At 48.5% G+C, this 72089-nt stretch overlaps 1 protein-coding gene across 1 annotated transcript; it reads right to left on the bottom strand.

Moving 5' to 3' along the window:
- Nucleotides 1-14093: 14093 nt before the first annotated feature.
- LOC119377477 (probable ATP-dependent DNA helicase HFM1) lies at nt 14094-42154 on the bottom strand (the record flags this gene model as incomplete). The annotated part of the gene is made up of 3 exons (XM_037646920.1): nt 42112-42154; nt 31422-31519; nt 14094-14231 (listed from the first exon to the last, which is right to left on the bottom strand). Coding segments are annotated over exons 1-3 (277 nt in total), but the record flags the coding sequence as incomplete, so codon positions are not given.
- Nucleotides 42155-72089: the final 29935 nt, after the last annotated feature.

Genomic DNA, 72089 nt, shown 5'->3' with positions numbered 1-72089 from the left:
AAATTGTGGTTGTCAGCCGATTCTCGATCAATGTGTGGTCATGGGGCGTTACAGCAAGCAGCGCGAACGCGAGATTAGCGAAGCCTTTCACATTCAACGGCACCATGCTTCTTGTGTTAGCGTACCCTCAATTTTGCTTCATGGCTGTGAAATTAGATATCTGGGGTCCACTGATTTGACAGGTTCTTGATAATGTTTGCAGTTTGGCCTTTATCACATGGCTGTGCACTTTGGCTTATGTTCCGTGTTTCTCTGCAGACACCTGTGTCCTATATATTGCACTTGTTTTTGCAATAAACATTGGTTGTTAGTTCAGCGCCGTGTATGTGTCTTCTCGTCCCGTGTTTAGCGCTGTTTTATTGCGATAGCAATTATATGGACAGTCTCGGCTGATTTTTGTCCGTCCCCGTCGCCGCCGCCGTCATGCACCGTATATGTATAAGAATATATATATATATATATATATATATATATATATATATATATATATATATATATATATATAAGTCCCAAAGAAAATTAATTCAGAAAAATGCTTCCGAAGCGCGGAATCGAACCAGGCACTTCTCGCTGCTCAGCGCGTGGCGCTCGCCACTGCGCCACGAATCGCAGAACGTCCCGGTAGCTAACGGCGAGCATTATATACACACTCTTTACCGCTGGCCGGACTCAGAGACGGCAGGGCCTTAAAGCGTTTCTTCATTAACAGCGAGATGGCGCGAGGAGCGCGCTAGGCGCTGGGCTTTAAAGGTCGCCGCCCCGCTCCTGCGAACGCCGTTGCTGTTCGCCCTACAGGGCGTGGTCGCCTTCGTGCGCTTATCTCGAGGAAAGAAAGGGGCGGGCGGGGAGGGGGGTGTTCGAGCGGGCGACGGTATGTCTTGTGCTTTCACCGCGATGTCCGCGCTGAAGTCACAGAGCGTACGAAGGTCATTTCGTTCGCTGCAGCGGCCGCGTTTGCGAAAGGAGCGCGCAGTTCAAACAGAAATAAGTAACAACTGTGACATTTAGTTCGCGCTCGTCCTGTGTATACCTGTTTGTTCGTTCCGTGCGTCCTGCTTTATGTCTCAACAGTGCGCTTCAAGTATCGAGCTGTGTGTGTTCTTTTCATGCGTCCTTTGGGCTCGAGCGACGCGCTGGCAATTTCGAGCTGCCTTCCGTTCTTCGCGTTACATTTCAATTTGTTGCTATCGCATTCATTGCTTCGCCATGCGGCGAAACTGTGACTTTTTTATTGCGATAGCAATTATATGGACAGTCTCGGCTGGATTTTGCCGTCGCCGTCGCCGCCGTCATGCACCGTATATGTATAAGTATGTATATATATAAAAGCCCCAAAGAAAAATAATTCAGAAAAATGCTCCCGAAGCGCGGAATCGAACCAGGGACCTCTTGCTCCGCAGCGAGTGGCGCTATCCACTACGCCACGAAACGCAGATCCTCCACGTAGCTAACGGCGAGCGTTATATACACATCCTTTACCGCTGGATGGGCTCAGAGACGGCAGGCGATATTAAGAGTTTCTTCATTACCAGCGAGATGGCGCTAGTAGCGCGACGGGCGCATTTAAAAGTCGTCGGCGAGCTCGCTCGCTTCTTATATTTGCGCAGCGAGAACCTTGCCCTTCCGCTGTTTGCTCGTGCGGTTTTCTCGTGTTGAGGGGAAGAGGAATGTTTCACGCTTTCACCGTGATGTCCGCGCTCATGTTACGGAGCGTACGAAAGTCACTCGAGCTGAAGGGACGCCGCTAAACGAACAAACAGAAGATGAGCGCGAACTATCAAGTGTCACAGCTGGACACTTGAAGCACGCTAGTTTCCTTCGCTGCTTCGGCCGCCTTTGCAACAGGAGCGCTGTTCAAACTGAGAGTATCCATTGGCGAGCCTCACTTCGTATAGCATTAATTTCTTGCTATCGCATTCATTGCTTCGCCCTTGCGGCGAAACTGTGACTTTTTTATTCTTCGTCTACCAAATTTTTTCAACCGGGCTCACTCGGACTCAAACTCACCAAAATATTGCTCGCTTGGATTCACTCTGACTCAGACTCAGGGATCGATCTGAGTCTGAGTGAGCCTGGAGAAGAATTGCTGTCTGGGCAAGTTGGACTTTTCTTTTGTCCTTGTTTTCGCGCCGCCCGTTTCAAAGATGCGTGAGTGAGCCTGAGTGAGTCCACTCATGAGTCCATTAGCGTATAATATACTTCTACGACCATAGTTGTAATGCTTTTTAACATCAATATCTCATATAACTGGTGTTCTACTTGGCGCGTTTTCATCTCACACTTTCAAGTACGAGTTATCAATGGTTGCAATGCAGTAAGGACATTTTTATCGAAAGACATGACTCGCAAAGGATATTTTATCAAGGCCTTCCCGTGAAAGATTCTGCCAGAGGGAGGTCAAGCCCCCCTTCCCTCGCCCTGCTTCGTAACTCACTCCCCTGGTCAGTAAATATTGAGATGGTGTATGAACGCTAGTGCTTTGAGGTATGGGTGAGTAGACGTGAGTATAAACATGAGTCATTATAAAGCTGATAGTAATAAGTTGAGTAGATACGACCATAGGTCCGCAAAAAGAGAGTGGAGCCCACTCAGACTCACTCATGAAATACATTTGACCCTTAGGGCTCACTCGGACTCAGACTCACCAAAACATTCCTCATTCGGACTGACTTGGACTAAGAGTCACTGAAATGTTTCTCAACCGGACTCACTCGGACTCAGACTCACGAAAATATTACTGAGCCTGACTCACTCAGGCTCACGGCTCCATCTGAAACTGAGTGAGTCTGAGTGCGTCGACCCATGAGTGAGTATGCCGACCTATGCTCTTATGCGCGTTGCTGTACAAGCTCCAGTGCAATGAGCGATGCAAACAATTATCAAGGGTCATTTTTGCTGATCGCATATTGTGTCTGCCTGCTCAAGGTGCAAGATGTCGTCTTGAGATGGGCTTTAGTCTACTTCATAATAACATTTCCATCGACATTGAGTGCGCAGTATGCTTCCGCGCGTGGGAACATGAAAAATAAAGTCTGTGTACAGAACGCGCAGACGCGTGAGACGCAGCGTACAATATATTGCGCACTCGTTCTTACCGTCAGCGCCACGCTGCAACAGCTGCATTCACAGAGTCCTCTTGCACAATTGCTTGCGAAACCATGTGCTGCCATCTGGCTGAGAATGAGAGAAACCGACCGAGCGACGAGCCTGGTGGGCACGTTCGAAGATCGCGTTCATTCCGTCGAACACGTTTTACTCGACGCGGCCAAGTAAGTTGCCCCTGTTTATTTACAGCTTCGCTAAATGTTCTTGGTTTTGTAATAGAATGATTCAGGAACGGTCACTGATCATTGTCAGCGCAGTTGCTCTAGAGGCAAGCGCATAACTTGTCTATGACTTCGGTGAATTGTTTTGTGTACATTGTATTGGACACCGGGACTGAGTGTGGCTGGCGCGAGCGCGCGCGTTTGGCGAGCTCGCTTGCCTCCAGGTTAGCTGTTGACATAGCTATGCACTACAGCGTGCGTAAATGTTATACGCAAATTTTCTTCTAATAGGATACTTCTATTAATTCAGCCGCGTTTCTAATTTCGGCTAGTGGCACACCATTTGCTGAGAGCAGAATCCAAAGTATACGACGACGACGAGCCGCCCGTAAAGCGCCATGTGAACAAGACAACACCATTGCCTCCTGTATCTTTTCGTACAGCGGGAGCAAGGCAAATGCCCGAGCTTTCGTCACAGAAGTCAGCATCTATGTGCGGTAACCCCGGGTGCTCTGGAGTAGCCAGGGGGAGGGGGCACACCGGGCCCGTGCCCCCCCCCTTTCCCCCGAAATTTTTTTTTCATAGCATACAGAGCCCAAATTGACACTCGATCACATCTGCCTGTCCGACCGCCACTTCAGATAAAGGAGGTGCCCCACCCCGAAAAAAAATTTCTTGATACGCCCCTGCCCGGCTGTGCCGAATGAACGAAGTTCGGTTGCACTGACTCTGACGTTTTTTGTAGCGTTAGCTGCACTGGCCTAGCCGAGCCAGTTTCGCGTGGCTCCTCAAGAGCCGTGCTGCGCAAGCGCGAGGATCAGTGATGTCACACAGCTGGCGCATCGGAGCCGGCACCTCCCGCGCACTCCGCCGCTGCCACGCGCGACTTGCTGCCGGCGGTCTGCGCTTTCCAGAGGAGCGACGTCGCAGCCGAGGTAGACGTACTGGCGCCAGCGCACGCGCAGCTATTCGCCTTCGCCGTGCAGTCGCCGTCTGACACTGCGCTGGAGCCGCTTGATAGCGCCTCTGACTGGCGTTTGCCAGTGTGGTTTAGCCATGGAGAAGGAGAACGCAAATGCTGCTCAACGGCGAAGAAGAGCGGAGAAGCTTTACTCATCGGATCCCGAAGTAGTTGCCTAGCAAAAAATAAATATATATGTGCCGCATAATATGTATACCATGTGTGTCATTGGAGCAGCAATAAGCATGATAATCAAGCTAATTCTAGACAATCAGGAAAGCTAAGAACAATCAGCTGAACATTTGCTAACGCTACGTTATCCTGGCATAGCCGAGCTAAGCCACTTCAACATTTTCTTTGTATTACTGCTTCACGAAAGTGTTATAGGAAGTTTCATAAATAGTATGAAACTGCTTAAAACAGTTTCGTGAAGAGCCGAAACCCTTTGTATGCCGCTGGTAAACATTCGGTGTTCGTTCCTTGTATTCCCTGAATGAGGCACGTAGGCAAGGGAAGGGCCTCCCCCCCCCCCGGAATTTGTCCTATTCCCGGGCAACTTATTTTTTCTTGCCATGGAAAGACTCTTTCGAACAATTAGGCCTTACCCCCCCCCCCACCCACCGAAAAAAAATCTTGGCTACGTACCTGCCCTGAATATAGTTTTTTTTCATGAATTGAGTCCCAGTGTCCAATATATTGCACATGCATTTGTGAGTGTACCAAGCGCCGTACATCAATAAACCTTTTTCACCGTGATGTGGTCGGCTCATTTGTACAAAATAATGCGTTTTTTGATAAATATGTAAAAATTCCTAACTCCGGTCTCACGAGGATATACAGTGGTTTTTGTTGGCTTAAAGACGGTATTTCAAGATGCAGATATAGTGCGATGTTTCCAGCGCTTACGCGGTAGTCACTTCAGTTGGACACGCCTCGCCGGTAAGGTGAAAAGCTCGAGACTTTCGACGGCGCGTGTTGTTGCAGCCGCCGACGTCCACTCTTTTTCACTCGTTTCTCTTTGCTGCTTTCGTGGTTTGCTTACATCTGCGATGACTTAGAAGGGTAGCGGCTTGGGCTAGTTGGTATGTCATGACGAATTGTATAGCGCGAACGGGGTACTTGGACAGAAAAAAACGAGGACAGGCGCTAACTTCCAACTGATTTTATTAAGCAGAATCGAACATTTATATATGGCACAACATGCAAACGATGAACATGTGACAGAGGATGCGCTAAGCGAAAAAACGTTAAGGCAGACGCTGCGCAAACAAAACCAAACAAAACATAAAGGATCTATATTACTCCCTGCCACACGAAGAGTTATTAGAATGCGTAGCGGATAACATAGTTACCTTTGGGCAGTTGAATTTTCAGTTAAAAACGGGCATTAGAGCACAAAACTTCCTAGACTTGGTTTCGATGTATCTCACGTCCACGTACGTGGATTGGGATTATCGGGTTTATCTACAGAAAAATGGCGTGTCAATTGGTTCATGCATAGCTCCATTATTGATCGATTTGTTGTTGGCTAAAATGGGCAGGTCATTGAAAGAAAAGTTAGTCGGTACTCCTGTAATCAATGTATTCAGATACGTTGATGATTTTCTGGTTTTTCTTCAGTGTAACTCTGGCATGTTCCCCCGGCTATTGGCACAGACACTAGGTTTGTTCGAATCGTGTCTCAAGCCTCTAGTGCTGACACATGAGATGCCCGAGAATGACACATTAAGATTTTTAGATTTGAGGCTGTTTTTTGGAGAGCATCAAATTTGCTGGTCCTACGAACCGCGTGCGCAGAAACCACTACTTCCTTTTTCCTCTGCGCACAGCAAGATAGTGAAGAGAGGCATAGCAAGCACTTGCCTCCTAAACGCTTTGCACAAATCTTGCAAACATAATATTTCTGCGAGCTTCAATGCGCACGTAGCCCGGCTCAAGGCTTCAGGCTTTCCAGAGGCTTTCATCGCGTCGGTAGCAGAATCCATCTACCGGACCAGTAAGGCAGAACGGGAGAGGGAGCAAGCTCTGGCCGCGGGTAGCACAACTCAACAGCGGGAAAAGATAGCTGTTGTTCCGTATAAGCATCAAATATCCCACAGACTTAAAAAGATTGGAAAACGCACTGGCATTCGTGTAGTTTTTTCTGCCCCCTTTAAGCTATTCAGTCTTGCAAAATTCGCCAGCCCCCTGAGGCAACAGTCGTCTGCCGCATGTGGCGTGAAGCACAGGACCAGGTACGTGCAATGCGCACGTGAAGTTGTGTACAAGGTTCCTCTCTCCTGTGGTGTATGCTACATCGGTCAGACGGGTAGGTGTAATAATGACCGGATAAGGAAACACGCTAACAACGTAAAAAATGGCAAAGACGGGTTTCTGGCACAACACTGTACGTATGGTAAATGTTCACCCCTTTTTGAGCGCACAGTCACTGTGTATAAACACAGGAATGATCGCACCCGAATGATTGTTGAGGCTGCGCAGATGGCAAGCGAGCATGACATGTGTGTTAGTAAGCCATCCGTAGCCCTCTCTGACAAGGAACTAAGTTTCCTAGGAAGCACTGGCGCACGCACGCACTGACCGGTTTGTTTTTTCATGTTTTGTTTTGTTTGGTTTTGTTTGCGCAGCGTCTGCCTTAACGTTTTTTCGCTTAGCGCATCCTCTGTCACACGTTCATCTTTTGCATTTTGTGCCATATATAAATGCTCGATTCTGCTTAATGAAATCAGTTGGAAGTTAGCGCCCATCCTCGTTTTTTCTGTCTGTCCAAGTACCCCGTTCGCACTATACAATTCGTCTGCGATGACGTATGACGTTATAACAGAATCGAGTTAGTGTACGTGACTGCAGGAGCCATTTGCAGTAATACTATCATATGACATGTCTGATTTCGACGTAGACGGCGTCCGCGCGCTGGGTGTCGTTCGGGCGCGCGTACTCGCATGTGTTTCTCTGAGCATTTAAAGGGGCCCTGCAACACTTTTCGAGCATGCTCAAAAAGCGCTGCCGATCGGTAGTCGAGGCTCCCGAGAACACGCGAGCCAAATATTACAGCGATGCGCACGGCCTGGAATTTACAATAAATTCTCAAAATCAGCTGAAAATCGCTCCCTCTTCTCTCGACAAATGATGTATTAGTCCGCAAAATATGACGCGATTGTCGGCAGTTCCATCATGGGCTGATGTTATAATCACGATAACACCCTCATTATTACTTTCGTTTTGAAATATACTGAGTATGTGCAGCGCAATGGTACGAAGACAAGAGAAGACACACAAACGACACGCAGCGCCAGTCTATGTCGTTTGTGTGTCTTCTCTTGTCTTCGTACCATTGCGCTGCACATACACAGTATATTTCAAGACATGCACCAACTCGCCCATCAACGGATCCTTCTTGAACAAATTACTTTCGTTGTTAATTCTGAGTTCAATAAGTAGATAATATGTATGTTTATATTCTGTTATCGCGTTAAAAACACCGAACAAACATTAATATTAGCACTTCCGGTCTCACCGACAGCTCGTCTGCTCGTAGTTGCTTGGTTCCGTTTTCTTCGCCATGCGCAGTGCCGAAAACGTGAATATTTCTGTGCTTTTGACCATCGCCGGTTGCCGTTGAGAGTGGCAGCCGTTCGAGTGTTGCCTCGTCAGCTGGGAACTGCATCGTCGGCACGTTCTCACGACCGACCGAGGCAGCCGTGCAGCATGTCTCCGATAACAGTGCTGGCGTCCGGTAATGGCGGCGCTTCGGGGTCGTCTGCCAGTGCCGTCTTACGAGGCGGTGTATCGGAGTATGGGCTGAAACCGATCTCAGCTGTCATTCGTTCCAAACGAGCGCGCAGGTTTGCTTCCATGGTTGGCAAAGCGATGAAAACACTACGGCGTTCGAGGTGCACACCCAACATTACCAAACCGACGCGCAGTTTTCAAGCACGCGCGATACACAGCGCGATCGGCTCCGCCGTTCGCTGTCTGTTCAGTATGTCATCGAGCCGTACCTCGGCGTATCCTCCCCGTAGTCTCAGGTTCCCGAGAAACCGCGACACAGCAACCAAGCAGACTCGCATTTTCACGGTAGCTGCAGACAGCCGGGGGATGGGTCCGCGCCGGCCCGATGCCCCACGATCTTTTCTTCTAGTCTTTAGTTCTTTGTTGTCAGCCCGCACTCGCTGTGCGCCCGCATTCGAAGAGCAAACAGCATCGAAGTACCGCCACTGGGAGAAGGGTGCACGCAGCTTTGCCGTGTTGAATACGATTCAAGCGCGAGCAGTGCGACGAGGCGGTGTATCGGAGTGTGGGTCGAAACCCATCTCAGCTGTCATTCGTTCCAAACGCGCACGCAAGTTTGCATCCATGTTTGGCAGAGCGATGAAAACACTACGGCAGTTCGAGGTGCACACCCAACATTACCAAACCGACTCGCAGTTTTCAAGCACGCGCGATACACGGTGCCATGGGCTCCGCCGCTCGACGACGACCGCGCGAGCCGACCGGAAGTGGCGCCACAGACCACGTGGTTGCGCCGAGACGCCAGAGAGAAAAAAATGCCGCCGGCGCTGACGTCGCCTCCTCGCACCTCCGCCCTCCCTCCCTCCCTCCCTTCACGCCGCGCGCAGCTTTCCGCGAGCTCGCTACGTTGAGTTGAGGGAGAAAGCTGCGGAACGTGATCTCTATAATTTGGTAACACCACTTAGACTTGACGGATTCGAAAAAATTTTGCGGCATATGACTCGTGAAGAGTCATACGTCAATAATGAGACTATTCCAATATAACTAAGAAAGGTGTTGCAGGGCCCCTTTAAGGATGGGTTACGTTTGTAAAACAGGTGGTCAGTAACCGCTCATGACGGCCGCACGATTCTCTTGGGTGTCGGGATATGCCGGCGCAAAGCAGGGCTTATCCTAAAGCAAATTTTGAAGCTGCTTCCACTAGTGCATAGCGAATGCCTATTGCGAAACGAAGTTCTCGCCTTCTTTTACTTGAAAAATTGTTTTTGTCGTGAAATTACTTAAAACAAAACACACGTCTCAGATGGGTGTATAGTAACGGTGTGTTGAACAAAGGGTGGCTTTAAGTACAAATAATCAGTGTGTGTGTTTTCGTTATTCCCAGAATACCAGATCACTTCTCCCGCCTCTTCACTCCAGTTGACAGCCACACTCGGGGAAACGAAGGTGTCGCTATGGTCTGGCGCCTCACCACGATGAGAAAATGAAAGCGGCGTTCGCCCTGTCAACGTCGGTCCTACATTTCCCTTGGTTGGACAACACGACGTAGGAAAAGAGGTGAGTGGCATCCACACAAAGGACCCTAAACGAATTTCGTTTGTTGTTTAAAAAGGCTCATATCATCTTGTGCTGCAAGTTTGTCGCCAAGTGATGTGTTACAAAAGCTACTATTTGTAAGTTGTGTTTTAGACGATAACGGCAAAAAAACTTTGCTCCTTACTAAGGCACGTTGCCGGGCTAGTTGGTTGGGATTCATAATTCGTATGGCGTAGCCCACCACGACAGGGACAGAGAAGAGGGACGCACACACACAGTGCTAACCTGCAACTAATGGTGTTATTTGCGGTCACACATGCCTTTTATACAATAACAGTGAATCGACAAAACCGAGAGAACATGCAAATATACAGCACAAAGCCTGCACGTGTCATCACTAATCACAACAATCTGCACCCGCCAACGTCAAAGCGAAGATTCCAGATACATCTTTTCTTTAGCTGACAGAGCCAAAGAAGGCACACTCGCTACTCTCAACTGACATGGTTTATTGCGTCACTCCACTCTTTATAGCAGCCAGATACCGGTAGGACATGCGCCGTGCACCCTATGCGCACAACCACTACACCTTGGACACCTGAGCACAATCATGAAAGCGCATCCAAAAAGCAAAATTCAGCAGAAAACAAGGTAATGGAAGGCACACTAATGCACTGCGACCCCAATGATTGAATGAAAAAAGCTTCCGATAATTCTCGGGCGGTGGTGTCACGACTCTTCTTTAAGATAGTGGTTAGTCTAAACAAGGCTTGACAATTGCATTTTTTGCAGTGTTGAGCTAAATGTGAGCCTGTACCAGTCGGCAAGGATCGCTCATGTTCTTTAAGGCGCTCATTGACACAGCGGCCTGACTGACCTACATACACTTTGCCACAAGAGAGTGGAATCTTGTAGACCACCCCTACGCTGCACTCGACAAACTTCTGGTGTCTCTTTTCACATTGCGGCTTTTTGTTTTCTTTACAAACACGCCTGCACAACATAGACAGTTTCCGGGGGGCAGAAAATACAACCGGGATTTGGTACCTAGTGGCCACATTCTTAAGATTGTGAGCCACTTTATGGCAATACGGCACTACTACTGGCTTCTTATCTGTGTCGTTTCTACACTACTGGCGCTTGCCTTTCAGCTTCTGAAGCAAAACTTCAGAGACCGACGTCACAACCACACTTGGGTAACGCGCATCCTGCAACCTTTTTAACTGCGCGTTAAAGCTCTCGTTAGCTGTGTGATGGCACGATTTCATTAATGATGATTCAAGACACATCATGGCAATGGCACGTTTCACAACCTTAGAGTGCGCAGACTCGTATGGCAGAAGACCCTTACGTGCACGCGGCGAGTACATCCAGCAGGCATGACCTGCTTGTAAGGAAAGTTGTAGATCCAGAAACTGCAGTTTACCATCCTTTGTGAGTTCGTGTGTGAAGGTTAAACCCTTGCCGTTGTCCTTGAACAGATATAAAATATCAACTACTGCGCCAGAGCCTTCGTGGTTAGTTTGTTTTATCACAACAAGGAAATCGTCAATATATCTAAAAATCTGGACCAGGTCATTGTCTAAAACACTCTTAAGAGCACGGTCGACAAAGGATAAAAAAATATTACAAAGAGCAGGCGCCACACACGAACCAATACACACACCCATTTTTCTGAATAAATAGCTGGTTTTCGAACGAGATAAAAGTTGCGCTTAGATAAAACTCAAGAACGGACAAGAATTTTTCTGAGGACATTCCAGTAGCATTGCGAAAGTCTAACTCTCCATTTTCTTCGATGCAGGCCATCACACAGCGAAAAAGCTCATCGTGCGGTATCGAATAATATAAATCTTCGTGACACCACCGCCCGAGAATTATCGGAAGCTTTTTTCATTCAATCATTGGGGTCGCAGTGCATTAGTGTGCCTTCCATTACCTTGTTTTCTGCTGAATTTTGCTTTTTGGATGCGCTTTCATGATTGTGCTCAGGTGTCCAAGGTGTAGTGGTTGTGCGCATAGGGTGCACGGCGCATGTCCTACCGGTATCTGGCTGCTATAAAGAGTGGAGTGACGCAATAAACCATGTCAGTTGAGAGTAGCGCTGTGTTCCGTCTTCTTTCTTGTGGTGTCGTTTTTTGCGCTAAAAAAAGCAATATGGATTCTCACCAACTAGCCCGCCAACGCATTTTGTTGGGCACACTCGCACATTTTTCTTTCCTTTGTCGATTTCGTAGGCTCCAATTATTTCCCGCGTGGTTCTGCCGCGGGCCCTACCGGGAATACGGGTATCTCGAAACACTGGGGCGCAACCACACCTCTGACAGTGAATTCCCAAATGACTAGATACAGCTTTTTCCACATTGTACTGGTGTTCCCTAAGTCTTTGGTTCACACACCTTCCAGTCTGGCCTATGTATACGCGTTCACACGTCAAAGGGTTACAATACGCAACTCCTCGACTGCAATTGACAAATTTTTCCCGGTGCTTCATCACGCAATCCCGCTTCCCGATACTCTCTGCATTTACCTTTCTGCACATCCCTTGTAATCGTTCGGGAGCAGAAAAACCACGTCCGCACCGGCCTTCCTCGCTATCCTTCGCAAATTATGCGTACTGGCGTGCAAGTAGGTCACTACAGCAACCTTGGCTGCCTTAGTAGCAGCTGCCTGCTCCCCGGCGTTTGCCCTTCCCTTCCTGCTCACATTTTCGGCGACGGCGGTCAAGAGGCGCGTGGGATAACCAGAATCTGTTAAGCGTTTAGCCTGGGCCCACAAGCTTGCATGAAGCTTGTGGTGACACGACTTCATCGTTGCATTTTGAAAACAGGAATTTATCACAGCACGCTTTACGAATTTTGAGTTACAATGCCTGTTTGCACTTGCTGTTTTTTTGTGAGCCTTCATTATGTCTGTGTAAATCACCTACTGTGTACTCTTGGCAACCTCTAACTGCAATTCCGTTTTATCATCATAATATCACGTTCTTCTTTTCAGATACAATTTTTGATGGCTCCTCACGCTGTACAGGAGCGACAACATGGCAAGTCACAAGTCTGATGCCTCCAGCCATCGCCACTTTTTTATTTATTCGCAATCATAAGGAATAAATATGGAAACACGATGTCGATTTCCGCACTTCATTTTGCACCATTTGACACGATGCACGTCACAGTCACAGATTTTATTCGGCTATACTCATACAAGCATGTTAATAAGGAATATCTGAACTGCCTAATTGGAAATCACAGACCATCTTTTCGCGCCTTCTAGATTAGTCTGCTGGAAAAGTTGCGTTGTTTTGACGAGTTTCATTAAAATATTGCTAAAATTGAACTATTCTATTTTTTTTGCAATCGCTGGGCACAACGACAAGTATTATTGGACTTGCCTAAAGTTAATACTTCACTATTTGGAACAGCAGTCACGCAAAAATAGAGCATGGGTGAATTGAGTAACACTAAATAGTTGTGGAGTCACTTGACGCTTCAGTGTGTGTCATTTGACCCTCGTAGGAGTGTTACCGGCAAGAATCGTCTGACTCTCTCTCATAAGTGGTAATGTGATCCTTCGGATAAGAGTCCCTCCACTCTTCCTAGAGGGTCGGGGTACTCTCCTAGAGATCACCGATTCTGACCCACCAAGAAAGTCACCGTGACTCTTTAAAGAGAGTCGTACATGTGGCAAGTCAGAAATCTTCAAAAACAGTCACACATACTGTTTTATTTTCCTTAGAGTGTAGGATACTAGACTGCCACGCAGAATGCCTGGGTTTGATTCCGGCTGTAACCGCCATTTCTGTTCTTTGCCTCTATTGAGGTTTTCCGCGACACGGGCTCTTTATCGCGATCATGGGAACATTTCCAAGTCTTCTGTCGCCGTGTCTGGTTTGATATAGACTGCAAATTGTGTGTGACGCATACTCGGATTCCATGGGCCGTGTCAGGCGGGAACGTGCCACAACTGGCGGGAAGGGTTTTATGATGCACGCTACAAGCATACCATGATATTCAATTCACAATGTGTTAATTGTGTTCTTCTCACACTAATGTCCTCCTCTGATAATTTCGGTTTGTACCAAGTTGAAGAGATTACCACAAGAGCGCCAAGACCTAGGCGGCTCGATGGATAGGTAGATAAATAGATACGGTCAAACTGTCTTTGGTGGGCAAAGAAATGCTTAGCATTTAACAAAAACAGAACTGGTGCGTCTCAACCACACGGAAACACGTTTCGGTTCCCAAATGGGACTGTTGCTCAATGTCGAGTCTGGCGCATTAAATTCTAAGACCTTTTTTTTTAATTCTTGAAGCAAATTTGTACTATACGATTCACTTTCACTGAAGAAATGGTTTTCTTAATTTTGAGTCTCGGACAGTGCGCTGCCAAGGCGAATTGGTGTGCACATTGTATCGGGCAGTACCACAAATCGAAGCAAGGATGTGTGTTATGGTGCGACCTGTGGTTCCGGCTGTCTGCCACAACGCGCTTATTTTTTTTCCTGTATAGAGTTTGTACGGGGGCACATTGAAAACTGACCTGTGTTTCCAACCTGTACATGTACCAACTCGGCCAGGAGAGACTATGAAGTACCTCACCTATGTTCTCGATCTGCCGGGCTACGTGCAGCGAGTCGTCCCAAAGGCGGGCCTGGAGGCACTTATGCAGCGTGACAGCGTTGAGCAACGCCGAGAAGCCGCACGCGGGACTGCGTAGCACCAGCAGCGACACGAGCGCTGCACAGAAAGTTCACAGATTTGCACCTTCATACAATGCACCGCGCAATAGATAAGTCTCGTGCAGAGCACTTTGTAAGCCTGCTAACTTTCTGGGTCTCAATGATTTGGCTTTTAGGAGAGCACTACACGAGGCCAAGTTTACTCGCGATGCTGTGTAAGTGTTCGAGCAATTATGGTGAGTTAGAAAAACAAAAATCTGTAGGACGCATCAGCTTCGCCTCGAGAGCAGGGTGCCATGGCGTACTCGCCTTCTCAATCGCTAGCAGGGGCGTAGCCAGAAATTTTTTTCGGGGGGGGGGGTTTAACCATACTTTCTCTATGTTCGTGCGTGCGTTTGTATGTGTGCGTGCCTATATGCGCAAGCAAAACTGAAAAATTTCGGGGGGGGGTTTGAACCCCCCCAACCCCCCCCCCTTGGCTACGCCCCTGATGGCTAGCCTCGCTTCGCTTCTCGTCGGACACCTCAAGCGTGCCGCATGGAAAGGAACGTCTCTAGAAGAAGCTACATTGGCCGTTTAAAAATATCCTAGAATGCCTGCTGCAAGTACAGGTGCCAAGTGCACATTGCGCCATAATTCTTCCTTCTGCGAATTAGTGAAGTACCCACTACGCATCCGTAAGGTGCGTTGGCGGGCTAGTTGGTTGTTCATGCTTAGTTTCTACAGCGCGACTGGACGCGGACGAAGAAGGAACACGCAAACACACACACAGCGCTGTGTGTGTGTGTTTGCGTGTTCCTTCTTCGTCCGCGTCCAGTCGCGCTGTAGAAACTAAGCATCCGTAAGGCAACACGCGAACCAAGGCAGCTGCTCAATCTGTCGATTTTTTTCGTGATGATGAATATTAAATATGTCTGAGCGCTTTGTAATGCGCGGGCCCTTAAAGCAATTAATCTTAGTGCAATTCACATGCCTTGATGCCTGGCGCGATTCTACGCGTTTCGCACAAAACATTACCGCCGGACATTCGTAAAGGGTTTTTTTTTTCGGAAACAGTCCCGAGCAGTGGCTTGGTTCTGATTGACATTACAATTTACTTTCGTGATGTTACATACCTGTTTCTACGAGCGGTGGTTCAACGTCGTGTCTGACTTCATTTGCCATCTGTTATTGTACCATCATTTATGGAAAATTATTTGCTCTATGAGCTTCAAAAATAAATTGTTGCAGATTTCCAATAACTTATTTATTTAGCGCAAGCCGAAAGGAGTTGGTGAAGAATTTTGTTGATGTTCGCTTTCACTACATCGGTGTACGTGTGAACATTGTTAGTTATGTGATTAATTAACTCGAGTTTTAAAAAAAATGTGCGTGTCTCCGGGAACAAAAAGTTTCTTTTCTAAGATGGACACAGGTGCTCTTCCTGTGAACACATGGAAAATAACTAATGGATGCCTGGCTCACCTGGGACGTGAATAGTAGTTTGTGCAAAAGATCTGGTCGTTGTTTTATTGAGTGTTGTGCTGCAGTGTTCTTCTGGGATGTTCTGCTGCGAACACTGAAACAGCGCTCGTTCCGTGTTGTTCAATCATGACATGCATGTCATGATTTTAATGTTACCACCTGTCATTTACGTTCGTCATAAGGCCGCGTCAGGCAATACCAAATTTGGTACACCTCAAGCTAGCGAAACCGCCGCGAGAGCACCATGAGCGTGGCATGCAAATCATGCCGTGCATGATACGCATGTCATGATTGTCACGTCAACACCTGTCATTTATGTTCATCATACAGTCACGTCACGCAATATCAAATTCGGTACCTGTCAAGCTAGCGAAACCTCCGCGAGCGCACCATGAGCGTACGTGGCATGTAAATTATGCCGTACATGGCATGCATATATTGATTTTCATATTAAGAACTGTCATTGATGTTCGTCACATAGAGACGTCACGCAATACGAATTTTGGTGTATATCAAGCTGGGGAACCGGCCGCGAGCGCACCATGAGCGTGGTATGCAAATCATGCCCTACGTGACACGAATGTCACGATTGCCACGTTACCACCTTTCATTTATCTTCATAATACAGTCACGTAACGCAATACCAAATTTTGTACATGTGAAGCTAGCGAAACGCCCACGAACGCACCATGAGCGTGACAGGTATGTCATGCCGAGCGTGATATGCATGTCCCGATTTTCATGTAACCCTACGTCCTTTATGTTAATCATGCAGAAATCTTTTGTCGCACCGATTTTGGTAACTATTGATTTAATCAAACAGCCGCGAGCGCTCCGAGACCATAATAAGTAAATCATGCTGTACATGACAGGAGTCTCATGATTTGCACGTCAGGACCTGTCACTTATGTTCCCCATACACTCTTGTCACGCCATACCAATTTTGGTATATATCAAGTCAACGAAACGGCCGCAAGAGCACCAGACGATGGCGTGTAAATCATCCTGATCATGACACACATGTTATGATTTTCATGTTATGACCTGTCACTTGTGTTAGTCATACTGTCATGTTATGCCATACCAATTTTAGTATACATCCCGTAAGTGAAACGGCAAGGAAGCACGAAGTCGTAGATAGATAGATAGATAGATAGATAGATAGATAGATAGATAGATAGATAGATAGATAGATAGATAGATAGATAGATAGATAGATAGATAGATAGATAGATAGATAGATAGATAGATAGATAGATAGATAGATAGATAGATAGATAGATAGATAGATAGATAGATAGATAGATAGATAGATAGATAAGAAATGCTCCGCATTAAAAAAGCAATGGCGTGGCTCTGTGCTAAAACACCGGCTTTCCACGCGGAAGGCCTGGGTTCGATTCGCACTCAAACTGAACATTTCGTATAGCTTTTTATTTTGCATCAGATTCGTAATTTCCTCTCACGGAGAACGCCGAAATTTCGCTCGCAACCAACGACTCCGACAGCAAAGCTGACAGCTCAATTTCTGCTAAACGAGCCGTTTACCGCTGTCGCGTTAATGAAATCGCCTGCTGAGAGAAAAGCGCGGGCCATCTCTTGTACTTTACAGAAGCACAGAAAGCTTGGCAGGCATCGTTGCCGTGGATACGAGGATGCTTGGAGAACGAGCATCAGTGCTCCTCTGAGACAAGTAGCAGCCGTCCTGGTCTCCCTTTCCTTCCTCAATTATGTCAGAGGGCACACCAGTGTTATATGCAATGATGCTGACACGTTCAGTAGAGCTGCTCTAGATCGGATGTGGGAAAAGAACGGCAGAATATTAAAGCAGCTTTCTTTACGATTTCAGTAAACAAGCCCAAACTTTTTCAGCAGCAGTTACACACTTTCTCGCCCAGAAAACATTTGTCTTCATTTTAACGCACTTGGCAACTGAACACTAAATTAGGCGCTTTTAGCTGACCGCATTTTGCTTCCCGCTCCGCTCAGCAAGTTGGTGGTGGCGCCACTGCGCATGCTCCAAACGGTCAGGCGCTGAGCGTGTGACCGGACCGTCGCCGTCAGCCTGTGCTGTAGCGAGCGAGGGATCACGTGACACGAGGAGAAACAACCACAATGGCAGCTTCTTGTGCCACGAGTCCGCACTGCTCGGAAAACATAGCGGTTGTTCGGCCAACACGCAAGACCCGACGGCACTTCAGGACACACGAGGATTTGTGCCTTCTCCGAGAAGTCGTCGCAGCCAATCTCTTTGAAAATCCGCGCATGTGGGATGACGTTCTACGAAACGTCATTGCAGCGATACATCGAGAGCTGACACTTCGGGCCATAAAGGAGCGTCTCGAGCTGCTTCTTTGGTACTTCCGTCAAAAGGACTCCGCATACCTTCGCAAGTAAGTGATTTCATGTACAATAGTAACAATTTAGTTTTTAACAGCAGCCACTATCCCACCTATTCAGAAACGCTCTTTAGTTTGACTTGCAACAAGGCAACGTGCTGCCCCAGGGCAGCGCGTCAAACGCGTTTGTGCTGCGTTGAAAGCGGTGTCTAAGTTCAAGCGCTTCTGAATACGGGGGTAAGCGTCCATACTGCGTGAACTCATCTGAGCTAAATCATACTTTGCATTGCTAGGTCTCGAACGGAAGAATTTTCACCAACTATAACGCCGGCCTTTGTCTGCTGCACTTGGTGATAGGACTCCGTTTAATTGTAGAAACAGCGCTAAAAGACGGGACGAAGAAAGGACACAAACCACCGCGCTGACTAACGATCAAATGTGTTTTATTCTTCCAGTCCGCATATATATACTCCGCCACAATGTCAAGGAAACAAAGAAACAAAGAAAAAGATGATTAGCCTGCGCAAAGGCCAAAAAATCCTCAATCGGACAGAAAAGTTAACTCCTTCGGAAGGAGGGAGATCGAGGGGAGGCTGACACATGCCTCTCCGCCGTTATAGATATGGTACGCTTCAGAAATGACACGCGCCCGTTCATCATGGTACCTCGACAGGAAAATCGAATCTTTAAAAGATGGCTGGCAACCACATTCATTACAGTGAAGCGACAATTGACTATCTCTGGCTTGTTTACGAACGTTGTTTGCATGCCTGCGCATGCGGTCATTAGCGCACCGCCCCGTTTGACCAACATAGTAACGGTCGCAAGAAAGAGGTATCTTATACACAACACTATCACAACATTCAACGTACTTCTGGCGATGGTTCCTGCTGCATCTTTTCGTCTTGGTCTCTCGATTTACTTGCCGACACAGGCTGGTAAGCTTATTTATGGCAGAAAACACCAGTCTAACGCCTGCCCTGCTGACAACTTTCTTAAGATTATGTGCCACCTTGTGCACATAAGGAATGACCACTACTTTTTTTTTCCGTTTGTGTGCTTTCTTCGTCCCGTCTTTTAGCGCTGTTTCTGCAGTTAATCATGAACCAACCAGCCCAAATACGTACCTTATAGGACTCCGTTATTGCGTTGAATTGCCTCCGTGATTCGTACGCCGATCACGGAGGCAATGCAAATGGACGATGTTTTTTGGTGAATTCGTAACGTGACGTGATGTTATAGGACAACATAGTGACGCCAAAGAATTTGGCGATCTGTGATGTCATGTTCATGTTCCATTCTTGCGAAAAACTGCTAACGTTGTGTTGTTCTCATAAATGTTTTCCAGTGTTGTAGTGCTGACTGCATGTAGTGCTGACTGCATGCGCTGTTATGTGAGCATTACGTTTTGCTTCCCATTTCGTGGTGCCTGTTCGTCACAGTGTTCAGAGAGTCGAAAGCACTCTTAATCTAAATTTCTGTTTTTTGAAGCGCCGTGAGAAAGGGGGACAAGCAAGTGCGTAGACATTGTTCATTCTCACTTGGTTTTCTCAATGTTCGTCAAACTCAATACCAGCTTAATGGGTTATGCGACACCTAAATTTTCAGAGCAGCTCCACACAGGACGAGACGTATGGTGTACCGGAAGTGATTTCCTGAGGACATTGCGAGATTTCATCGCTTATTTGCAATAGTCTTCCGCTGGGTAAGAACTTTTTTTTTAATTTCACTGCATTATCCTCTATTTTGCTGCAGAAAATCAGTCACCGGCATCACTCCTCTTGGGAATGATTGGAGATGAGGAGCCTGAGCCACCAGTCCAAGGCATTGGTGACACTGCAGTGCAGGTGGACAACAGAAAAGATGAAACCACAGTCTAAGAGCCAGATGATGTCCAGGCATTTGTGCCGCACCGTCACCGTATCTGTACCTTTGTTCACAATAAAGAAATCAACACCTTTGCATCTCCGGGCTCACTCCCACTTTCAGTGATGTCATTGATTGAAGCAATTTTAGTCCAACTTCTGGAGCAGATCAAACCCCGCTTTGGAGCAGACAATGAGCCTTTCACAGCATTAAAATTCCCATATTTTCGAATGCAAATATTTATTTTTGTAACATAAGCGGCTCCTCAGTTTTTAACGAAATGGAATACCCTTCAACCTGGATGCATGTGCACTTCAGGCAGAAAATGGCGGGCCTGCTGTATCTCAGCAGTTAACAAAATGGGTTCAAGAGTTTATAGTCGTACTGCTCAGTGTAATTAATGCAATAACTCACACAGGAGGCTGTCGTTAAATAAGAACTGTAGTTGCACGAAGTATTATGCATAGTGCCTCCACTCCGAACAAAGCTACCCTTTGGGCTTTGTGGATTGTATCCGGTATCAGCAATGCAGCCTTCAGACTACGAGTACTCGCTATACACAAAAGGCACAGGTGAACACAGCGGAACTTGGGCGAGCACAATGTATACCTAACAGCATGAAGACACCATGCACATAAGATTGGATAATTGTAGCTTAGATTGCAGTTCAGCGCGAAGCCGAGGTGACAAAAAAAATTCAGCAGATCCCACGTACCATGGGAGTCGATGTGATGCGAAGCATGTGGTGGGAAGGTTACTGTGGCGTAATTATTTTTTACTGAGCGAAACGTCACAAAATGACGCTAAAGATTTGTATAAATTTTATACGCACACGTATATGTTGAAGAGCCGCATATGCATTACATAACCAGTTGTTTACAGATGGGTAACGCTGGCAACGGCAACGCGGGTATTACACCAACACAATAAGCGGTAAGCTGATATGTGGTGCTTATACTTGTCCCTTATGATAGAGAACGCACGCACGTTTCACGAACCCGTGTGCATGTGAGGAAGAAGTTCTTGGCAGTTCTTGAACAAGGTCATCATCCCCGCAATCAGTGAGCACCAGCGGCTGGTCATGACTTTTTATCGGATCAGGTCGTGATCGCGGTGACGAGGGGTCCATGTGTAGTGTAATATGAGGTAGAGCACAGCTGTTGAAAATCGTGGATGCCTCGGTCATTTCGTCGACAATTTTTCTGTAGATAGAGCCGGCGACATGTTAGAATATGAAGTCACCCTTCGCGTTGGTGTGGTATGGGCCGCCGAGGCTGGTAGGCCTGGATAGTGCTACGTAGACCAACATCAGTGGGTGTGCTTGTCGTATTCGTAGACTACCTGGGCGTATGTGGCCTACGTAGCCTTGTCTACAAAACGGCTGTCAATCAATCTGACATCATCATCGGTCAGCATGAGGCCATCGCCCAGCCTCGTAAGAAATGAAGAGGACACTGCGTCGTTCTGGCGGACTAAGTGCACTTTACGGTGCGATGATGTGAGTATCATGTGTAACTTTCGTTAATGTATTGCTCCGGAGTCGAGCAATGCTTGAATATAGCTCGCTGAATCATAGGGATAAAATGTAATGTTTATTAGACTGCTATAAAAGCGGAGCCAACACTGGAACCACAGACGTTAATCTGATATGACGTCTGTATCGTAGGAGTATACGCATCGTAGGAGTATCATGTATAGTGTTTATTGCTTTCTTGTAAAATTAGATAGCAAGCACCACAACCGCAACTGACGTTGCACCGACATTACGCATGCAGAGGCTGTTTGTCCAAACCAGTTTGCAGACCTGGCGTGGCTCTGTGGTAGAATACCTGATTGCCACGTAGAATGCTTGGGTTCGATTCCTGCTGGGATCCAAATCTTCATCCTTTCCATTCGTCGGGTCAACGCTGGCGATGTCGGTTTTTCTTAACGCTCTCGCATTTAAGTTATCAATGTCTGTTCTCGCCGTTCCTGGTTAGATATAAACCGTCAATCACCTGTGGCGCATACCCATGCACCACGGCCCGTGGTAAGCGGGTATGTGCCACACGTGTCTGGAGGAAAGGGTTTGACGACGTACGCGACAGGATTTTCACTTTATTCATGTCATGACCCGACAGCCATATTCGTCATATCATCTTACCCTCCCATGCAAATTTTGGCCTGCGCCAAGTTAAGCAGGCGATCATGAGAGCCCCCAGACGTAGGCGGCTAGATAGATAGATAGATAGATACGTAGATAAAAATGCTCAAAGTGCCAGAGGCTCGCTAAGAAATGCTTCGCATTTAAAATAATAAAAAGCCTGATGCGGCAAGCACCACCGTCACCTGCGCCAAGCACCACCTTAAGAATATCCTTTCTTGCGGCAAGACAAGTACAATTTTTATTTTCATTTTCAACGTACTTTTGACTTTCATGCACAGGTGGCGTCGCGCTTGCCTTGACCGAAAGACGCATGGCTAAAACCAACAACGCGCGTGGCGCTCCAGTAACGTTGAGCGTTTGAGCGGAATTGGGAACGGACCGCAGAATCGGTCAGCTAAAAGCGCCTTTTGACACAGTGGTCGATGTGAAATAGTATTTCTCGGTACGTCATCGCAATGATGCGTGAAGCAAATGTGTAGTGAAAGGGGCAGCGCCCGTCTCGTCTGTCTTCTTTCTCCCTTGTGCTGTTCGCGCTGTGCTTTACGACGAATATGTATATCTATTCGATTAAATAAATACGAGTAAGCACGAAAGTGTGCTTGACGTCGTGATAATCAGCGATTGCAATTGGATTGAACATCTCTGCAAACAAATGCTCAATGCGTCTGTATGCGCGCTGACATGTTGCCACGTATAGTCATGGTTTCCATTGGTGCCTTCAGTAATCGGCACAATACAATAAATGAAAAAGAGCACACCTCACGTATCACGCATCGCTGTAAGCAACGGAACAAGCCTATAGATATGATGCTTGCCTATAACCAGGCAACCACGCCTGTAACTATGTACTAAAAAAGTGGCGAAAAATAAACACCAGCACGGGCGCTGCCCGTCCTTGTGTTTCTATTTCTTCATTGCGTGTTTGCGCTGCTAATTTCATCTTTGGAAAATCTGTGCCACTGCACCTACACATGCCTTGCATACACCTCGTATTGATGGGAGTGCTGCAAATGCTACTGCCGTGAACTTACTACAATAGAAGGCTGGCCAAACGTACATTGCAGTGCTATCCAGATACGATGAAAGGTCCATAAAAAATTAATAAATAAATAACTAAATAAATAAATAAATAAATAAATAAATGAATAAATAAATAAATAAATAAGAATGTTTTATTTTCGGCGTTACATGTACAAACAAGGTGAAGAAGAGTGAACTGGAGAAAAAGCCGTAAACTGCTTTGCTTGAAGAAGCTCCGGTCCCCCAGCTAAGGACTTCTGCTAGCCATTTAAGAACACTTTCCTTTATATATTAATGGCGTAAGACGAAAACGTCAAGCTCTATCTCATTTCAGGCTTGCCTTCGCCTAGAATGCAGGCAGCCGTCTCTTCAAACTTCAGCTAAGGACTTCTGCTAGCCATTCAAAAACACTTTCTTTTACATAATAATGGCGTAAGACGAAAACGTCAAGCTCTATCTCATTTCAGGCTTGCCTTCGCATAGAATGCAGGCAGCCGTCTCTTCAAACTTCAGCTAAGGACTTCTGCTAGCCATTCAAAAACACCTTCCTTTATATATTAATGGCGTAAGACGAAAACGTCAAGCTCTATCTCATTTCAGGCTTGCCTTCGCCTAGAATGCAGGCAGCCGTCTCTTCAAACTTCAGCTAAGGACTTCTGCTAGCCATTCAAAAACACTTTCTTTTACATAATAATGGCGTAAGACGAAAACGTCAAGCTCTATCTCATTTCAGGCTTGCCTTCGCCTAGAATGCAGGCAGCCGTCTCTTCAAACTTCAGCTAAGGACTTCTGCTAGCCATTCAAAAACACTTTCCTTTATATATTAATGGCGTAAGACGAAAACGTCAAGCTCTATCTCATTTCAGGCTTGCCTTCGCCTAGAATGCAGGCAGCCGTCTCTTCAAACTTCAGCTAAGGACTTCTGCTAGCCATTCAAAAACACTTTCCTTTATATATTAATGGCGTAAGACGAAAACGTCAAGCTCTATCTCATTTCAGGCTTGCCTTCGCCTAGAATGCAGGCAGCCGTCTTTTCATAACTTCATCTAAGGACTCCTGCTAGCCATTCAAGAACACGTTCCTTTATATATTAATGGCGTAAGACGAAAACGTCAACTCTAGCTCATTTCAGGCTTGCCTTCGCCTAGAATGCAGGCAGCCGTCTCTTCAAACTTCAGCTACGGACTTCTGCTAGCCATTCAAGAACACTTTCCTTTATATATTAATGGCGTAAGACGAAAACGTCAAGCTCTATCTCATTTCAGGCTTGCCTTCGCCTAGAATGCAGGCAGCCGTCTCTTCATAACTTCAGCTAAGGACTTCTGCTAGCCATTCAAGAACACTTTTCTTTATATATTAATGGCGTAAGACGAAAACGTCAAGCTCTATCTCATTTCAGGCTTGCCTTCGCCTAGAATGCAGGCAGCCGTCTTTTCATAACTTCATCTAAGGACTTCTGCTAGCCATTCAAGAACACTTTCCTTTATATAATAATGGCGTAAGACGAAAACGTCCACTCTATCTCATTTCAGGCTTGCCTTCGCCTAGAATGCAGGCAGCCGTCTCTTCAAACTTCAGCTACGGACTTCTGCTAGCCATTCAAGAACACTTTCCTTTATATATTAATGGCGTAAGACGAAAACGTCAACTCTATCTCATTTCAGGCTTGCCTTCGCCTAGAATGCAGGCAGCCGTCTCTTCAAACTTCAGCTATGGACTTCTGCTAGCCATTTAAGAACACTTTCCTTTATATATTAATGGCGTAAGACGAAAACGTCAAGCTCCGTCTGATTTCAGGCTTGCCTTCGCCTAGAATGCAGGCAGCCGTCTCTTCATAACTTCATCTAAGGACTTCTGCTAGCCATTCAAGAACACTTTCCTTTATATATCAATGGCGTAAGACGAAAACGTCAACTATATCTCATTTCAGGCTTGCCTTCGCCTATAATGCAGGCAGCCGTCTCTTCAAACTTCAGCTAAGGACTTCTGCTAGCCATTCAAGAACACTTTCCTTTACATATTAATGGCGTAAGACGAAAACGTCAAGCTCTATCTCATTTCAGGCTTGCCTTCGCCTAGAATGCAGGCAGCCGTCTCTTCATAACTTCATCTAAGGACTTCTGCTACCCATTCAAGAACACTTTCTTTTATATGTTAATGGCGTAAGACGAAAACGTCAAGCTCTATCTCATTTCAGGCTTGCCTTCGCCTAGAATGCAGGCAGCTGTCTCTTCAAACTTCATCTAAGGACTTCTGCTAGCCATTCAAGAACACTTTCCTTTATATATTAATGGCGTAAGACGAAAACGTCAAGCTCTATCTCATTTCAGGCTTGCCTTCGCCTAGAATGCAGGCAGCCGTCTCTTCATAACTTCATCTAAGGACTTCTGCTAGCCATTCAAGAACACTTTCCTTTATATATTAATGGCGTAAGACGAAAGCGTCATGCTCTATCTTGTGGGATGCGGAGTCGGTGAAGGACGGATCCCAACATAAAACAAAGCGACGTTTATTAACGTAATAGCAGCAGCAGGGCAAGCATGCCGATGCTGCGCTTCGGAAGGTTAGAGAAACAAACAAGAAACCAAGCTTGGTAGCTTGGGTTATATAGCCAGCAGTGGTGACGTAAGCCTCCGTCGAAACTGCGTGGCGCTGTCTTTTATCGGAAGCGTGTTGTAGCAAGTAGCTGTGTCACGCCGGGCTAATCAGTGGCGAGACGGAGGCTGCGTAGGTCTGTGCGCAGTGGCCGCCACATCACCCCGCCCCGCGGAGTGCTGAGCCCTCAGGGTCTGTAGAAATCTGGGAGGCGTACCAGACGTCCAGAGCGTGTCGTGAAAGGACGCCAGTTGAAAGAGTGGCGCTGCCAGGTTCGTTCGCCGCGATGTATGCGGGCTTGAGTCGGTCAATCGAGACGCGGACGTCGTTCCCGTTCAAGCGCAAGGTGAAGTTCTTGTCGTCGCGATGGACGACTAGATAGGGTCCGCTGTAGGGTGGCTGGAGAGGCCGGCGGACGGTGTCGTCGTGGAGGAAAGCATTGAACACAAAAGGTGTGGGCTTGCTATGGTGGGCTGCAGGGGACGGGCGTAAGGCAGCGATGGTGCGTCGGAGCCGGGCGACGAAGTCGGTGGGGTCTGACGTCGTAGTGCTGGATGGCAGATCTGCGAGAAATTCACCTGGCAGACGGAGTGGTTCCCCGTAGACGAGCTCTGCTGGCGTAGCATGGATGTCCGGCTTGAAGGTGGCGCGAAGACCGAGGATGACAGCTGGGATGGCCTCGAGCCAGGTTGAGTCCGGGTGGCACATAATGGCGACTTTGAACTGTCGGTGAAAACGCTCGATCATTCCGTTGGCGCAGGGATGGTAGCTCGTGGTCCTCAAGCGTTCAAACCCGATGGTCAATCCCAGGAGCCTGAATAGGTGAGACTCAAACTGTCGAACTTGGTCGGTGGTTACGCGGCGGGGAGCGCCGAAACGGGCAAGCCAGCCGGAGAAGAAGGCCGAGGCGACGTCTTCCGCGGTGATTCCCTCGAGAGGCCATGCCTCGGGCCATCGAGTGTAGCGGTCGATGGCGGTGAGGCAGTAGCGATAGGGTCCAGCCGGGGGAAAGGGTCCTATGATGTCGAGGTGGACGTGCTCAAACCGACCAGAGGGCTGAGGGAATGTTCCGAGTGGTGACGTGACGTGCCTGGTGACTTTAGCGCGTTGGCATTGAATGCAGGAGCGCGCCCAGGTGCGACAATCCCGCTGCATGGAGGGCCAGACGTAGCGGTCAGCCACGAGGCGTGTCGAGGCGTGTATGCCGGGATGGCTGAGGTTGTGGAGCTGGTTGAAAAGACCACGGCGATGGGACAGGGGTACATAGGGCCTGCTTCGTCCTGTCGACATGTCGCAACAGATTGTAGTTGTCGACCCTGGGATGGGGACTCGTTGCAGCTGAAGTGAGGACGTGCCCTTGAGAAGTTTCTGCAGTTCAGTGTCCGTAGTCTGAGCCTCGGCGAGGACGTCTGCTGTTATCTGCACAGAGATGATGGCTGCTACACGTGAAAGCGCGTCGGCGACCACGTTGTCTTTCCCGCTGACATGTTGCATGTCGGTGGTGAACTGTGCAATGAACGAGAGTTGGTTCTGCTGTACAGGCGGGAGTTTGTCGCGACGTTGAGAGAAGGCGTAGGTAAGAGGCTTGTGGTCTGTATAGATGGTGCAGTTCTGTGCTTCGAGAATGTGGCGAAAGTGTTGCACTGCTTCGTATATCGCCAGAAGTTCTCTGTAGTAGGCTGGCAACATTGTCGGGGCGGTGGTCGTGGTTTCCTCAGTGGAACTGGCGGTTGAAGGGGTCGTTTTCCGAGCTTCGAGCTTCTTGGAGAAGAACGCCAAGGGATGCCAGGTGTTTTCCACGCGTTGCATGAGGGCGGCGCCGATGGCGAAGCTAGATGCGTCCGTGAACAGTCCCAAGGGAGCGTCTGGCACGGGATGGGTGAGGAGCGTGGCGGTGCAGAGGGCGGCTTTGCAATCTTCGAAAGTTCTCGCTAACGTCGGTGTCCACGTGACGGGTTGGTTTCCTCGTAGGCCGGCCAAAGCATCATGGTGGGGAGCCTGGTAGTCGGCAGCGTGTGGCAAGAAACGCCTGTAGAAGTTCAGCATGCCAAGGAAACGGCGAAGGTCTTTAGCGGTGAGGGGTTGAGGGTAACTTTGCAGGTCTGAGATGCGTTGGGGCAAGGGCCGAGTTCCCTCAGATGAAACTTCGTGGCCGAGGAAGCGGACGACGGAAGCGCCTAGCGTGCTTTTTTGGATATTGACGAGTAGACCGTGGTCGTCGAGGCGTTGGAACAGCAGACGAAGGTGCCTGTGGTGCTCTTCGGCGTCGCGGGAAAATACCAGTATGTCGTCAAGGTAAACGAAGCAGAAGTCGAGGCCGCGGACGACTTCGTCGATGAAGCGCTGAAAGGTTTGTCCAGCGTTCCTCAGGCCGGAGCTCATGAAGGGAAACTCGAACAAGCCAAAGGGAGTGATGATTGCCGTTGTCGGGACGTCATCCGGATTGACGGGTATCTGTGTGTACGCCTTCACCAAGTCTAGCACGGAGAACACGTGGCAGCCATAGATGCGATGGGCGAAGTCCTGTATGTGGTGGATGGGGTACCTGTCCAGGGTGGTGCGCGCGTTGAGGGCACGGTAGTCTCCGCAGGGCCGCCAGCCTTCGGTCTTCTTAGGAACAAGGTGGAGTGGCGAGGCCCATGGACTGTCAGAGCGGCGGGCGATTCCTTCGCGGAGCATGGCCTCGAACTCTGCTTTGGCTATTCGCATGCGGTCCGGGGCAAGGCGACGGGCGTGGCAGAAAACCGGGGGGCCTAAAGTGGTCCGGATGTAGTGCACGCTGGTGTGCTGCACTCTGCGTGGCAGTCCGCTGGGGCGCGTCAATCCGGGAAATTCGGCGAGGATGGCGTGGTACGGCGAATGATTGTCAACACTGAGTACCTTGATGCTTGTCTGTTGGGCGGTCGTTCGCTGGCCTGGTGTGGAATGTCCCGTTGTCGCGTCGATGAGGAGGTCGTTGCGGCAGTCCGGAAGGAGGTTGTAGTGGGCCAGAAAGTCTGAGCCGATGATTGGCTCGGCGACGTCGGCGATGACAAAATTTTAGGGAAGGTCACGGCGTATGTTTCTGAGCTGGATGTGCAGGCAGAGCGAGCCGTACGTCTTGATTGTAGAGCGGTTTGCCGCGCGGAGCTCGAAATACGTAGGCGGACGAGGACCTTGAAGATGGGATCGCGGGTAGCAGAAAATGTCGGAACCGCTGTCGACAAGGAACCGCTGCTTCGTGATTTGGTCGGTGACGAAGATGCGACGGCCTCCGGGTTGGCAGCTTGCGGCCGTCTCTACGAGCTGCCGTTGGCGTTTTCCGCATGCCCAGCGGAACAGGGTGGTCGACATTGCCGGGCTCTGTCCCCGAAGCGTCGGTGGTAGTAGCACGGACCGTTGTTGTCCGGTTGCCGCGACGAACTGGTGTTAAGGTCGCGGCATTGCGAGTGGCGGCGCTGGTGCATCGGAGGACGTTCACCCAAGCGTTGTTGAATGGAGTTGAGCTGTCGATCGATGTCGTCGATGCGGCGTGCAAGCTCCGCGGTGTTCAGCGGTGCGGCGACAGCCTGCATGGTGGGCGACAACTGCGGCAAGGAGACCTCGATGACGCGATCAGCCATCTCCGCAAGTTCGTCGAGGGGTAGCCTAACCTGGGTCTGCAGAATTGCCTGGGCGTGCGGCGGGAGTCGTTGGAGCCAAAGCACTCGCAGGAAGGAATCCTGAACTTGCAAGCTTCCCGCGAGCGCACGCATGTGGCGCAGGAGCTGCGAAGGTTTGCGCTCAGCAAGCTCTGTGGACTGAAGTTGCCGCACCTTCTGTTCATCCGAGAGCGACAGGCGGCGGATGAGTTCAGTCTTCAGGTGTTCGTAGTGGTTGGCCGTTGGTGGGCTGGCGAGAATATCCGGGACCTCGTTGGCATAACGCGCGTCGAGGTGGGCGACGACGTAATCGCAGCAGGTGCGGTCTTGCGTGATACGCGCCAGGGAGAACTGGGCCTCGACCTGGGCAAACCAGACTTCGGGCGAGTCCGCCCAAAACGGCGGAAGCTTGACGGCGACACGCCAGGCGTCGTATGAAGCAGCGTGCGAGATGCCTTCTGCGGGAGCTCTGACGTCCTCAGCGGAGCCGGCAGGCACGGCCTGTGTTGTGGAGGCGCTGCGGGCAGGCTGCTGTTGCAGGGTCTGCAGTGCCTGTTGCAGTTGTTGCACTTGCTGGCGCAGAGCGGTGAGAGCTTCCGGGTCGGCCATGGCGGTGCGGTTTGTTCGGTTTCCGGGTCACCAGATGTGGGATGCGGAGTCGGTGAAGGACGGAAACCAACATAAAACAAAACGATGTTTATTAACGTAATAGCAGCAGCAGGGCAAGCATGCCGATGCTGCGCTTCGGAAGGTTAGAGAAACAAACATGAACCAAGCTTGGTAGCTTGGGTTATATAGCCAGCAGGGGTGACGCAAGCCTCCGACGAAACTGCGTGGCGCTGTCTTTTATCGGAAGCGTGTTGCAGCAAGTAGCTGTGTCACGCCGGGCTAATCAGTGGCGAGACGGGGGCTGCGTAGGTCTGTGCGCAGTGGTCGCCACAATCTCATTTCAGGCTTGCCTTCGCCTAGAATACAGGCAGCCGTCTCTTCAAACTTCAGCTAAGGACTTCTGCTAGCCATTCAAGAAAACTTTCCTTTATATATTAATGGCGTAAGACGAAAACGTCAAGGTCTATCTCATTTCAGGCTAGCCTTCGCCTAGAATGCAGGCAGCCGTCTCTTCATAACTTCAGCTAAGGACTTCTGCTAGCCATTCAAAAACACTTTCCTTTATATATTAATGGCGTAAGACGAAAACGTCAAGCTCTATCTCATTTCAGGCTCGCCTTCGCCTAGAATGCAGGCAGCCGTCTCTTCATATCTTCAGCTAAGGACTTCTGCTAGCCATTCCAGAACACTTTCCTTTATATACTAATGGCCTAAAACCAAAACGTCAAGCTCCGTCTGATTTCAGGCTTGGCTTCGCCTAGAATGCAGGCAGCCGTCTCTTCATATCTTCAGCTAAGGACTTCTGCTAGCCATTCCAGAACACTTTCCTTTATATACTAATGGCGTAAAACCAAAACGTCAAGCTCTGTCTGATTTCAGGCCTGCCTTCGCCTAGAATGCAGGCAGCCGTCTCTTCATATCTTCAGCTAAGGACTTCTGCTAGCCATTCCAGAACACTTTCCTTTATATACTAATGGCGTAAAACGAAAACGTGAAGCTCTGTCTGATTTCAGGCTTGCCTTCGCCTAGAATGCAGGCAGCCGTCTCTTCATATCTTCAGCTAAGGACTTCTGCTAGCCATTCCAGAACACTTTCCTTTATATACTAATGGCATAAACCAAAACGTCAAGCTCTGTCTGATTTCAGGCTTGCCTTCGCCTAGAATGCAGGCAGCCGTCTCTTCACATCTTCAGCTAAGGACTTCTGCTAGCCATTCAAGAACACTGCGAGAGAAATGATAATGTGTCATCAAATCATCGCCCAACAGCAAACCGCATTGTCCGTGCTGCGGAGAGGCTTATTGCTCGTTACCTCATATGCGGTCGGTAAAGAACGCTTTACTTTTGTGGCTATCGGCGTAGCACGAAAACGTCACGCTTTTCGTCGACGTGCCTAATTGCAATTTAGAATACTGTGATCAGGGCGCTTCAAAAGTTTGCGCACTGTGAAATTTCGTGCAGGAATTACAAATGAGATATGTATTCAGAAAATCGCTAAACGATCCACGGCACCACTGACGCCGCAACAACCACATTGGCCTTTAACTAGCCAAGGTGCTATGAATGCCACGCAGTCGAGCATAGACTCACCTCTAGCGAGTCTCAGTGCCACGGCCACAATGCGAGGGATGTCTTGAGCCAGCGACGTGTCTGTCACGGCCATGCAACCCAGGATGGCTTGCAGGAGGCTGCGATATGAAACAAGTAGAAATGTATGCGGGAAAATTTTGGTTGAGAGGCGCCGTAATTTTCAAGGATGAGCTGTCGTTACGAATGTTCCTGCAGGTCCCAGTTAACTGTATGTCTCGAGGCGGGTTTGCCGATACTGTGTTTGACGCAGTGATGCCGTTGTGCAGCAGACCGGCAAGTTCGCCCGCGTAGAACTTTTCTTTAAGCGAGCCTTGCCTTCGGTCATGTCCGCGGCACATTGCCCACAAATGGCCCTCGATTCAACGTTCATTGGTCAAGTGTAGTTACTGTGTAACGGGCGCCACAAATGCACATGCCTTTTCCAAGGGGTGTTCTGGTGGCGTTCGCTAACTGCAGTCTTATGCAATTCAAGTTCTCGCATGGAGACCACACTACGTGTTTCGAGCTACGAACATTCTAGTGGTGATCTCGTTCATGCCGAATAGCACGTGCTTATGTAGCATGCAATACACGTGATGCGCGTTACATGGAAGCAGTGCAGTAAGCTCGACGGTGCTCGAAATGTATGTCACTCAACCACGTCCATAATATTTTCGCTGTCTTGTTGGTCATATGAAGCGTGACATTTTTGATTCATGAAGCATGCCATTCATGTCATGTATGATGTCATGTATGCTTTTGACCCACAAAGTGGGATCTTCGTATTGTTGCACAAGTGTGGCTCCCTTTGACATGAACAAAGTGTGGGATCGAGTTAGCTGATACTCCAGGCTCTACTGCTTCTTGGGCAGAAAATTTTTTTTAGGCATAGGACGAAACAGACACGGGCAGGTCAACGTTTTGACAGAAGCCCCGTCTTCTTCAAGACTTCACTCTTTGTTATGTCTTGAAGAATACGAGGCTCCCGTCGAATCTTCGACCAAATAAACAGTTGTTTTTTATGAAATCGCATCTACGTTTATACTTAATATATATTGTAATGAAGACAGCGGTGCTCGAGCATAGGCGCATGCTCGGCTAGGGCGACGAGGAGAAAGACAAAGGGCAGAATAACAACAGCCGGCCCAAGAACGGGCGTTGTCTCTTGTTTTTTCTTTACAATGGCGCAGCCTACGACCATAGAACCGTAAGCGCGAACCTCGTTCATGGCACCCGCCAGCGTGCAGCCGTAGTAAGCGCGAGTTGAGGACGGCGTCCAGGCCTCCTCAGCACCTACTAACCTGCCGCCGCTGCAACCACCATTCGGGGATGGCGCCTAGGCCTCCACGACGGCTCCACACCACTTCACCGACGCCGTGATCCCTGTTCACGACAAGGGACGCCGTCCACACGTCCTTGGCCATGGATACAGCCGCCGTGAGCACCGAGACGGCCGCGCACTCCGCGAACACCGCCCATGGCTCTTCGGGCGCCTCAACCGACAACGGTGCGGAACGTTTGCGTGTCCCGGAGGAAATATCTCGTCAGCTTCACCGCATGTCGTTCTTGAACTCCGGGTTCTCGCCTGCCGCTTCACCATCGTCGGCTGTTTGGGCAGTGCCAGTGTTTCGCGGTTTCCAGGACGACGTTTTCCTGTGGATCGAGACTATCAACTCGCTCGGCAACCACCATGGCTGGACGGACCAGCAGAAATGGCTAGTAGCCATCGACCACCTTCGCGATGCCGCCAAGCATGGCATACCTACGAAGACATCAGACAACAAACTTGGCCTGAATGGTGTGCTAAGTTGAAAAGTCTCTTTCGCCCGCTTTTTCATGACGGCGACCCCCTCCCTGCCGACCGAGTCACGACTCACTACCACACATGGAAGTCGCGAGGTACACCACCTCGATGGTGCAGCTCGAGCATTCACCAGCTTGCCCTCCCTCTATGACCTAGATCATGAAGGGCGCCGTCTTGGCGGTGCATTTGTGCCCTGCACTATCGAGCCTTCTCTCAGATACCGAGTTCCTGAGGGGCAACACCGCGATGAAGAATCTGTGTCCTGCAGCTCCTTCACAGCAAGCTTCGCGGAACACCCAGCGACAGACACTGACAAAGGCCGCAATGTGGGCTTTGCGGCCGAGGACTCAAACTCCGCGTCGCGACCCACTTCACAACCTTCCTTGCCCGAGACCAAGATCACTTCCATGGCGCAGAAGCCGATGACGCAGACCGGAAGCTCATCACTACCTTGGCACGTGGAAACGCCGGCTCCTCTAACTGTCAACACGGTTCAGAAGCCGAACGAGTCCATACCAGCAATCATTGTTAATGTGCTCTCTGACCCGCAGGAGCTACACACGCGAAGATCAGTGCGGTCATTGGCCAAATGCAGAGATGGTCTCCTTGCGCGTAGCAAGAACCGAACGGCTGGTACAAGCGACCTTCCAGAACAGCCCATGTGCACAGACGGCTTGACTGGTGGCTTCCGCAACGATGCCGCAACATCCATGACGCCGCAGTCGACGCTTCCAGTATATCGGAAGCGCGCACCAGAACGCTTGCAGAGACGTTCCCGCCTCATTCAACGATGTCTCTCTGATGGAGGCCGGAGAGTCCAACCACGGCTGCAGACATCGGTGGCATGCCGCCTCGATCGAAGTGTCACTATCTTACGACCAAAGAACGTGAAGTTTTCTGGCAGACCCAGCATGCACCTGCATATAGCTCTAAGTAGTTGCCATTGATGACGCGGCAGTGCGGAAGCTTGTCCCCAGATTGCAGAAAAAGTGACAGCTGCTAGCCTCGTCTTCTGCCACTCACCACGTTTGGCCACAGCGCGACCGAGGCCTTCAACGACTATCCGGACACAGGAAGTGTCACCCCGCAGAATGTGCGGCATTTTGGCAAGAGAAGTCGCGGCTTACACAAGACCGACCTTCGCGGCACAGTGAAAGCCGCCCGCCAGAGTCAGTTTCTCTCCATGCAGTGTCGCAGCATGGCCGTGAGCGGCCTCTGGGAGGCAGCCAATGCCGCCCTCCAGAAGCATCGGTGTTTCTATAAGCCGGCGTCTCTATGACGGTTCAGCGCCCTGTACCTCTAAATGGTTTCACTAGCAACCACCGCCAGTCAAGGGTGCTCGCAGCGTGGCCGAGTGTAATGGAAGACAGCGGCGCTCGGGCATAGGCGCATGCTCGGCTAGGGCGACGAGGAGAAAGACGAAGGGCAGACTAAGAACAGCCGTCCGAAGAACGGGCGTTGGCCCTTGTTTTCTCTTTACAATATAAATATATATATATATATATATATATATATATATATATATATATATATATATATATATATATATGTGTGTGTAAAAAAGCATTTTTCTGAAAGACGACAGTCACGACGGAGCGCAGACTCGCAGACTCTCACGAGCACGCACGAGGAGCGTGCTCTCCGAGATGAGACGAAGATGACGACCCACTAGAAGGCGCTCGAGAGGAAGACCAATTACAGCGTTCCAATGCTTCTCTACAATCACCCGGGGTACGAAAAGGGAGCCGCCCTGCAACCTTACAGCTTGTCACTATTAGAGAGTCGTAGTATGCCTTGAGGCGCTCCACGTTGACACACAGCTGGTCACTATGAGCGGGTCATGGTAGGGCTTGAGGCGCTTCACGTTGACAATGTTGCGCCCTCGACGGCGCATGTCCGAAGATGGTTCGATGGGTTCAATCAGGTAGTTCACCGGGGATGTGCGTTCGACGACATGGTTGGGGTCTTCGTATTTGGGGCAGTAGTTTGGAAGAGAGACCAGCTGCAGTGGTAGGGACCGAGATCCATACGAACGCACCAGGGAGGAACGTGGGCGCAGAAGCGTTGGTGTCACCGCGAATGCTCTTCTGCCGCTCTTAGTCATGCGTAGTAAAGGTCTTGACAAGCTCGCGACACTCCTCAGCAAGTCTGGCTGTGGCAGAAAGAGGCACACACTCAGATCGATCCGGCTTGTATGGAATGATTGTGTCGATTGTGTGCGATGGGTGCCTGCCGTACAATACGAAAAAGGGTGAGAAGCCACTGGTGCTTTGAGGGGCGGTATTGTAGGCGTAGGTGACGAAAGCCAGAATGGCATCGTAGTTTGTGTGATCGGCGGCGACGTACATCGAGAGCATGTCGCCGAGCGTGCGGTTAAAGCGTTCGGTGAGCCCATCGTCTGCGGTGGTAAGCAGTAGTTTTGCGGTGAACAGAGTTGCACTCTTTGAGGATGGCTTCGACAACTTTCGACAAGAAGACACGTCCTCGATCGCTGAGTAGCTCCTGGGGTGGACCGTGGCGCAGCATGAGCCGGCGGAGCAGGAAGGAGGCTACATCGCGCGCTGTAGCCGCTGGGAAGGCGGCAGTTCGGCTATCGCGTAAGGTGGTCTACAGCGACGATGGCCCAGCGGTTACCAGCCGACCAGAACGGCAGAGCAGGTTTACTGGCCGTTCAGGTCGGCCCACTCGAAATTAGTCACGGACCTCTGCATGAAAAAAGCTTTGGAAAAGTCTTGCCCCACCAAATGAACCAATGCTTGAACCAGCAGATGACACGGCTTCTAGAAGCAGGGTATCCGAAGCTATAATCATGTCGGCAGCGGAAAAGCAGAGGAATCTCAGGGCGTCTAGCACGTGCGACCTTCCCGCTTCCCGAGAGGATGGACAAGAAAAGAAGAAGTTCGCGGTGATTCCGTATGTCCACCAGGTTTCCCACAACATTAAAAAGATCGTCCAAAGAGCATATGTTAAAGTAGTGTTTTCCGCTCCACAGAAACTTGCCAAGGTGTGCAAGATGACAAACCCAAATCGTAAAGATAAGGAAAACGCGCACTAAGAACCCTAAAACGAAATATGTGAAATGCAATGAAGGCCTCGTCTATGAAATTCCTTCAACATGCAGCCGTTCGTACGTAGGGCAAACCGTTCGCTGTATAAACGACAGGCTTCTTGAGCACTCCAGCAATGCAAAAAAAACAAAACGGGGGGATGGCTTGCCAATTATTGCAATAATTGTGGCTGTTTTCCGGAGTTTCACAAGTGCAACATAATCGCAAATAAGCAACAACAAATGTCGCGTCTCATTATCAAAGCTCACAAGATCTCCCGGCTTAAAAGAAAAATGCGTCAGCCAAGCGACCGTCTCACTTTCCGACAAGGAAATCGCCTATGTGTGTGGCACAACAGCGTGTATATTGAGCGGACCGTGTTGTTAGTATCGAGCTTGCTGTCATGCGCATTGGGTTTGGGAGGTATATAAGGTCACTTCGCTCTGCTAATAAAATTTGTTGACAGTGTGCGCTCCATGTGTGTCTTTTTGTGTTCCCTGTCTACGTCCTTTCACGCGCAACGTTTACGAGGATGACAAACCAACAAGCCAATTCGACACCTTCCACAGTTATATGCTGCGGGTAACCAGCTGACGTCAGGCGATACAGCTGCGCGTTGAAACTTTCATCAAGGCCGTGCTTGCACGTTTTATTGAGTGGATTGGCTAGACACGAGTTCAATATGGTTCTGTTCGCCAATTTCGTGTAGGCGCCTGTACGTGTATGTTTCGTCCTTTGTATGTTGAAAGGGTTTGCAGCGCAAGCACGGTAGTGCTGAAGGAAAGGTTTAAAAGCGAGGAACGGAAAGCAAAGAGGGACGACACGCTGCTACGCTGCTTTCCGTTCCTCGCTTTTAAACCTTTCCTTCAGCACTACCGTGCTTGCGCTGCAAGACCTTTCAATATGCATTTTAAACAACTAGCCCAAATAGCCGTTCTTCTTCGTCCTTTGTCTAAGAAAAGTCACAGTTTCGCCGCAAGGCGAAGCAATGAATGCGATAGCAAGAAAAGCGGCCCGTGGTCGACGCCCTGCTACGCTGCAGATACATCTACCCTCCGGCACCAACTGCCGCGCGAGCAGACACCGGAAGGGCAAGGTTCTCCCTGAGCAAATATTAGAAAAAGTCAGCGAGCTGGCCGACGTCTTTTAAGTTCGCCCGTTGCGCTCCTCGCGCCACCTCGCTGGTAATGAAGAAACGCTTATAAGCGCCTGCCGTCTCCGAGTCCTGCCAGCCGTAAAGGGTGGGTATATAACGCTCGCCGTAAGCTAGCTGAACGATCTGCGTTTTGTGTGGTGTAGTGGTTAGCGCCACGCGCTGCAGAGCAATGGGTCGCTGGTTCGATTACGCGCTTCGGAAGCATTTTGCTGAATTATTTTCTTTGGGACAGCCATATATATATATATATTGCCCATTAGCAGTGATTTTGCCGTAACCGGCGCACACTGCCTGCTTCGCCCCTCCACAGGTTTCACGTTAGTGGAGCTGTTTCATTTGTAACGCCAACAGTCCGGAATGATTTTTTATCGTTTGCCTTCCGCTCATGCCAGAAGAGAATCGCTCGGGACATTATGGAGCCTGCAGCGAAGCAGTGTTAACTAGGGAACTCGGATCCTGCGTGTCTGCAGTGTCCGACTCCATGGTGTCTCATGTCATGGGCGAAACAACTTCGCACGAGATTTGGAAGCATAACTGGCCTACTATGAAGTGACGCCCACACACACGAACGTTGTTCAATGTCTTGAGGTCCTTCCTGTTTATGCGCGCACAAGCCATGTGCTCCGCTTCTCCGACAGCTCTTTCATGCGGTCGCACGGGTTTGTGATCACCTTTGGCAAACAGTACGTTCCCGCATCTGGTCCTTTTAGGGGCGAAGCTCCTTAAAGCGGCACCCATTCGTCCCTCGTAGTGAGTAACCAGGTCGTAACGCTAGTACCAGATCTTGACCTCCAAGGTGGTGCCGGTGGAAGATTTCTCCTGTGCGTTGTTGAACAATAAAAAATTCGCAGCGTGCGCGTTAACTAAAAGCCGAATTCCTTCTCTCTCATTCCCCATTAGCAGCCATTGGCATGTTCTAGTAGGAAACGTTAGCAGAAGTAGAAGTGTAAGTGTTAGCTAAAAGCCGACTTCTTCTGTCTCTCATTCCCATTAGCAGCCATTGTTACCTCCAAGGTAGTGCCTGGTGTGAGATTTCTCCTGTGCGTGATAAACAATAAAAATTTTGTTCAAAACGCCATTGATTGATGAAATAAAACCAACGAAAGACGCCATTGTTGTTCTAAAAGCAAAACAAAAAGACGCCAGAGTTCTAAAGCAAAACGAAAAGACGCCAGCTGCTTAACGAAAGACGCCAGATGTTTTCTAAAGCAATGGTTTTCTAAAACAATGAAAATTCACAGCGTACATGTAAAATTAAAGTGAGCTGCAAGTCGTCATAACTCATCGAACCTTTAGTATAAACCGCGCCCGATCTCACGTCGGTGATGATGTACTGGGCAGAATTCACGGAAGATTCACGGTTTACCGATGAACCTCCGCAGCTTCGCCCACTCATCAGCATTCACTCCGTGGATATGCTGTGATTTTTTTCTTATTGATCATTATTTATTATTATTTGCCATAATTTTAATTATTATTTATTATTATTAGAAAGAATGAAAGAGAGAAAGAGAAAGGGAGATAAAGAAAAGAGTCATAATGACAGATAAAAAAGAGAGAAGCTAAGCATAGTCCATGTATAGCATGGTATGGCAAGAAAGGGGAAATAAGGGTGAGGAAGAAGGTAAAGCATAGCACAGCCACGTATAATGCAGTGCAGCAAAGGGGTGAGAAAGGTGAGTGAGGGTTAAGAGGAAAGGAAGGCTCCGCTGCTTTTCCAGTCTTGCACCACTAGTGCGTAGCTGCTCCAATTTTTAGATGCGAAGCAGCTTCTGGCGGGGGCTTGTCCGTCCCTACCCTTCCGCGTCCCGCGGCGTCCACTCCCCACTGCGCGTGCGCGTCCCCGCTTCCTCCTCCTACGCTCCCCCTCTCTCTCCTCTAGGTCCTCTACTCTACGGAGTGGCGCCGCGCGTCCCCTCCCTCTCTATCCTCCTCCCCTATCGCTCCTCTAAGAATTCTCTACTCTACGAAGCGGCGCGCATGACAGGGTGGTGCGACCGGTGCATACTCCGCTGGGGCAGCACGATAGTTTCCGCGGGTCAAAAATGGACGGAGAGCGCGCGCTCATTCTCTCCTGCGCAACGCGGTGATGAGCGCCCCGCGTTCAACGCCGCCGCCAGTGTCAGAGATAGCGCCAGCAAAAATCGCAAGCGTCAGCGCCAGTGTCAACGCCAGCGCTGACACTGGCACGAACTGGCTGCCCGCTGTTTCGCATCCGTACATGGTTCCCTTTAGCGGGATATGTTGTAATGTTTTTAACGAGAAAGCGTTGTTTGGCTAGGCTGCTGAAAACGTGCACGCCGGCCGTCCACGATATCCGCGTGCGGAAATCATGCGAGCTCTTCCACGGGAACTGACCGATGCCAATCCTCTGTGTCCCATTGTAAATACGCACGACCGCCCACAAATGTACTGCCGAAGCAGCAAGGTCATCCTTTGTATTCCGCAATGGAACGGTCCAGACAAAAGGTGCTCCCTCTCTCCGATATTCGCAGCAACATGCAGCGGTGGATAGGGAGGGCTGGCCCCAGCAGCAGAAGAGGAAGTGCCGACGTGAAGCAAGAGCGGCACTGTCCGTCGTATCAGTTGGCCTTGGACTTCTCTGGAGAGAACACGGCAGTAGAATGTCTAACCGCAATGATTCTGGCGAAGTCGTAGGCATAGCGCCGATCGGCATATGACTCGTCGATGAAACGCTCTCTTGACGAAGATCATTCAGACGCGTAGCGTTAATTAAAACGTGCTTGCTCTGCATCCAAAAAAGTAGACACGAGGAACCTGCTCGGCAACTAAAGAGAATGCGTCCGTGTGTTGTTGTGCAGAATACTGACGTGCTCGATAGACTCATCAACGGAGTGTTCCGAAAAATGGGTACGTGCAGAAACACGTTAACCGAGAAATAATTCAAGTAATCGGAATCCCCGCCTGGAGCCGGTAACATCATACACAGCAGCAAACGATTTAGGCTCAACGAACCGAACATGCTGCAACACGATTCGGCCTCTCGCACAGCCTCATTCTGTGCAAGCCACTTTGCAGCACTTCTCCCTAACAACGAAGACAAACGCATTTGCAAAGGTGACGAAAGCAATCACCTTTGCAATATACTTACAAAATCGGAAATAAGGAAGTTCGGCGAGCAATGAAGATGAAGTATTTAGGTGTTACTATCACGCATAACTTAAGTTGGAGTGAGCATGTTGCCAACATCTTTGGATCGGCTTAGCGAAAACTGGGAATGTTACGACGTAAATTGAAGCAAGCACATCCTGATATAAAGCTCAAGGCTTACGCTACAGTTGTTCGACTCACCCTGGAGTACGCGGGTATTGTGTGGAATCCCTACGATTAACTGCAATAAGCAGATCGTGCGAGTGCAGCGTCTTGCTGCACGCTTTATTTTTTCGAAGTACAAAAGGACCGAATCTATCACTGCCTAGGTTGATAAGGCAAACCTTCCAAGTTTAGCCTCACGCAGGAAAATAGCCAGGCTAATTTTTTTATCAACTGTATAACGGTATGCTAAATATTGGTCCCGGGCTCTAGCTGCGGTCTCCAGGCAGAGTGTCACCCCTCCCACCCGTATGTTGTTCGACCCATTGTATAGTAATGTATATGCGCTGAGTGAAGCACAAACGAGAAACGTAACAAGGGACAGGACTAGTGGTGCGCAAGTGTCGGACTAGTGCCGCGCACCACTAGTCCTGTCCCTTGTTACGTTTCTCGTTTGTGCTTCGCTCAGCGCATCTACATTACTATGCCGTACCAACTAGCCCAAATTGAAGCTTTGCTAGACCTATTGTGTCTAGAGTTGATGTTTACAAGCACTGTCTGCTGGTCAAAACAATTGAATGGAATAAACTAAGCCCTGAAATGTTTGAAGGTGTGAATTCGCTCACGAGTTTCGAAGAAAAGCTTCAGTCACTCGGTGTCTAATTTTGACATTCTTATTGTTATGTGTATTTGCACAACATCATTTATATGCTGCTGTTTTTATCTTCTTATGCGCTGTTTATACATTTGTTTTTGAGTCCGCATTGTGCTGTTTGTGTATTTCCTATGCTGTTCGTATATAGCTCCAGTGTTGTAAACTTTCCCACCATGTAACAGCCCGAAAGGGCTCACAGTATTGAAAATAAATAAATGAGCAAATTTGCTTTCATCCCATAAGAATATCCTTAAGAATCCTCCACAACTTTTTCCTACATCCTTATTATTTTTCCTTAATATCATTATTGCGCTACAGCTAAAACTGCACCTAGCCTTCCATATGCTTCCCTCGAACTCCTTATCTGTTGGCTTCACGAATCTTGTTCAGTCGTTCTAAATCACTAATGTTCCAAAAGGAAGCATCGGTGGGTGGACAAGGCCTTCATGAATAAAACTTGCAGCATCGTCGCCTTCGAAAAGCGCGATATGCTATGGTTATTGCTGGCCACAATTGGCGGCGTCCTTATCCAGACAAAGATAATAACTTCTTATATCAAATACCCGCAACCAATGTGACATGTTGGAATTGTTAGGAAGTTACAGCGCAAAAACGCTGCGCAGTGGACGCGTCTACTGTGTTTGTCTATCTGTGTGTTCTTGCGCTGTTATTCCCTAACATTGAACCAAGTAGCCGAAACCAAAGTACTGCTTAATTTGACATGCTCTTGTCAAACAGGAAAACCTTATCCTGAAGACCTGTTTCCGCATACCCACCAGTTAACCTTCATCTCTGTGGTCTTGATCCTTCCAGTCATGGGGAACCTGCAGCAATAATGAAAGGTCGGCATGAATCTTTTTCGCTGCATTGTGATTGCGTCTACCAAGAGTAAGAAGAGTAAGCTCACTTTCTGGCTCCTGCATATAGGCACGTTGCTGACTGAGCTAGACATGATCAGGTCATTATTAAGCATTAGAATAATTTGCCAGAAATGAAATGCGGCAGATGACCCAGACTGTGGGAATCAATGTTATGCACTGATTGAGGAGCTTAAAGACGCCCTCTTGTCTGTTCAAGAAAATAAAGACATTGAATCGAATTGAAAAGCCAAGCAATGGGGCATACGACCCTTAGTCTGCCCTTAAGCGTTGCCATGAGGATCGACGTCATTGTGTTAACTGGGGTAGTCGTGTGCGTGACGCGAGTATGCCAGGCACCTCGTCTACACCGTAATACCCTAACAGCATAATCTGACGTCTCGTCGCGACCACGTCAGAGTGCTGACGTCCGTTTCGTCCCCGAGAAGATAAGCGTAAGTTTGCACACTCCTGCGCGATCGGGAAACGCTACACTATAAGGGGCGCACTCCTAGTACTACGCATTCAATCTCTGTTGCATTGTCAAAATAGCGAAGAACCACGGCTATAGCCAGCATTGCACAGCATTAGCCGTCCGATATTATCCAGCGCTAGTCAACGTTAGGCAAGAGTAGCCGACTATTAGCGAACCAGTTCAAGCTAATAGAAGCCACTGTAGGAGGCCAATACTATCCGACCGTCTACCATTATTACCATACAGTTAGCCATCGCTAGCTGCTTCTGAACCAGTATTGTCCACACTACCAAGCCAGCTTTAGCCACCAGTGAATAGCAAAAAACAGCAACCTCTAGCTAACACTAGGCAAGACAGACAGACAGAACTTATTTGGGTCCTGAAAAACGCTACTCAGTCAGAGCAACACCGCAAGCCGCTCCTAGGCAAGGGTTACCCACCACAAGCCAGCATCAGCAAGTAGTAGCCAGCCCTTAGAAAGCATTGCCTGGTGCTTGCTCGCGAACGCCGGGAATAATTACGCAACACTAGCCGGCCATCCGCCTATCAGTGTTGGCGTTATAAGACTACAAATCATGGAATGTATGCAATGTAACATATGGCACGCTGTAAATATTGACATTTGTCAGGTGAATGATATTACATCTTGCAGTGACAGCTGCAATGACATCTTTCAGTTACACCACTGACGTTATGCCGTTCGTGTCATGACATATCATGTATTCCGGCATGTCTGTCACGCATGCATGCACGTTCCGGTATATTATGCTAACGAAGCAACCACGATGGTCTAAAAATGTTTGTCATTTGTGCCATGACACAGATGATACGCATATCATAATAAACATCCTTGTCAGCACAAAAGTAGTTGCAGCCTTGAAGGAGACAAGTCCGTTTGTCGAAACGTCGGCTCCAGCACGGCCCGTGTTCGCGAATTTCCGTCACAAGTTTTCATCTTCCCCTGACTCCGGCCTTTCTTTTGGATGTCAACACTAGTCACTCAATCATGGCTGTCGTACACGGCTCTCATGTTGTGCAGATTTAGTATTTACCAAGGTAATGAAACAACTACCATAGAACTATGACGGCACATTGTGATGTATGTTGTGATATACATAACATTCATGTCATGATATGCGTGTCGTCACATGTCCATCATGTTCGTCTCGCAGTAGTGCACGTCGCGCCGATTTTGGTAAACACCAAGGTAATGAAATGCGGTGTTATCAGCACTAGTTCTATGCCAGCGCGTGTTTTTTCGTTGTTTGAACGTCCCAGGAACATGATCCGTGCGTTGCTCGCGTGGCTTATCGCGAGCCGGCAACATGTTGAGATCTTTAGACGAAGTCGCTGCGGCGGCACGCTACAGCTGAACTCTCCGAGTACGCCGTGTTAAACTCTCAACGAAAATACGTTTCACGCAAGGTTGCCTTCTTTAAATATTAAACTGTGCATGAAATAATCGAACAAAAAAAAAACGTTGAAAGCACCTTCAACACGTCTTATACTTCAAGTAGCCACAGCCAAGCCGGCCAAGCCTGGCCACTGCGTAGAAGCAGCAGCACACGCTCGAAAACGCCGCACTCGGGTTGCTCTGCGCTGTACGGTGCGCTCACTCCTGTGTTGTAAGACATTCGTACGACCACCGGCCAGTTGCAACAATGACGTCACAGGCAAGTGTTTTTTAGGGGCGAAGCTCCTTATAGCGGCACCCGTTCGTCCCTCGTAGCGTAGTATGTAACCAGTCTTACGCTTTGACCTGCAAGGTGGTGCCGGTGGGAGATTTTTCCTGTGCGTTGTTGAACAATAAAAAATTCGCAGCGTTAGCTAAAAGCCGACTTCTTCTGTCTCTCTTTCCCATTAGCAGCCATTCTTTACCTCCAAGGTAGTGCCTGGTGAGATTTCTCCTGTGCGTGAATAACAATAAAAATTTTGTTCAAAACGCCGTTGATTGATGAAATAAACCACCAAAAGACGCCAGATGTTTTGTAAAAGCAAAACGAAAGAACGCCAGATGTTTCTAAAGCAAAACGAAAAGACACCAGCTGCTTAACGAAAGACGCCAGATGTTTTCTGAGCAATGGTTTTTAAACAATGAAAATTCACAGCGTACATGTAAAATTAAAGTGCGCTGCAAGTCGTCATAACTCATCGAACCTTTAGTATAAACGCGCCCGATCTCACGTCGGTGATGATGTACTGGGCAGAATTCACGGAAGATTCACGGTTTACCGATGAACCTCCGCAGCTTCGCCCACTCATCATCATTCACTCCGTGGATATGCTGTGATTTTTTTTTTACTTATTGAACGCATCAAATTCTACGTCACCAAACGCGATACTGTCGCCTTTTGCGATCGTTTGAGAATACGGGCCCAGCACGCTCGAATCGGACAAAGTCTGGCAGGATGGGGAGGGATGCCATGCTGAGCGACGCCACGCGAGACGAAGCTGCCACAAGGATCTCGATCTTTCCTAACCTCGGTCGGTCGGTCAGCCATGCTGTGCAAGCGAGTGCGTGGTTCGGTCGGCAAGAGAATACGTGTTGTTTTATGATGTAGCGCCGTGAGTCGTTATTGGAAGAAGTGCTGAGAAATGACTACATGCGAGCAGTGAGTAGCTTTGACGACAGCGCCACCGAGAGGTGATGTGATCGCCCACGGCCGAAGGGAGCGACTCGCCAGCGCTAGTCTACCTGAAGGAACATGTCCAGCCGGTAAATATGAATAACACTTCTTGCTGGGCGGGTTGGTTGACATCAAAGTGGGGCATACACATCAGCGCAAACTAGGCAAGGAAGACACGAGGAAGATGTAGGAGGAAACAGATTGGTCGGGCGTAAAGTTCAACTGTTTTTTTGAAAGGTGAAGCCAGGAGAACGCAACAATTTGCACGTGCGTGCGTGAGTATCCCCAAAAAGCCGTCACCCTGGCATATGAAAGGGCTTAATTCCATTTTATGAAAGACAAACAGACGTAGCACTGATACTACTCGTGCCTCTCTTCCTATGTGAAACGCCTTCAATAACTCTCGCGCTAATGCGCTACAACTCCCGCATAATGATCTCACGAAGCAGAGACTTACATCTGCAGGGTACACACTGCGGAGGTAAGTGTGTATTTCCTTTATACCTTAAGGATAATTCATGCTCCCGTGTTCGGCCGTTGACACATCGCCCAGTTTGGCTTACGTACCTCGTCCCACACGAGAGCGGTATTTCGTACAAAACGCTTGTCGTGCATTTCACTGAAGGTCTGGTGTGCGCCTTCTGGCATGTGAGCTTTTTGTCAAAGCGGCTAATTCTCGGACACAGTCAACCAACTTGCGTGGCGTCGAGAAGACTACAGGCACACGTTATCTATTGGCAACCTTCTTGAAGTCGTGGGAAAGTTGGCGGACATAGGCATTTCACTTTAAGAAGAGAGGCACGAGCTGTACCAGTGATAAGTCTGTTTATTTTTTTCCAAAATACGATGCAGCTCTTTGATATGCCAGTGTCACTGTTTTTTTTTTTTTTTTTTTGCTGATACTGACGCAGGCATGCATTGTTCCATTCTCCTGGTCTCACCTTTCGAATAAACAGTTAAAGCTTATCGCCCGACCTATCCGCTTGCTCCTTTTTTCTCGTGTCTTCCTTGCCTAGTTTGCGCCAATAGTTTTGCAGTTCTCTATGACCTCGAAGTGCACACGATGCTTGACTCTATGCTGCCGTGTCAAGACGCCGACGAGTTGACAACTGATGCCTCAGAATTTCAAGCGTGTGCCGAGGAAGCTGGGCAGCTCGCGCGACTGCACATTAGCCAGCAGCAGACAGATGTAAGAATGAAAAAATGGGCTTGTTGGTTTAACATATTTGAAGTTTAAGGTGGGAATAAGACACGGACGAAGATAAGGAACGCACACACGGAGCGCCACTTCCAACAAAGATTTATTTCGAAAGAGCACAGAACATATTTATACACCACGCGCGCCGTCACCATGCCTCAATGCGCAGTCGCATACAATTAGCGTAACTCTTTTGGCGATAATGAAATGGAGGCAACGCTAACGCATAGATCACCTCATTCAATTATTTTCTTGGCCTCAATAATTAGTCGTACTGATTTATCGGGGCTTCGGCCGACTACTGCGCAGGCGCTAAAATCAGGAACGCAATGGCAATCTCGGCAGTGTATCGCGAGGTGGCCCTCTCTGCCATATCTGACGTTGTTATTATGCTGTCTTAGCCCGTCATTCAGGCATTGTTTGTTGGCCTACGTAACTTATACCACACGGCAAGGGGATCTCGTAGACCACACCCTTCTGACAGCTGAAATACTTGTTCTTGTGGTTCGCAATGCAGGCCGGAGCTTTCCTGAAAAAAGGGTTAGTCATCTTGCAGAGCCTGGAAAGTTTTAACGGGCCAGAGAAGACCACCTTCACATCAACATGTTCGGCAATCTTTTTTCAAATTATGGGATACGCGGTGTACATAAGGGATCGCAGCAAGCTTAACGTTGCTCTGGGGCGGCTTCTCACTTACGTGGCGGTTCCGCGACTTCCTCAACATCTTCTCGGCCACAGACACCAGAATGTGCTGTGGGTAGTCTGCCTCCTCGAGACGGTCAACCTCCTTGAGGAAATTGTCAGCTGCTCTGTGTGGGCAGGATTTCTTAAAAGCATTCAGCAGGCACATGTTGGCGATGCTACGTTTGACAAGCTTAGAATGGGACGAGCTAAAAGGTAGCAGTGGTTTGTTTGCACGAGGCTCATATTGCCAACATGCATGATCAATTGCTAAAAACAGTCTGAGATCTAAAAACCTTATAGTCGAATCGACCGAAAGTTCGTGTGTCACTATTAAGGGAGATAAAACATGCCTAAAAGTTGTCAAGGTGTTAGTGACGACTTGGTCGGTCCATGAACTTTCTTCTATGAGGACTAAAAAATCCTCTACGAATCCGAAAACCTTGATAACACCGCTACGTTCGAGAAGGCTAGAAATGGTCCTCCCAGCGCGAGGTAAAAACAGGTCACTTAAAAAAAGTGAAGCTAAGAAGCTCGGTGAGAGTATGAACCTATCAAAGTTGGTTAGGGACATCAAAAACAGCAAATCAGATAGTCTCGAGGTCTTCTTCAGTGCAAAGACTCACAAGGAGAGTTGCCCGCTCAGAGTAATCGTGTCAGAACGTAACACTTGGCAGAAATGTCTCGCCGTCTTCCTGCTCGATAAGTTCCGGCTTCTTACGGTTGACGATCCCTATAAGGTGAAAGATTCCAGTTAAATAGTAAACTTTCTTTCCAGTCAAGCAGGGGTAGCCCTGGACGCTTTTTCTATTGACCTGAAAGACTTTATTATTCCATGCCGAAAAATGCGTTGCTTCAGTGCGTCCAGGACAGCGTAGACCGATACGGCTCCCTGTCATTTCAAAATGACGCAGGTATACCAGAGGGAAACTTCATCGCAACGCTAGAACTGTATCTGAGTTCGACCTATCTGGAGTGGGACGGCAGCCTATACCTGCAAACGAGCGGCGTTTGTATAGGTTCCTGTTTAGCGCCATTTTTAAGTGATCTGTTTTTAGCTCGCGCTGGCAGGACCATTTCTAGCCTTCTCGAAGGTAGTGGTGTTATTGAGGTTTTCAGATTCGTAGATGATTTTTTAGTCCTCATAGACAAAAGGTTCATGGACACCGACCAAGTCGTCACAAACACCTTGACAACTTTTAGGCGTGTTTTAGCTCCCTTAATAGCGACAGACGAACTTTCGGTCGATTCGACTATAAGGTATTTAGATCTAAGATTGTTAACACGAAAGTGTTTTATGCCAGGGTCCACCACGGCCCCACCGACGCATTTCAGTCACGGATATGACGTTGTAAAATATGAAGACTAACTATGGCAAAGAAAAAAAACTATAAGAAAAAGTACCTCACCGGGAATCGAACTTACGACCTCTCGATCGCCAGCGCGCAGCGCGAAATGACTCCGCCACAGACGGCATGCTCTCTGCTATGCTAACGGCGAGCTATTTATGTACACCATTTGCCGGTGGCGGTACTCAGAGATCGGTGGTGCAGCGTGTTTTCGTTATCACTAGCGAGATGGCGCGAAGGGCTCGAGAGCTTGTTTGGGGCAGCGCTAAAGAACACACGGACAAAGACACATAGTAGACGCCACGGGCGCTGTTTTTTTTTTCTTCTTTTTTTTCAATCTTAACAATCTGTTTAACTATAGCAGAGGAATTTCACATGGAGCATGCGTGCAAGAGAGAGAAAAAACCAAACAATAACAACGACATAGTAAAATAACAACTGGCGGACGCTTCGCGTGTAAAAGCATAAAACGATGAAAGATCACATGACAACAAAAGGGAAGTGCAAGTGAGAACCACGCTAAATAAAACCTTTGAGATAATCAATCTCAGCGTCAGACAAAACGATTGAAGGCCTGCTAACGCAGTTGTCACCTGCCTTATGTATGAAAAAGGCTTCCATGATTTCGCGCTCAGTTTTATCTTTCGCTTTCTTGAGGAACTGTGTACGATGAAAATCAGGGGTACAACCACAGCGTTTGCAGTGCTCACCCAGGAATCCTCCAGTTTGCAGTGCTCACCCAGGAATCCTCTATGTGTCTTTGTCCGTGTGTTCTTTAGCGCTGCCCCAAACAAGTCCGACGATGAACCAGCTCGCCCAGACCAAAGTTTTGGCTCGAGAGCGCGCTTTAAAAGTCGTTCCCCCACGCGGATTAGCGCACGCCTCGACAGGGCGTGGTCGCTCGTGCGGGCGCTTATCTCGTGATCTCGGTGGTTTGTACGTCTTTCGCTCTGCCTGCAAGTTTCCGTTGAGAGCACGAAGGTCACCTCACTCACTGCAGCGGCCGCTTTTGCGGAAGGAGCGCGCTGCTCACTCAGAAATAGGTTACAACTGTGACAGTTCGCGCTCATCCTGTGTATGTTCGTTCCCCGCGTCCTTTCTGCTTGATCAGCGCATTGCAAGTCTCGAGCGGCTTGCCGTTCTTCGCGTAACATTACAATTTGATGCTGTAGCATTCATTCCTTCGCGCTTGGGGCGAAAGAATGCACAACAAACGCTGAAATACGTCTGTGAAGACACGTTTCACTTTCGTGTTATACCGATTCCTATGACAGAGGGATCAGCCATGTTTTTTTTTTAGCAACTGATCATGCATGTTGGCAATATGAGCCTCGTGCAAACAAACCACTGCTACCTTTTAGCTCGTCCCATTCCAAGCTTGTCAAACGTAGCATCGCCAACATGTGCCTGCTGAGTGCTTTTAAGAAATCCTGCCCACACAGAGCAGCTGACAGTTTCCTCAAGGAGGTTGACCGTCTCGAGGAGGCAGGCTACCCACAGCACATTCTGGTGTCTGTGGCGGAGAAGATGTTGAGGAAGTCGCGGAACCGCCACCTTATTGAGGAGCCGCCCCAGAGCAACGTTAAGCTTGCTGTGATCCCTTATGTACACCGCGCATCCCATAATTTGAAAAAGATTGCCGAACATGTTGATGTAAAGGTGGTCTTCTCTGGCCCGTTAAAACTTTCCAGGCTCTGCAAGATGACTAACCCTTTCCTCAGGAAAGCTCCGGTCTGCATTGCGAACCACAAGAACAAGTATGTAAGCTGTCAGAAGGGTGTGGTTTACGAGATCCCCTTGTCGTGTGGTAGACGTTACGTAGGCCAGACCGAACAATGCCTGAATGACAGGCTAAGACAGCATAATAACAACGTCAGATATGGCAGAGAGGGCCACCTCCCGATACACTGCCGAGATTGTCATTGCGTTCCCGACTTTAGCGCCTGCGCAGTAGTCGGCCGAAGCCCCGATAAATCAGTACGACTAAATATTGAGGCCAAGAAAATAATTGAATGAGGTGATCTATGCGTCAGCGTTGCCTCCATTTCATTATCGCCAAAAGAGTTACGCTACTTGAATGCGACTGCGCACTGAGGCACGGTGACGGCGCGCGTGGTGTGTAAATATGTACTGTGCTCTTTCGAAATAAATCGCTGTTGGAAGTGGCGCTCCGTGTGTGTGTTCTTTATCTTCGTCCGTGTGTTTATTCGGGCCTTAAACTTCAAATATAAAAACAGCACACATACGCACGCCACTACAAAATCCATCACAGGGAATAGTCCTACGGCACCGGAAACCAAGTGAGGGTGCGGACGCCCGTTCGCGGTTGTGTCCTCAGTGAAAGTTACTCAGCCGGCATTTTGGCCCGTAAGATGTGCAACGCCGCGTCAATGACGTCAACTGTGAATTGGTACCGGACGCTACTAGGTAGGCCACGAACACAACCAAGCCCGGATGGTGTGCGCATGAAACCATACATTGCGCTTTCGGTAACTATTTTTTAATGCGCTTTGTTTATGCTTTTCATTTATATTAACACAAGGTGCTTTTATGCCGGGTCCATCCTAAAGACTTCACTGATGTATTTCCGTCACGGAAATACGTCAGTAAAATGCAAATGACAAGAAAAACAGAAGAAATATTTGCGCTGATTTGGACGACCTAGAAGTCGACCCACGACCTCTCAGACTGTGACTATAGACGTCAGCTCTGCCCAGGCGGCGCTGTGAAAAACAGCGCCACCAGCGCCCTCATCGCAGCCCTGACGCTAACTGGGTAGTACAATGATAGGCCGCGCAAGCGAATGTGCTAGGGCCATAATTAGGGCTCCGTGTTTTCCGGGTTTAATCCGAAAGATCCGATAAACATTCGCCGGTACAAATTTTTGGCAATTCGTATTTATCCGATAAACCTATCCGATTTCAGGGGCCCATATGACCTGTACCACACCAACTCCCCCAACGTTTTATTATACTAGTTCCGTTATTTATCGAAAGGGGCAAGTTCTAAGCGCTCACTGATACATCTTCTGGTTTGACTGATTTTAAAGTTTACCGCAGCGTAGCTGTATTAGGCGACGTAGCAGCATTGCGCTCCGACTCAGCGTCCTACATGCAGAAGCTTCACAAGGACTTGCAACTCTCCAACCCCAAATTCAAGGCGCTTCACTTGATAAATTCGTGCCACCTACTCAACACGCTCTGGAGGATGGAACCAGCACGAGCTCGTTTAAAAGTAGTTTCAATGTTTTGTTGTGTGCACTTTCCTGCCTGTTGAACTCCCCCGCGGGAGCTGCGCCGTCAGTTTGTCTTGTGTGCTTGGGCCATGGCATGTCATTGAAGTCACTGCTAACCGTATGTCCGTCGAGGTGTTCCTCTCTTTGTGAAGCTCTAGAAGATATTTTGGACTACTGGCGCTCCATTTTGTCTTTCTTGGAAGCGACAAAGCCAAGGGAACGAAGTGTGAGAAGCTCAAGAGTCGTATTTCATCGCCTGAAGCTGTAACACGACCAATTCGTATGCCGTGCTCTCACAGGAAGTTGAGACAGAGAGTAACCTGGCACACCAAGTTTATCCAATACTGGGGGTTCGTTTGTACGCACTCGTCAGTCAATGGCGTGAGGCACAAGTCAATGGCGTGAGGCACAAGTCACAAGATTGTTCGACCTCCTTGACGAGAATGACCGCCTAACGGCTGTCACAGACATTAGCGTTTCTACGCTGCTGTCGCCGAAAAGTGGAGACAAACATCTGAGAAGAACCTGTTCGATCAACTCCAGTACAGCAAAGAAACGTTTTGGTACTGTGTTCAAATTGTGAATCCAAATGTGAAGCATGAGCTGCCCTGCGCGTTCCAAAACTATGCGCCTATTTTCAATTAGTGCTTCTTGATACCGACGACATGAGCCAGCTCCTGAGTGTTTTTGCGAACTATCAGTGCTATGAAATATATAACATTGTTGAACCCCTGTCGTTTCGGAGACTCCACAATGTCCAGTGCTTTCTCGCTGCGTGTTTTGGCGCTTCCTGTTTCTAGCGCTAAACGTTGAAAGGAAACATTTTCAAAGCTGAGAGTCGTCGATCCAAAGGGAGCCGCTTCGATCACTGACAGCAACCTCGCAAAAGTAATGCTTGCGCGTTTACAGTAAGTTTAAGCTAAGGTTTCGTATACGCACAAATACAGGTGTTTTTGTTCAAGTATTTCGCTCGTGCGTATATGTTTTGTGCATTCAAAACCTTCTAGAAAAAATTTATTGTGGTTCGTGTGTTCTGATGTTTCAGTATTCAGATATGGCATTGATCTAAAATTTGGGGGTTTTCAGAATAATAGAAAACTCTGAATTTCGGAGAATGGGGGGATTTACGAAAACTAACTCCGATAAACGCCGAATTTCCGCCAAAAATATAAACTACGATAAACACCCGCCAATTTTCAAGACACATAAACACCGAAAACACGGAGCCCTAGCCATAATAGAACGCCCCTCTTCGTTGGTGTCGAGGCGCGGTTTCCTGAAAGTCAGGACCCTGGATAGCTTCTTCCGCCAATCCATGCTTCAAAAAAGTAGGAAGCTCATCAAAGCAAACAGCGGGTACAATGCAAAAGAAGTTTCAGGTTATTTCGGCGCACTGCAACTCGCAAGTACAAGCTGAGCGTCGCACAACATCGAGTTCGAGGCAAGCCCTGCGACGGTCCGTTCTCCGTCGCCTAGATGCGTGAAATTCGGGTAATATACATAATGCCAAAGCGATGAAGTGCATATGCGATCAATTTACTTAGCTGTGTATCTTACGATCAGTGGTACAAGCTCGCTTTATCCGGGACGCATAGCCCCAGCGTTTTCACCTTTGCACTTGCATTCTCTCTCCATCTCTCCCTTCCTGTGCGTTCGACTCTTTTATTACGCATCCTCAAATGGTCTCTTAATGGTTATCTTCCGTTTGTATATACTCCAAGTGGGGTCACGTGCGTGTCCACATTCGCGGGGTGCCCCGCCACCATGCTCTAGGGGCGCTCGACTGCTGACCCGAAGGTCGGGGATCGAATCCCGGCCGCGCCGGCTGCATTTTCGACGGAGGCGAAAAGGTTTAAAAGCCCGTGTACCTAGATTTAGGTGCACGTTAAAGAACCCTAGGTGGTCGAAATTTCCGGAGCCCTCCACTACGGCGTCTCTCATAATCATATCGTGGTTTTGGGACCTTAAAGCCCAGATATTTTATTATAATTATTAATTTCGCGGGGTACACCAAAGGCAAATCCGTGGCCTCAGGATAGCTAAGGCAATCACGGAGGCCACGGACAAAACAAAGCTCAAGGTGGCTACGACCAATATTTCTGGATTTACTTGTATGACGCACGTGTTAGCTAGTTAGGACCGGAACTCTGTGTCTTCAAAACTTGCGTGCGCGACGGTGTGTGGTGACGACCAACTCAGATTACAGGATGTCGCGGTGTGCGTATTACGCATCTTCAGTCTGCCTGTAGCTGTTCACTCCCTGCTACAACGGCACGAGCCACGGTCAGAGCGCCTGCAAGAGGCTTCATAGTCAAGGTTACGACGGTTTTCGGGTCAGGGCTACGCAAAACAACAGCAGAGCCGCATTATCACACTTTATCATGAGACCGGCTGTGGAGAACGCGGCTACTTCGCTTACCCAACACGCTCGCAACGACCCCTACCTATCGCTCTCGCCTTTCTGTTTCGTACAACTATGTCAAATCGGTAAACCTGAACGCTGTTATTCAGTCCTTACGTCTGTGGCAATTGACAAAGCAAGAGTAGCGTCGACTGCGGCGTTTCTTCGTAGCGTGCGGAGCGGTCTCGTCTCCTGCTGGTTTTATTGCCGTCGTTCTTGCAGTGATCCAGCAAGCACTTCATGGCTGTGCGGTGGCGCGTCCCGACTAGCGAAGAGAAATTCACAGCTCTCTTTCTTGAGCTGCTGGGACGCCGATGAGTGCAGCCGCGTGCACATCGAGCTCCGTATGTGCTCGTTTTTAACACGAAAGTGTTTTTATGCCGGGGCCTACCAAGACTTCAGTGACGTATTTCCGTCACGGATATGACGTCGAAAAAAATATACACAATCAGACGGCAAAGAAAAAAGGTACCGTCAACGGGCATCGAACCCACGACCGCTCGGTCCGCAACAGCAGATGCCGGGCACGCTATCCACTGCGCCCGGTCACAGACTCTGGAGGCTTTACGAAACGCGTCTTTTATATCTACCCACTCCCCGGTCGGCTAGGTGGTGTTGACCCTCTGGAGTGGTAAGGTAAGTAATTCGTTAATGCTGTGGCCTCCGCGACTACACCCTGCAACGCGTTACGCGTCCGCCCATTCGGACGCATTTTCAATAGAAGTTCAATTTTGTCAATGCCTTAACACAGCCGCGAGGTGGCGACCTTTGACCAAGCGTCGTAAAAGCGTCGGCCTCGCTCAGCATCACGCTAATACAAAGCAAAAAAATTGGCCGCGTATCTGCGTGCTTCGCTGCAAATTGTCGTGTAAAGACGATAGAAGAGGCGCTGTGTGAGATATGGACGCATCTGGCAATACGTCCGGGAAACATGAAGTGCTGTGTTGCGTGCTGGTAGTCCCGGCGCAGCAGCAGGCGAAGACCGGCGGTGACCAACGCGACCGGCGGGGACGCCAGCCAGCCCGAAAACGCGGTTTGGCGCGAAAGCGCTGAAGCAGAAAACGTCCGCACTCAAGGAGTACTCTCCACACACGCTTTTATTTACACGTCGCCCTGGGTAAAACAGGAACGCCAGAGCGGCGCCCACAACCGGCAGCCTGAAGGCCGCCCACAACGCTGCTTTTTCATTTTGTTAAATATTTTTTTTTCACTTCTTGGCCGTCTCAAAACTAAAGTTTTTCAACACCAACCCATGGCATTCGTACAGTGCAATACAGAACCGAACCGAAACACAACAATGAGCTCGTGCGAAGGGCACGGAGGAAGGCAAATTTCAGCGCAGTCGCAGTTTCAGCTTTGTTGAAACAGCGCTCACTAGACGACGACGAAGTAAAAGAAGGGCACAGGACAGGCCAGCGCCTGTCCTGTGCCTTCTTTTACTTCGTCGTCGTCTAGTGAGCGCCTGTTTCAACAAAGATGAAACGCATACCAACTCGCTCAGCTTCCATTCTTATGCATTTTCAGCGCAGCTTAAGAAACTAGGGTGCTTAGAATTACGTATGTATGCATTTTCTATTAAAGGAACACGCCACCTAATACTTACCTAGTGAGTTGCACCTCAGATATGCATGATATTTACTTTTTTTGATCGACAACGTTCACAAGTATGAACAGCCGTACAGTTCAAGACGGCTGGCCCTTGGGCAAGGTGGTTCAACTTTGGCCCGAGTGGCTGAATCGAGGGACGTGCCGACAAACAGAAAGACAGACGGACAGAAAGACAGACCAAAATTTCTGCGTTTATGTTCCCCAAGAAGCTATCGTCTTTAATAGCTCTGCGACGCGCGCTCTGCCTCACCTGGCTGTAACACCGCGTTCCATTCTCACGCGCTCGCCCCGAGAAAAATCGCGGCCGGCCTACCGGGGCGGCACGACGCGCTTTGCGTTTCCCTCTAGTCCGCCGTACTGTCCAATATGCGACGCTCTTCTGGCTATCACACCTAGTTCTCTATTACGCTTTCACCGCTAACTACTACAGGTACCACAGAGTTTGTTTAATCAATTAGCAGGGACGTTAGTCATCGGGATGGAGTGGTATCACCAAAGTGGGTGCATACACGTTTAAATGGCGCCATTAGCTGCGAGACATCAATGTACCATGGTGCAAATTTTTTATATCAATATACAGTAAGCATTCAGTTACTTCTGTAAGGGCACCCTTTACTTTCGTGTTATTTCGATTCCCTATGACGGAGGGATCAACCGTGTTTTTTTTGTATGGTCCACCCCTGGAGCCCACGAGCGTGCAGAGGATGTGCTCTGGAACCGTTGGACACATGTTTCACTGAATAAGACCATTTTTCCAGTTTTGACGCCACATTTTCCTTTCGCCCATGTGTAGCCTCCGCTACCTCTAACGTCGAGTAGAGGAGCGGCGGCGACGCAGGAGACACGCGCCTGAAGACGACAACCACAGCCTTGCCGCGGTTGCTGACGTCTATGGACTCGACTGGGGAGGACGCAAGCAGCGGCTGTACGACAATCCGAACACGGTTTGGGCGAAGAAGTCATGGACATCGCCGCAACAAAACTGGGATAAAGCAGCACTGCCTGGGAAATGCAACGTGGCGTCCCGCGCACGCCGACGCGCATTTTCCGCACCAACTGAGACTGACTGCACAGACTAGGGATGGCAAATACCCAATCGCTCAGGGCAAAGAAGAAACAGGCGAAAGAGCGGAAATTTCAACGAGGAGGGGACTTCGCAGACAGCAGACTTACGACGGACAACCAGCCAAGGCGCCCCGTGTCTACCAAAAAGACGGAGGCCCCCACCCATACCCAAGGGACGATCTCAAAGTAGTCTTCCGACAACACCAGAGACAAAACCTCTCAAGAATGTGACCACCCAAGCGATCGCCGATGTGATAGTGGAGGCTTGCGAAGGAAAAATCAGGTGGGACAAATTCGTTCTCCGGATCTGACCGGGTTACAACATAGCACTAGCTTCAACTCCAGAGACAACCGTCGCGATGGCTGTGAGAGGCGTCACGACTATCAACGAAAGACCACACCCGGTCAATATCTACGTCACGACAGGTGAAGGAACTGAAAAAAACATCGCTGATCCCTCTGTCATAGGAATCGGTATAACACGAAAGTGAAACGTGTCTTCACAGACGTATTTCAGCGTTTGTTGTGCATTCTTTCGCCCCAAGCGCGAAGGAATGAATGCTACAGCATCAAATTGTAATGTTACGCGAAGAACGGCAAGCCGCTCGAAACTTGCCATGCGCTGCTCAAGCAGAAAGGACGCGGGGAACGAGCATACACAGGATGAGCGCGAACTGTCACAGTTGTAACTTATTTCTGTGTGAGCAGCGCGCTCCTTTCGCAAAAGCGGCCGCTGCATTGAGCGAGGTGATCTTCGTGCTCCCAACGGAAACTTGCAGGCACAGCGCAAGACGTACAAACCAACGAGATTCACGAGATAAGCGCCCGCACGAGCGACCACGCCCTGTCGAGGCGCGCGCTAATCCGCGTGGGGGACGACACTTAAAGCGCGCTCTTCGAGCCCCTTCACCGCTATCTCGTAGTGATAACGAAAACACGCTGTTACCCGGCCGATCTCTGAGTAACCGGCATCACCGGCAAATGGTGTACATAAATAGCTGGCCGTTAGCATAGCAAAGAACATGCCGCCCTGTGGCAGAGTCGTTTCACGCTGCGCGCTGGCGATCGAGAGGTTCGTAAGTTTGACTCCCGGTGACGGAACTTTTTATAGCTTTTTCTTTGCCATATGTGAGTCTTTATATTTTAAAACGTCATATCCGTTGCGTGACGGAAATGCGGTCAGTGGAGCCGTGATGGACCCCGGCATAAAACACTTTCGTGTTAAAAAGGTGTCACTAATGTTATAGAACCCGCCCCCCCGTCTGAGACCATCAAAGCGAGCGTCCGTTTTCGCACATGTCCCAGCTTCTGGGACATCGACTACTGCGGCAAAGTCGACCCCAGGGATGCGCTCGGCGTAACCCTATGAGGAGCGATCTTTACAAAAATGATTACTAAGCAATGCCCATTTTTCGCAATTTGCACTCAAGGTACCTAACGCCGACAACGGTTCTTATGCTGTACATCGCGATTAGTTTAATCCACTCGCAGGATTTTTCCCGAGACACTTTTGTGCTCCATTGAAAATGCATGGGGTGATTTTGTAAAGGTAATTGTGGCGCAACGATCAATTATTCGCAACGGTGCACTCTACTGGCAGATGCACTAGACAACCTTTCCAAGTGTTTGCAATTTGGTGTGATTACGCCAGGTGGATTTTTTTCCCGAAGGTTTTCTCATTCTATACTACGGGAAAGCCGGCCCTACAGGGGGTAAAGAGATGGCCTGCCGCTAAAATGACCGCAAATAGTGCGTGTTGACTGCGTTAAACTCGAGAAACGTGAGCAGATGTGATGCAAATTGTCACTCTGACGTACAGGAAATTAATAATAGTAACATATTAATAACGAATCGAACAATTTACGTTAACTTGTGGGGCCAGATGGCAGTCTGGAAGCACGTGTATAGCAAAGATGTATTTGAATTTGTAGTGTTAGGATAAATGATAGATCATATTTTATATAATAGACGTGTACGGTTTATTGTTACGAATAATTAGAAATGCAGGTTAATTAAATTATTTGATTGTATGCAATGTACCGTTCAGTGGGGTCTAACGAAAAGTATCTGAGATGGGAATATACTTTTTTATGCAAAACAATTCTTAGCGAACCTCGGCGACCTTGAGCGTATCTATCTAGCTATCTATCTATCTATCTATCTATCTATCTATCTATCTATCTATCTATCTATCTATCTATCTATCTATCTATCTAGCTATCTATCTATCTATCTATCTATCTATCTATTATCTATCTAAACCCCTACGACTTTATGCTCTCATGGCCGTTTCCATCATGGGTCTATACCAAAATTGCCGTGGCATCACATGACTATGACAAACATAAATGAGAGCCCATATCATGAAAATCATGACATGCATGTCATAACCGGCATGATTTATTTACCACGGTATTGGCTCTCTTGCTGCCGTTCCGTTAACTTGATACTAAACCAAAATTTGTATGACATGACAACAGTGTATGTCAAATATAACTGGCAAGTCTTAAGGTGCAAATCAAGACAGACATGTCATGTAAGCCATGATTTATAATGTCATGGGTCTCGGGACGCTCGCGGCCGTTTAACCCAATGGATATGCAACAAAAGTGGTATTCCGTGACGTGACTGTATCACGAACATAAAATGACAGGTGGTAACATTAAAATCATGACGTACATGTCATGTGCGCCATGACTTAGGTGCCACGCTCATCGTGAATTCGCGGTAGTTTCGCGCGCTTGATATACACCAAGATTGGCGTTGTGTGACGTGACTATATGACGAACATTTATCAGAGGTGAGAATAAGAAAATATTGACTTGCATGTCATGTGCGCGCATGACTTACGTGCCACGCTCATGAGGAGCTCAGGGTCATTTCGCTCGCTTGATATACACCAAAAGTGGCGTCGCGCGATGTGACTCAATGACGAACATATGCCACGTGGTACATGAAACTAATGACATGCATTCATGTGCGCCATGACTGACCGTGCCACACTCATGGGGAGCTCGTGGCCATTTCACAGTCGCTTGATATACACCAAAATTGGTGTTGTGTGACGTGACTGTATGACGAACATTTATGACAGGTGGGAATAAGAAATGATGACTTGCATGTCATGGATAACATGATTTACATGCCACGCTCATGGTCAGCTCGCGTCGTTTCTCTCGCTTGATGCACAAAATGTGTGTGTTGCTCAATGTAACTATATGATGAACATTTTTGACCGGTGGCAATAAGAAAATAATGACTTGGCATGCCATGCATAGCATGGTATACATGTCCCTACTCATGTGGAGCTCGTGGCCATTTCGCTCGCTTGATATACACCAAAACTGGGTGTTGTGTGACGTGACTATATGACGAACATTATGACAGGTGGCAGTAGACTTGCATGCCATGCATGGCATGATTTACTGCCCCGCTCATGGCGAGCTCGCGGTCGTTTTTCCTCGCTTGATATACACCAATATTGGTGTGTGGTGTGACGTGATTATATGACGAGCATTTATGACCGGTGGCAATAAGAAAATAATGACTGCATGTCATGGTACAGCATGATTTAGAGGTCATGCTCATGTTGAGCACGCGGTTCGTTTCGTTCGCTTGATATACACCAAAATGGGTGTTGCGCGATGTAACTATATGACGAACATATAGACAGGTGGTAACATGAAAATATTGACATGCATGTCATGCTAGCTTGATTTGCGCTCGCGGCCGCTTCGTTCACTGGCTATATACCAAAACTGATCCGGCGTGACAGAAATGTAAAGAACATTATTACCGGTCCTTGACATGCAAATTATGATATGCATGTCATGTATGTCATGACCTGCATGCAACGCTCATTGTGCGTTCGCGGGCCATTTCGCCAGCTTGATACACACCAAAATGTATCGCGCAGCGTGACTCTATGGCGAACATAAACGGACAAGCAATAGCATAAAGATCATGAGATGTATGTCATGTACAACATGATTAAGATGCCATGCTCATGGTGCGCTCGAGGCCGTTTCACTTTTTAATATGCGTCAAAATGGTATGGCGCGACATGACCCTATGACGAAAATAATGGACAACACAAAAATCACGATGTCACTTACGGCATGACATGCTTAGCTCATGATGCTCTCGCGGCCGTCTCACAAGACTGACATAGAGCAAAATTGGTAATTGCGTGACGTGTCTGTATGGCGAACATAAATGAGACATAAAATTAAGAGGTGTAGGTCATGTATCAGAGACTTTTATGTCACACGTTTATTACAGGGGAGCTGTAAATGGCATACCTGCTTTATTTTTCAAGTCCGTTCGCGTCCCGGCGTCCACTAACAGAAAGAAAACACACTTGACCTCCGCCAAGCGAACAATGACGTCAAGTAATGACGTCTTCACTTGATGTCATCACGACGTCACAGATCGTAAAATTTTGCGGCGTCCACACGAGGACGTCAATACATGATGCCACTGATGTCACTGATTGAAATCGTCCATTGGTCAACGGTTGGCCGATCCTGGAGACAGTGCAACCGATATCACAGGTGGCCTCTTCGCGGAAGCTGTACAGAAGTTTAAGTAGAGCATACGTTCTTCGTGCGTGTTTCGCCGCGTCAGTCGTTGGCACGGTCTTGCGTGGTAATTATAAGTTGATTGTTCATTGTGTGCGCACCCGAGTAGCAGCGCTTATGAGGAACGCCGACGACAGGAAAGGCGGGGATAGCTGCCCCGGTCATCTGTAATATTATTTTCCACTTAATTGTGACGAAGAAGGCAACAGTGAAAATGGTAGAAAATGAATTCTTACTGGGCGAAACGATATACAGCAAAAAGGAAACGCTCACAGCACGACAGCGGCGATCGCGATTGTCGGTCGACCATGTCTTACCGGTGAGTGAAACGCGTTGTCACTTATGCATACAGCATGCGCAGGGACGATGAAGGGAGCGTGAACAGCGCGGCGTACTGTTTTCACCCTCGCTCTGACTTTGGTGGCAGTAAAGAATTCTCCCACTATTACGATACTGCCTAATGCGAATTCTGCGTTCTGGAGCAACGCCAAATGAATTTTAGGGGCGAAGCTCCTTAAGGCGGCACCCGTTCGTCCCTCGTAGTCGTAGTAGTGCGTAACGAGTCGTAACGCTAGTACCAGATCTTGACCTCCAAGGTGGTGCCGGTGGGAGATTTTTCCTGTGCGTTGTTGAACAATAAAAAATTCGCAGCGTGCGCGTTAACTAAAAGCCGAATTCTTCTGTCTCTCATCCCCATTAGCAGCCATTGGCATGTTGCAGTAGGAAACGTTAGTAGAAGTAGAAGTGTAAGTGTTAGCTAAAAGCCGACTTCTTCTGTCTCTCATTCCCATTAGCAGCCATTGTTTACCTCCAAGGTAGTGCCTGGTGAGATTACTAATGTGCGTGATTAAACAATAAAATTTTGTTCAAAACGCCGTTGATTGATGAAATAAACCAACGAAAGGACGCCGGATGTTTTCTAAAAGCAAGACGAAAGAACGCCAGATGTTTCTAAAGCAAAACGAAAAGACGCCAGCTGCTTAACGAAAGACGCCAGATGTTTTCTAAGCAATGGTTTCTAAACAATGAAAATTCACAGCGTACATGTAAAATTAAAGTGAGGCTGCAAGTCGTCATAACTCATCGAACCTTTAGTACAAACGCGCCCGTTCTCACGTCGGTGATGATGTACTGGGCAGAATTCACGGAAGATTCACGGTTTACCGATGAACCTCCGCAACTTCGCCCACTCATCATCATTCACTCCGTGGATATGCTGTGATTTTTTTGGCTATCCGCAGTCGTAGCAACGTAACATTCGTTACATATCGCCACAGAAACTGCCTTCGCTCGAGTGTTACGCACGCCACTTTGTGCATTGCAGGCGTCGCGAACCAAGCGAAACGCCGACAGCGCCGTTACGACAAGCGAAGCCAGCCGCTGAGCGCGTGCCAGCCCTGCGTGCGCACGAGCTCCGACCGAGGGGCCAGCGCGCGTGACGAAGAAGAAAGTGAGGTGAGCGGCTCGTGATATCGACAGACACCGCGTTCGCTCTCTTTCGTTTTCGTTCACTCTATCGGATACGCCGAAGACGCCAGCCAATGACGACGACGCTCAACGCATGAACGGGCGCCCAAGAGCTGCGTTCGAAAATATGCTACAATTGGCTCTTTAATGTATCATGGATGACTCTAGTGACTTTTAACACGAACGTGTTTTATGCCGGGGTCCACCAAGACTTTAGTGACGTATTTTTACTCACGTATACGTCGAAAAATTTTACATGATCAGATGGCAAAGAAAAAAATCACAGGCATATCCACGGACCTGTGAATGATGATGAGTGGGCGAAGCTGCGGAGGTTCATCGGTAAACCGTGAATCTTCCGTGAATTCTGCCCAGTACATCATCACCGACGTGAGATCGGGCGCGTTTATACTAAAGGTTCGATGAGTTATGACGACTTGCAGCTCACTTTAATTTTACATGTACGCTGTGAATTTTCATTGTTTAGAAAACCATTGCTTAGAAAACATCTGGCGTCTTTGGTTAAGCAGCTGGCGTCTTTTCGTTTTGCTTTAGAAACATCTGGCGTTCTTTCGTTTGCTTTTAGAAAAATCTGGCGTCTTTCGTTGGTTTATTTCATCAATCAACGGCGTTTTGAACAAAATTTTTATGTTTAATCACGCACAGGAGAAATCTCACCAGGCACTACCTCGGAGGTAAACAATGGCTGCTAATAGGAATGACAGACAGAAGAAGTCGGCTTTTAGCTAACACTTACACTTCTACTAACGTTTCCTACTGGAACATGCCAATGGCTGCTAATGGGGAATGAGAGACAGAAGAATTCGGCTTTTAGTTAACGCGCACGCTGCGAATTTTTTATTGTTCAACAACGCACAGGAAAAATCTCCCACCGGCACACCTTGGAGGTCCAGATCTGGTACTAGCGTTACGACTGGTACGCACTACGACTACGAGGGACGAATGGGTGCCGCTTTAAGGAACTCCGCCCCTAAAATTTCCATCAACGGGCTTCGAACGCACGACCCGCTCGCTCCGCAACAACAAATGCCAGGCACGCTATCCACTGCGCCACGGTGACAAACATCGTTAGTGGAAGGCCTTACAAACGCGCCTTTTATATCTACCACTCTCCCGGTCGGCGGGGTGGAGTTGCCCTCTGGGAGCGGTAAAGTAAAGTAATTCGTCATTACTGTGGCCTCCGCGATAAGCACCTGTAACTCGCTACACGTCCGTCCCATTCGGCCCGTTTTCACACGCCCCGAGGTGGCGGCCTTAGCGCAGGCGTCGTAAAAGCGCCGGCCTCGATCATATCTTCACGCTAATCCAAACCAAAAATAACTCTGCGACCGCGCCTGCCTCACGTGGCTGTAGCACCGCGTTCCCCGCTCACGCGCTCGCCCCAAGAAAAACGCGGACGGGCTACCGGGGCTGCACGACGCGCTTTGCGTTTCCCTCTAGTCCGGCTATGGTGTTCAATCACATTTTAACATGCCGCGTTATGGCGACCAAGTTCTGCGTCAATATGCGACGCTCTTTTGGCTATCACACCTCGTTCTCTGATTAGGCTTTCACCGTTAACTACTACAGCTACCACAAGGGTTTGTGTAATCATTCTAACATGGATGTTAGTCGTCGGGATGGAGATGTGCCATCAATCATCAGAGTGGGTGCATCCACGTTAAACGGTGCTATAGCTGCCAGATATCAATATACATTGTACAAACTCTCTTATATCAATTTACAGTAAATATTCAGTTACTTCTGTAAGCGCACGCTTACTTTCGTGTTATTCCGATTTCTATGACAGAGGGATCAACCATTTCTTATAACCATCCAGGCTACAACGCTGGAAAACCAACGCGAAACAGCAGAAAATTTAGAAGCCGCACTGTTTGCGTTTCTTTCCATGACCACTGTACGAACATATCAACGCTATCGCTGGTATTCGCGTAAGTTCCAGAATGTACTGATCTGCAAGCGTCTTGCATGTACTCTCAGTAACATTAGGGTAAATTCTACAGCGCTTCTGTAGATTCAGGCATGGCCTGCGCCGAGCGGTACAAGGGGTAAGAATTTTTTAGACGTTGAAATCCACGGTCGCCATGAAGAACGAAAACATGTGCCAGCAGTGTCGCAGGCGTTTCTTTTAACGTCGTCACATCAGGTACACTCCCGTATTGCTGTACTGTGCAATGATTATACTGAATATACAATATGCTGTAACGTGTCACGGAACCCAGTGTTAGTGATGTGCTGAAACCAGTCATGGACAGGTTATCAGTAAAAAGTTAGTGTTACAGTTACCTAAGCCAAAAAAAGCAACTCTGTTACAGTCACAGTTGCCAAGTTTCCAAACGTAGCTTGTGACAGTTACAGTTACCGTGAAAAAATAACACCGTTACTTTTCGTTACCGTATAGAATACTTGATTACATACAAAAATTTATTTATTGTTAACTTACGAAGTAGAATGGGGAGTGCGTAACGAGTGACGTCCAATTGAGTCTGTTAAGACGAAAGCCTGTACTGTCTCATGCTCACGTCCCTCCGTCCGTGCCCAGTCATGATCCAGACTCAAAATTGTGTCGCTGATTTCATTTCGCAAACTTGAAGGTCCTGGTAAATTTCGTTCGGAATTCTAACATCGCTTCTCGGCCAAACATAACATTAACAGTAACGACAAACTTTTAATTACACTCTTTTAAAAGTAAGCAGAATGCTCGTAACTACTAACAAATAATAACAGCAGCTGTTACTAACTTTCTGGACCACTACTACCTTTTTGCTGCCCTTTTTGCTACCCTACGTTAGCAGAACATAACTTGCAAGGTTACTACCTCTTGCGTATGGTTACTAACGTATTGCCATGCACCTCTTAAACGAACCTCTTGAACGCCCTTAGACGTTATTATTACGAGCTTTTTTCAACCTGTCTACTACCTTATGGATCCATTCAAGTTCACTGAGGCGATATCAGTAAGCTTAGTACCCCGCCTTGGGTATTTTATGGCTTAATATGTTTGATTAAAAGTCCTACTACGCTACGTGAGCACGCGGACGTAATAAAATTGTACGCTATATAAATACAGGCGCGCATCGTAAACTATTCATTCTAAAGTCTAGCTCCTCACCGGCCCCAGCTGCGTTGCCCAGAGGTACGGATAGATATACTGTTGGAACCGCTCATGAATATACGTGTCGTGTAGACTTGTCGTTGTGTGTGTGCTGTTGTCATTCTTGACATCCTGCGCGGTTATTACCCAGTGATTAATCGCTATGTTGATGCTCGGGAATTTGACCGTCTAAAAACGGGTGATTCGTCAGGCGAAATGATCGCGGTTACTACGTTTTTTTCTTGTGGGGTAGAACCGTTCCTATTTATATTTTACTAGTTAGGAACAAGTAGGGGTAACCCAGTACTAAGTGGTCTGTAACGGCTGAGGGTAGTAACGGTTACTAACCTCCCCCGTTACTAAATGTACTTACTAACAGGAAGGATTGATTGTTGGGCGAGTTGGTAATTGTTGGCGAGTGGTAATTCGAGTTTGGTAACATGCTGCGGCGCCTTTGCGGCGGCATTGTCCTTTTGCTTGCGTCACGACGACGATAGGCTGTGAGCCAGCCACATCCCTGCGGCGGCTTCGGGAGAGATATCTTCGCCTTCGACCCATTGCTTTCTAGCGGCATGCTTGCAGCTGCGGTGGCAAGCGCCGGGCGGCGGCGGCGGGAGTCGAGATTAGCGTAGTCGTGCTTGGCCTACGTAGGCTTAGGGGGTGAGTTTCAGAAACTAAGCTTCAAAAAGGGTAAAGATGGGGCCTACCGGGGGTAAATTTTGATACTCCAAGTACTCCCAGTGGACTTGCCGGTGATGATACGGTAGTGCACATAGGCAGAAAAACGGGCATCGACCGATTAAAATTGCATCGATTGTCGGGAGCTGTGGGGAACACATCCGCACTACTCGCCGCCACCTAGCGGTCCACACGTCACGGACCTAACATTTACAAATTCCGAAGAAAACGTCAGATGGGCACACAACGGAGGAAAGCTTGGGAAGCGGCCACTATATTCTCGGAATAACAGTGAAGGCCTCCAGGGCAAGAATTGGGAAGCCACAATATCTGCGTGGAAGAAATTTGGGAGAACATAGAAGAGCAAGAGGAAATAAGAGATCTAGGTAACTGGGTGACAGAGATACAGGACGCACTCAGGGAAGTGACGAATGAAATAGAAACAAGCGTGTGAATCCCAGCGGTGGACAAACACTACTACATTTTTGGGACGCGAGGAGAAGCCTCACAAAGCGATGGAAAAGGCAGAAGCTTAATCGGAAATAAGGATAGCACGATTGGCACAAGAAGCCCATGACTACGCACATCACCTAAATAACAGTAACTGGAGGCAGTTTAGTGACTCACCTAGAAGGACGTAAGGTACGAAGAAGACGTGGCACATCCTGAGGAGTATGATATATCCAGGGGCAACAAATACAATGACGAACAGGGTTTTAAAGATTCTCGAGAATCAATTTGAAGGTAACGATGGCTTGCTTACCTACGCAGTCCAGAAATTATATGTCAGATAAGACACATGAGTACTGGTACACGGCAAATATGCAAGAAAAGAACAACCAGACATAGACACACTCGTAACATCTGAAGAGGTTTATGCGGCGTCCCAGTCCTTCAAAGAGAATACATCCTCAGGAAGAGACAAAACAACAAACGCTATGCTTAGGAATCCGAGTGACGCGGCCCTCCGAAAAATCATGGATTTCATTGAAGAAAAGGTGTGGGTGGATGGAGGAGACTTTCCAGTAGAATGGAAGGACTCGAACATCATCTTATTACCAAAACCAGGGAAACAAAGAGATATTTAGAACCTCCGACCAATCTCTATTACCTCATGCTTCGGTAAGTTTTTGAAAAAGTAATATTAACTAGATTAACAGATTATGTAGCAAGGGTGGGTCTGCTACCGGTGAATATGTTCAGTTTCCGGCCACATGTATCGGCCCAGGATGTTCTCCTGCTCTTGCAAATCGACGTACTGAACCCAGACAGAGGATCGAGCGACGAATTCGTACTAGCGCTGGACATCAAGCAAGCATTTGGTAAAATATCACACAAGGTGACAAAGAAAGGCCTAGAATCGATTAACTGCGGCCAACGAATATTTCAGTATGGCCGATCCTTTCTAACAAACAGGAGAGATACCATATTTTTGAGCTCGGTCACATATGATATTGGACTACGCAAATAGAGGAAACCCCTAGGGAGGCATTATATCGCCGATACTATTTAATGTAGGACTGAGAAAGCTAGCAGGTGAGCTGGAAAATCTAAAAGGTAGGGGCAGCTCTCTATGCAGACGACGTCACCTTATGACCAAAAGGTGGGTCCTATGCGGACAAACAAAACGCCCTCCAGGAGGCAGTAGATAAAATACAAGCTTTCGTGACAACAGCGTTGACGCAATGCTCGCGGGAAAATACCAAAATGGTTCGAATTAGGGCGAGATAAGCAAAGAAAAAGGACTAATACCGATAGAAGTACTACTGGATGGGAGACAAATCACGGATGGCAGTAGTCATACGCATACTAGGAATGTGGCTAGAAGGAAATTCGGGAACGACAAACACACTGCAAATGCTGCGGGGAACCCGGGGAATGTGGGCCCGGACTGATCAGGCGGATAGCAAAGCGGGGCTAGAAGATAAAGAAGCCATTAGACTCGTTCATGCATATGTTATAAGCGGAGTTACGTACGCGCTGGCGTACCCAGGCCATGACAAAACGAGGAGACAAAACAAATAAACACAGTCGTAAAGAAAGCATTCAAAGCAGCATTGGGATTCTGGAAAACGCCAAAACAAGAGGTTAGAGAAAATTGGGCATATAAAATAGCTTGAGAAGTAATGCGAATGCGGTGCTCTTATCTGAAAAGGACAAGGCTGAATTCAAGCTATCGCGGGACAAGAATTCTGGAAAAGATGAGATACACATTGCGACTGCTATTATGTTTAAATATGTACTGATGGTGAGCCATGATTTTCGAATAGGCAGCTCACAAAAGGGCAACAAATACGTGCACATCAAAAGACGCAAACACAAAGCGATGTACTGCAACTGGCGATTTATTGTCGAAAGACCCGGCTTATGTATGTGTACACGCACATGCGCTCTGACAGCAGTGGATACGGTGAGGACACAAGGGAACCCGCAGAAATAAAGGCACAACCAAAAACAACAAAAACACGTGGTTCTGATAAAAAATTTTGCCACACAGTATGTGGTTGTATGCCAGGTATCGGCGCGCCTTATTCCGAGAACGCAACCGAGGGGCAACGGGCACGCTTATCTTTCCATTGTCAATTTCCATGGCCTCGCTTACCACTCGAGTTTCCCCCTTGCGTTCCTTGCGCACAATCTCCATACCTGTTAAAAGTGGGAGGCACAGTCACAATCCCTACAATGGAAGGCCAAATGTGCAGAATCTTTTGCTGCTGAGTGGCGGTTGTGTTCCGTTTGCCGTGTGTTTATGCACCTGCCCGTCTGACCAATGTAACCTTGTTACAGGTCAGAGGGATCGTGTAGATCGCCTCTTCTGTGCACGCTATACTGTGACGAGGAAGCGGTGGTAATAGATGCGGAAAAACGCATACCATTTAACAATGGCATCGATCCCTAGAAATATGCATCCGACGTATCACGCAGGAAGGAGGGAGGCCAGAGTAGACACCTTACGGAAAATATTTCAGAATAACCCAGAAGCCTTCTTTACAGACGTAAGTAAAGTGGCTGTGGTAGCGCGAAATTACAGCACAACGGCGTCGGTAAAAACGAATTACACACGAGTGGCAGAGGTGACGGCAACAGCGATAGCCATATCGCTTAAAAGGACTTGTTTGTTGGGCTAGTTGGTCACTTGTCATCGTGAAGGTATTCGGCGCAACTTGGCGAGTCAATGCGAAGTTGCGCTGAATATCTTCAAGACAGCCATATTGAATGCAAAAAGCAGGGTGATGCTGTCGGATTCACAGGCGGGCATGCCGAATGTTTCTCCGAAAACGCTACCCAAAGTAGTAAATAAAGTTTCGAATAAGCCCATAACAGGAGATCATCACAGTATATGGTATCCAACTCACCAAGGTTTGGAGAGCAACGTCATGGCGTACTGTATAGTCGCGGCTTCACCAACCGAGCGACGGTAGGCCCAGACGCTGACCCCTTTCCAATTCGTGGGAACATCCTTCGAACAAAGGGAGCAGCTAAGAGAATACGGCCTTCCCACAAAGACTTGGATAGCCAACAAAGCAGGGATTGGAGAGGCTACAAACCAATAGCTTTCCCAATTTGTACCACCTAAGTAAAATATATCCACGAGATTTAGAAAAACCTGTCCATGACGCCACGTAACGTGGGAGTGCACCGAGAGGCCCACACACATGCACAACCCACACTACTGCACGTTTCACAGGCAGTGGGAGGCATGGCTGCGGACGAGGAAAGCAGAGCCAAATAGCTTTGCTTGACCAGGCCTAGCGAGCCGCTCGTGCCAAGCGCAGCCCTGGACTGAGGGCACGAACATAACTGCCTGAATTTTTTTTTCTCTCTGAATAAAGTTTCTTCCTACTCTCTTACGAGTGTATATGCGCATACACACGCAAGGTTAGGCTCAATCGTTGTTTCGCACTCGCTTGTTACACCTGGTCCCAGCGGAGGCTGTGCAAGGGAGTCGGGCTTTGTACTACTCAACACTGCTCCAACAGGTGGCTTCACGCGTCTTGCGAAACTCCAAGTCTCATGTCTAGTCTATGGGAGTCGTGCTCTTTAACCGCTACACACCGGCGCTCATGCATGAGCCTCTACAAACGCGCCTTATATCTTTCACATCTTCTCTTTTCACAGTGGCTTTGCTGACGTGGGGCGGTGTCGCCGTCTTGGAGAGGTCAAGTAAAGTGCTGCACCATGACACTAACGAGCGCCGACAGGACGCGCTTCAATATTTTAAGCGCTTTCAGCGGCCACTGTGCTCAGCGCTTGCTAGGGCGCCTCCATGCCAGCGTTCCTTCGTTCACGCTGGCTATGCGGCGCCTACTCACCGCTGCGGAGCTGGCTCCCCGACTTCCACTCTATTTCGTTTCAATAGAGTTTGAGTGAGTGCTTTCTTGCAATGAGACACGCCAGCGGGCAGCGGGACGCCTTCGCGCGTTCACGACTCAAGCTACAAGTTCTGCCTCTCGCGTCCTGAAGCGCTGCGTTGTAGGGTATGCATGAGGAGAAGTGTAGGTTACCCAATGACTGGAGAGCGCGCAGCTTGCCGCTTTCTACGACGCTTCCATGAGCGCGTATTGAGTACTAGCATAGTCCCTCAATACTTTTTACTGGTCACGAAACTTCCCCGTCACTCTATGGGAGAGCTTTGTGTGCCGCCAACTTTGACCGCGGGGCGGCGCCACCAGTGTTAGGGGGGGCACCCGCGGCACTCGTCGAAGCCTGGTCGCGAGCGACGGCGTGGTGTGTTTGCTTTTGTGTGTCGTGCTGTATCGCGTGTGTGCGGTGCTGTGTGTGCTGTGACCATTTCTCGTATGCGACAAATAGTTAGCGGCAGCGTCACGAACCATGACAAAGACATGCTGTGTGGCCGCACTGTCGCTCCGGCTATAGGAAACCGCTGAAAAAGTATCGTTGTTTGTGTTCCCCAGCGACCCCGAAAGCCGCGAAGCAGTGGAGGCGGCGATACCACGTAAAGAAACGGTCGCATTCTCGTCAGTTCCCAAACGTTCGAGCATGCGAAAAACTTCTATAACGAGGACATTATTCGCGAGGACCGAATGCGTTATAGAAGAGGTTGCCGCGCGAAAGAGTGAAGCTGACGGCCGGCGCTTTACCTCGATTATTTGAATGTCTCCCGGCTTACTTGGCCAAAAAGAAGCCGGCACCTCGGCAGTTGCCTCACAGGCGGCCGGTCAAGCGTCGTTGGGAGTCTCGGAGGATTCCAGTGGGGAAAATGCTGTGCAGAGGATCCGCGTGGACGTCTCCGACGAATTGGATGCAGTAAATCATGGTAAAATATTGCAGTTTTACGCGGCTTGCTCTTCTGTGTTCTTCGGCACGCTGATTATAACGCAAGCTGAGCCAACGTGATGGATTTCGTAAACCTTTGTGTTTTTCCCCTTGTTCTGCAGAAAGTATGCCGACGGTAAA

Source organism: Rhipicephalus sanguineus, unplaced genomic scaffold (assembly GCF_013339695.2).
Source record: "Rhipicephalus sanguineus isolate Rsan-2018 unplaced genomic scaffold, BIME_Rsan_1.4 Seq475, whole genome shotgun sequence".
In the NCBI taxonomy this organism is placed as follows: Eukaryota; Metazoa; Arthropoda; class Arachnida; order Ixodida; family Ixodidae; genus Rhipicephalus; species Rhipicephalus sanguineus.
This window is presented reverse-complemented; position numbering and strand designations above follow the sequence as displayed.